General features: G+C 48.9%; 3 protein-coding genes across 3 annotated transcripts; all 3 read left to right on the top strand.

Moving 5' to 3' along the window:
• Positions 1–14,054: 14,054 nt before the first annotated feature.
• LOC142534425 (uncharacterized) lies at positions 14,055–15,059 on the top strand. Its single transcript, XM_075641294.1, has 2 exons — positions 14,055–14,493; positions 14,716–15,059. Exons 1-2 carry the CDS (start codon positions 14,055–14,057, stop codon positions 15,057–15,059), a joined length of 783 nt encoding a protein of 260 aa, XP_075497409.1.
• Positions 15,060–21,539: 6,480 nt separating this feature from the next.
• LOC142534426 (uncharacterized) lies at positions 21,540–26,241 on the top strand. The gene is made up of 5 exons (XM_075641295.1): positions 21,540–21,978; positions 22,201–22,823; positions 22,923–23,159; positions 23,371–25,269; positions 25,795–26,241. The coding sequence occupies exons 1-5, from the start codon at positions 21,540–21,542 to the stop codon at positions 26,239–26,241; spliced, it is 3,645 nt and encodes a 1,214-aa protein (XP_075497410.1).
• A 12,712-nt stretch (positions 26,242–38,953) lies between these two features.
• Positions 38,954–43,657, top strand: LOC142534428 (uncharacterized). Its single transcript, XM_075641297.1, has 5 exons — positions 38,954–39,392; positions 39,615–40,237; positions 40,337–40,573; positions 40,785–42,683; positions 43,211–43,657. Exons 1-5 carry the CDS (start codon positions 38,954–38,956, stop codon positions 43,655–43,657), a joined length of 3,645 nt encoding a protein of 1,214 aa, XP_075497412.1.
• The last annotated feature ends 25,833 nt before the right edge of the window (positions 43,658–69,490 follow it).

A 69,490-nucleotide genomic window follows, 5' to 3' on the forward strand; every position in this document is an offset into this window, starting at 1 on the left:
GTTGGATGCGGTTTTGGATTTTTTCCGGGGCTCTCCCCTGCCCCAGAGCTTTACTGCCACCACGATTACTTTGATCCCAAAAGTCGAGGGTGCTCGGGCTTGGTCGGATTTCCGTCCGATCAGCCTGTGTAATGTCACGAACAAAATCATTTCTAAATTGTTGTACTCTCGTTTGCGGGCTGTGGCGGAGAGACTTATTTCTTTGAATCAGAGTGGTTTTGTTCCGGGACGGATGATTTCTGATAACATCCTCCTTGCTCAGGAGCTCACTCATAGTCTCACTCTTCCCACTCGTGGTGGTAATGTCATTTTGAAGTTGGATATGGCTAAGGCCTATGATCGGGTCCAATGGCCTTTCCTTTTTGCTGTTTTGCGCCATTTTGGTTTCTCTGAGCAGGTTGTGGCGTTGGTCTCGGCCTGTATTTCTCATTGTCATTTCTCCGTTAATATCAATGGTTCTCTTTCGGGTTCTTCGGTTCTACCAGGGGCCTCAGGCAGGGAGACCCATTGTCCCCCCTTCTCTTCATCTTAGGGGCGGAGTATCTTTCGCGTGGCCTTGACAGACTCCACTTGCGTCATCCTGCTATTAGGTACCGTTCGAGTTGTGATCTTTTGATTTCTCACCTGGCCTATGCTGATGATATCATTATTTTTGCCAATGGTGGGTCTCGTGGGATGCAGCGTCTTTTAGATTTTCTGCATCACTATGAGAACTGTTCGGGACAGCTGGTGAATGCTGCCAAGAGTTCCCTGATTCTTCCTCCGCGATGCTCTGAGCGCCTTCGCTCTAGACTTTTGCGTATCACTGGCTATGCGGAGGGGCATCTGCCGATCAAGTACCTAGGAGTTCCCTTATTTCGGGGAAATAGGACGTGTTCTCTTTTTGAGCCCCTCTTACAGTCTGTTAGGAGGCGGCTGGAGGGTTGGGAGATTCGTACTCTCTCTCCGGGGAGCCGCATGACCCTCATTCGTAGCGTGCTCCTCTCGATGCCCATATATTTGTTTCAGGTTGTTCAGCCTCCGTTGGCTGTCATGGAGAAACTTGAGAAAGCATTTAATGCCTTTCTTTGGGGGTCCAGGCCCTTGGAGAAGAAATGGCATTGGGCTCGTTGGTCTCGGGCTTGCCTCCCCGTGGAAGAGGGGGGTCTTGGCTTCCGCAGATTGAAAGATCTCGTGGATAGCTTCTCCATAAAACTGTGGTTTCGGTTCAGGCAGGGATCTTCCCTCTGGGCCAAATTTTTGATGAGGAAATATTGTCTCTTGGCGCACCCAGCTTGTGTCTCTTCTCGTGGTTTTATCTCTCCCAATTGGCGGCGTTTGCTCCAGATCAGGCCTCGTGCGGAGAGTGGTATTCGCTGGCGTGTCGGCCATGGAGATGTTTCTTTTTGGGATGATTGTTGGTTCAGGGATGTTCCTCTGTCCAGTCAGACTGAAGTCTGTGGGGATCGTGGTGCTCGGGTTTCCCATTTTCTTTCGGAGTGAACCTGGGATTTTGACCTCCTCTGTTCAGTGGTTGCTCCTTCTATTGCGGAGCAGATTGTGTTGGTCCCGATTCTCTTGGGAGAGTTGGATTCGGCTCGTTGGATTCATAGCTCCGATGGTGCTTTTTCTGTCAAGTCCGCTTGGGAGTTGATCCGTTTGCGCGCCCCGATCTCTGGTATTAATCGCGCCTGTTGGGGTAGCTGGTTGAGGCCTACGATGTCATTCTTTCTTTGGAGATTTTGGCATCAGTGGCTCCCAGTTGATGAGGTGCTTCAGCGCCGTGGCTTCGCGTTAGCGTCTCGTTGTCAGTGTTGTGATATGTCTGAGACATTCACGCATGTGTTTATTCGCAGCCCGGTGGCTAGGCCTGTTTGGCATTTTTTTAGTGCTGTCTTTGGGGTTCGTACCCCTGACACTGAGGATTTCAGGTTGTTCCTTAGTGCGTGGAAGAGGGATCTGGTCTGGGCTCCAGGGGGCCATGTGAGGGAGTTTCTCCCTTTCATTATTTTGTGGTTTCTCTGGACGGCTAGGAATGATGCGAAGCATCGCCAGCTCTCCATTTCTGGAGAGACGGTGAAGTTCCAGATCTTGTCTTACCTGCGCCTAGCCCATTCTGCCCGTACTGTCAAACCCAAGCATTGGGTGGGTTATTTCCAGGTGGCGCGTTCGCTAGGGATTTCGGTTTTCTTTTACAGATATCATCAGACGGCGATTGTTCGTTGGCTTCGGCCGCCGTTCGGTTGTTTTAAGCTTAATGTGGATGGGAGTTCGAGAGGGAATCCTGGGGATTCTTCGGTTGGTGGCGTCGTTCGTGATCATTCTGGGCGGGTCTTGCTTTCGTTCAGTGAGTTCATTGGAGCTGGGTCTACTATCCGGGCGGAACTCTGGGCGGTCTGGAGGGGTCTTATCCTTTGTTCTGATCTTTCTCTTTTCCCTCTTTGGATTGAGGTTGATTCCCAGATTTCTATTCAGATCCTCCGTTCTCGTCAGTGTTGTTGGGGGTTGGATCACATTATGTCTAGGATTTTGGCTCTCTTGAGGGGGCGTATGGTTCATATCTCGCACATATACCGGGAGGGTAATTCGGTGGCGGATGCTTTGGCGGCTAGGGCTCATGACCTTAGGCAGTTTACCTTAGAGTTAGGTCCTTCCTTACCCAGACACATCTCCATCCTTGCCCGTTCTGATCATTCAGGGCTTCCATACCTCAGATCCAGATACTCTTAGCCATTTGCAGCCCCTTCTTCCTTTTGGCTCTCATTCTTTTTCTATATATATGCATATTTTTTCTTGCAGGTCTTTTGTGCTTGGAGGTTGTTTTTTTATATCACATTTGAGCGGTGCAAGTTGGCCCAGACACTTGCACTCTTCATATTTTGTTCCTTTGGATTTGGGTGGGTCCCAGCACTTTCTCCGTCGGTGCTTTTCTTTGGACCATTCCTGCTATCCGACTGGCGCTCACTGCAGACTTCTACTTGCCCGCCGCTTTCTTACTTTTATGCTCTCTTGTCGGTTGTTATGGTGGCCATGGATGATTTATTTCGGTGGTCTCTTTGGCCCGGAGCCTCATTCATCTCGGGAGTTATATGGTTTCTACTTTTGCTCCGTGCATTGGTGGCTCTGGACGTTCTCTATTGGTTGCCTCTTTTTTCAGAGTTACAGTCATGCTTGGATTTTTGATTTTATGAGCTCCGTCAGTTGTCCCTCTCCCCTTGGGTCTTGGAGCTTTTCTGACTTGAGCTGGATTATGGTCCTCCTTTTGTGTTTCGACCATTTTGGCACAGTAACTTTCCAGCTGCATATTATTTTGACGGCCAGATCGTGTATAGCAGACCGATCTCGGATTAGGATGTATTCTTCAGTTTGGCATTACACTGGCAGATGGCTCAGAGATGGGTACCATCGGTGGTCTTTTGCACCTATTTCTGAGCCGGGTATCTACTTATTAGAGAGGATTCGTTTTAGTTTCATGTATTTAGCTTTGTTTCTTGCTGTTCATTTGTATTATGCGCTTTATCTAGGGATTATTTTTTGGCTCATATACTTGCCACCCTAGACTTTTGGCTTATGTGTGTTTTGTGGTAAAAAAAAAAAAAAAAAAAAAAAAAAAAAAAAAAAAAAAACCCTAAACCCTAAACCCCAAACCCCTAAACCCGAAACCCGAAACCCCAAACCCCAAACCCCAAACCCCAAACCCTAACCCCTAAACCCTAAACCAAAAAAAAACCGACCCCAGAAATGCTCTCAAAAAACACACACTAAAAGCGTGAGAAAAAACACACCACCTTTGTTACTATTCACGTCCAATTGCCACCATGCTACCGCCGCCGGATCCCGGCCGGCCACCTCCCTCACTTGAACCACCATCCTCCGGCGACCCTACCAGCAAAATCTTAGCTCAAACGGATTCCGGCAGCCCGCTCATTTTCGCGACGGAAAAAACACCTTCGATTGTTCTTGCTTCGTCGGCGCCGGCCGTCACTCCTCTCGGCGTCAGACATAGTCCAATAGACTCGCCTCTTCCTGGTGAAGCTTTTGCCACACCTCCGCGACTTCCTTCCTCCGCCGGTGAAGAGATTTCTCCGTTTTCATCTTCGCCGGCACTGTTCACTGCCCAGGCGCAGTGTTTTTCTCAAATTCCGGCCGACTCCGGCCACCTCTGTGATAAAGGACTCCCGATCTGGAATCCCCACTCTGAGACGAAGACAATGGCACCGGAATCCGCTCCAATGGTGTTCGCATCCGTCGGCAATTTCAGATCTAAGAATGTTCTGGCGGACGGCTTGCACGCGTCATCTTCGTTTTCCAATTCCGGCGCCGTCCCGGCGTCTTTTGTCAATCAAACTTCCAGTGTTCTTCGTCCAGCCATGGGTAAGACATCTGTAGTCTCAATTTGTGATAATTCCATCGTCGCCGGAAACGCCCAAATTTCGATTTCGTCTCAATTTCCGGCTACTGTTCCCTCTGATTTGACCCCTCCGCCGTCCGGTTCTGCTCCGGCTGGTACCGGTTCTGTGTTCATCACGCCGGCGCCGTTTCACGGTGGTACTTTGGTAGGAAAGTCAACCGGAAAGTCAACAGTCAACATTTCGAAGTCAAACCCGCGAGCTCGGCCAGTCAGATCTACTATTCCAGGTACATCTTCGGGTTTTTCTGGTCCTTTTGCTACAGTTACCCCTCCACTGTCATTTCGTGAAGTTTTGGCCCCGTCGTCCTCTCGGACGACCAAGAACAGTTTCGAAGATGTTCTTGGGTCGATGAATGAGATGCCCGCACCGTCATTTAAGGACGGTAAGCCGGGCATTCACTTCTCGGATGAGATCATCTCATCTTTATCTGCACCATTTAAGTTTGCTTTGGTCGGTAAAATTTCTGGCAACCGATCGATTGTGCCCAATCATGCGATATCAACGGCTTTTGCCAATTTCGGGTTTACGAGACCGTATACCTTGAAATTCTTGCCACGGGGATTCCTTGTGATTGTACTCTCTTGTGAGGAGGACTATGCCTGTCTCTGGATTAGAGGCAGTCTGTTTATTGGTCCATTGGGTATCCGACTCTCCAAGTGGACCCCGGATTTCAATTTCCAGGCGGAGTCTCCACTTGCCCCGGTTTGGGTCCGACTTCCGGAATTACCACTCCATCTTTATGACAAGAAGAGCCTCTGTGCTCTTGCGAAGCTTTTGGGCACTCCCATTAAGATTGATGATCATACAGCCGATGGGACTCGGGGGGCCTTTGCTCGCATTTGTGTGGAGATCAATGTATTGGAGCCCCCTGTCCAATCCATCTGGGTGTCCTGGGGTGATCATTTACAGGAGATAGAGGTCGTATATGAGAAGATCCCAGCTTATTGTACTGATTGCAAGATGTTGGGGCATGCGACCACTGTTTGTTATTCACATGGTAAGAATCCCCGCCCAGTCCGGACCAGGCCTGCTGGTACTGTTCCTCCGGCTCAGGCAGATACTGTGGGCAAGACACACCAGGAGGGTGTGGCCACTGAGGTTGTTCAGGGTCCTCAGGCCCCGAATCCTGAGCAGTTTGTTGGCCCCAGGCGTAGGAGGAGGAGGAGGGCTGCTCCTCGTGTCCCTTCTGTGAGGGTTCCTCCTGCTGGGCATGTAGTCCCGGTGGGCACTTCGAACGCTTTTGATGTCTTGTCACCTTGGCAGGCGGAGGCGGAGCGAGGTAGTGATTACATGGTTGTTGGAGACAGTCCTGATGTTGTTATTCCCTTAGGGGATGTGGATGCTGCTTTACCTGGTGATGCTCCCTTGGAGCAGATTTCTCCAGTGGATGTTGGTCTTGTTTGTTCGGGCACATCCACCTTTGAGATTCTCCCTTCGGGCTCGGTTGGTGTGCCTGCTCAGTCTACTGATCAGGTCTTTGAAGATGAGGAGTCTATTCCTTTTCAGAATTGTACGGATGAGCTGGGCTCTCCGAAAGTTGGGGTGGCTACGTTGTTTGCTGATTCTGTTATCTGTTTCGAGAATCATAGTAGCCATTCGATTCCTTCCCTTCCTGCTTCTCCGGAGGTTTCCTCCATGGTGGAGGAACTGTTTGCTAGACAGGGGCCCCCTGTTTCTGAATTCGTTGCCAGACAGGTGTCTGAGGAGGACCCCGGCACAGGGTTTGATCGACACTCCGCGTCTGGTGTTCCAGACATTGGCATGTCTGAGGTGAAGAAGAGGAAGGTGGACGATCTTGAGGATTCGTCCAAGAGGCGACAGGGTGATCCTGATGCCCATTCTTTATGAATTTCATGATCTGGAATATCAGGGGACTTCGGAATTCGGAGTCCCAGCAGAGGCTGCATGCCTTTGTGAAAGAGAAACAGGTTAAGGTTCTGGCTATTTTGGAGCCGATGATTGAGTTGGACCAGAGATTCATGATTCGCCGTTTGGGCTTTTCTAGAGTCATTTCGAATCTTTCTGGTCATATCTGGGCGTTTTTTACTGCTGATGTGAGGGCTGAGTGTGTTTTTGATCATGCTCAGTTTCTGCACATCAAGGTCTCTGCTCCTTTTTTGCCGACTGAGTTTTTCTGCTCTTTTGTTTATGCCAGCTGCGACTACATTGAGCGTAGAAATCTTTGGGCTTCCCTTCTTCAGGTTAAGCCTGCTCTGGGTCCATGGCTGGTTGGGGGCGATTTTAATGTCGTCAGAGATGCTTCTGAGTGTTTGGGCACCCGTGGTGGTAGGCTTCTACCCATGGAGGAGTTCAACACTTTCATTTTGGATTCTGGTCTGGTTGATGCTGGCTATGAGGGGTCTTCGTTCACTTGGACGAATAAGACCATTTGGAAGCGGTTGGACAGGGTTATGGTTTCCGTTGATTGGGGGGATCATTTCAGCTCCATTCGAGTTGAACATCTTGCCCGTACTGTTTCTGATCACTGTCCGCTTTTGGTTACCGCTCCAGTTTTTGCCCGTGGGCCGAGTTCGTTTCGCTTTCAGCGTATGTGGCTTCGGCATCATGGTTTTTTGCAGACTGTGAGGCTCAATTGGAATTTGCCTTGCAGTCTGGTTGGCATGCCGCGTCTTTTTGCCAAGTTGAAGCGTCTTAAGAATAACCTCATGTGGTGGAATCGGGATGTTTTTGGTAACATCTTTGATAAAATCACTGAGGCTGAGAGTGCGGTTCGTTCTGCTGAGACTGCCTGTGAGGCCGATCCTTCTGATTCGAATTGGACTACTCTGTCCGATCGTAATGAGGATCTGGCTCGTGTCACCGCCATGGAGGCGGATTTTTGGAAACAAAAAGCTGCATGCAACTGGCTTGAGGATGGTGAGCGGAACACCAAACTCTTTCATAACATGGTTAAGAAGAAGCGTGTGGCGAATAAGATATTCCGCATATGGGATGAAGGGATTTGCCTGACGTCTCCTGAGATGATTCGGCAGTCGGGTGCCTCATTTTTTCAGCACTTACTCACTGGGGATCCCTTTGTGCTTGATTGTCCTGATTTTTCGGGGTTTCCTTCGGTGATTTCGGATGAGGAGAATTATGGGATTACTGCTACCCCCTCCTTAGAGGAGGTGCGTGCGACTGTTTTCTCCATTTCTCCTGACAGTGTGGCTGGCCCTGATGGCTTCTCTTCGGCGTTTTTTCAGCATTGCTGGGAGATAGTTCATCAGGATGTGTTGGATGCGGTTTTGGATTTTTTCCGAGGCTCTCCCCTGCCTCAGAGCTTTACTGCCACCACGATTACTTTGATCCCAAAAGTCGAGGGTGCTCGGGCTTGGTCGGATTTCCGTCCGATCAGCCTGTGTAATGTCACGAACAAAATCATTTCTAAGTTGTTGTACTCTCGTTTGCGGGCTGTGGCGGAGAGACTTATTTCTTTGAATCAGAGTGGTTTTGTTCCGGGACGGATGATTTCTGATAACATCCTACTTGCTCAGGAGCTCACTCATAGTCTCAATCTTCCCACTCGTGGTGGTAATGTTATTTTGAAGTTGGATATGGCTAAGGCCTATGATAGGGTCCAATGGCCTTTCTTTTTTGCTATTTTGCGCCATTTTGGTTTCTCTGAGCAGGTTGTGGCGTTGGTCTCGGCCTGTATATCTCATTGTCATTTCTCCGTTAATATCAATGGTTCTCTTTCGGGGTTCTTTGGTTCTACCAGGGGCCTCAGGCAGGGAGACCCATTGTCCCCCCTTCTCTTCATTTTAGGGGCGGAGTATCTTTCGCGTGGCCTTGACAGACTCTACTTGCGTCATCCTGCTATTAGGTATCATTCTAGTTGTGATCTTTTGATTTCCCACCTGGCCTATGCGGATGATATCATTATTTTTGCCAATGGTGGGTCTCGTGGGATGCAGCGTCTTTTAGACTTTCTGCATCACTATGAGAACTGTTCGGGACAGCTGGTGAACGCTTTCAAGAGTTCCATGATTTTACCTTCGCGATGCTCAGAGCGCCTTCGCTCTAGACTTTTGCGTATCACTGGCTTTGCGGAGGGTCATCTGCCGATCATGTACCTCGGAGTTCCCTTATTTCGGGGTAATAGGACGTGTTCCCTTTTTGAGCCCCTCTTACAGTCTGTTAGGAGGCGGCTGGAGGGTTGGGAGATTCGTACTCTTTCTCCGGGGAGCCGCATGACCCTCATTCGTAGTGTGCTCCTCTCGATGCCCATATATTTGTTTCAGGTTGTTCAGCCTCCGTTGGCTGTCATGGAAAATCTTGAGCGAGTCTTTAATGCCTTTCTTTGGGGGTCTAGGCCCTTGGAGAAGAAATGGCATTGGGCTCGTTGGTCTCGGGCTTGCCTCCCCGTGGAAGAGGGGGGTCTTGGCTTCCGCAGATTGAAAGATCTCGTGGATAGCTTCTCCATAAAACTGTGGTTTCGGTTCAGGGAGGGATCTTCCCTCTGGGCCCAATTTTTGATGAGGAAATATTGTCTCTTGGCGCACCCAGCTTGTGTCTCTTCTCGTGGTTTTATCTCTCCCACTTGGCGGCGTTTGCTCCAGATCAGGCCTCGTGCGGAGAGTGGTATTCGCTGGCGTGTCGGCCATGGAGATGTTTCTTTTTGGGATGATTGTTGGTTCAGGGATGTTCCTCTGTCCAGTCAGACTGACGTCTGTGGGGATCGTGGTGCTCGGGTTTCCCATTTTCTTTCGGAGGGAACCTGGGATTTTGACCTCCTCTGTTCAGTAGTTGCTCCTTCTATTGCGGAGCAGATTGTGTTGGTCCCGATTCTCTTGGGAGAGTTGGATTCGGTTCGTTGGATTCATAGCTCCGATGGTGCTTTTTCTGTCAAGTCCGCTTGGGAGTTGATCCGTTTGCGCGCTCCGATCTCTGGTATTAATCGCGCCTGTTGGGGTAGCTGGTTGAGGCCTACGATGTCATTCTTTCTTTGGAGATTTTGGCATCAGTGGCTCCCAGTTGATGAGGTGCTTCAGCGCCGTGGCTTTGCGTTAGCGTCTCGTTGTCAGTGTTGTGATATGTCTGAGAAATTCACGCATGTGTTTATTCGCAGCCCGGTGGCTAGGCCTGTTTGGCATTTTTTTGGTGCGGTCTTTGGGGTTCGTATCCCTGACACTGAGGATTTCAGGTTATTCCTTAGTGCGTGGAAGAGGAATCTGGTCTGGGCTCCAGGGGGCCATGTGAGGGAGTTTCTCCCTTTCATTATTTTGTGGTTTCTCTGGACTGCTCGGAATGATGCGAAGCATCGCCAGCTCTCCATATCTGGGGAGACGGTGAAGTTCCAGATTTTATCTTACCTGCGCCTCGCCCATTCTGCGCGTACTATCAAACCCAAGCATTGGATGGGTTTCTTCCACGTGGCGCACTTACTGGAGATTTCGGTTTGCTTACACAGATATCATCGGACGGCGATTGTTCGTTGGCTTAAGCCGCCGTCCGGTTGTTTTAAGCTTAATGTGGATGGGAGCTCGAGAGGGAATCCAGGGGATTCTACAGTTGGTGGCGTTGTTCGTGATCATTCTGGGCGGGTCTTGTTATCGTTCAGTGAGTTCATTGGAGCTGGATCCACTAGCCGAGCAGAACTTTGGGCAGTCTGGAGGGGTCTCCTTATTTGTTCTGATCTTTCTCTTTTCCCTCTTTGGATTGAGGTTGATTCCCAGATTTCTATTCAGATCCTCCGCTCTCGTCAGTGTCGTTGGGGATTGGATCACATTGTGTCTAGGATTTTGGTTCTCTTGAGGGGGCGGATGGTTCATATCTCGCATATATACCGGGAGGGTAACTCGGTGGCGGATGCTTTGGCGGTTAGGGCCCATGACCTTAGGCAGTTTTCCTTAGAGATAGGTCCTTCCTTACCCAGCCACATCTCCATCCTTGCCCGTTCTGATCGTTCAGGGCTTCCATACCTCAGATCCAGATATTCTTAGCCATTTGCAGCCCACTCTTCCTTTTGGCTCTCTTTCTTTTTATATATATATGTATTTATTTTTCTTGCAGGTCTTTTGTCCTTGGAGGTTGTTTTTTATATCTCATTTGAGATGTGCAAGTTGGCCCAGACACTTGCACTCTCCTTGTTTTGTTCTTTTGGATTTGGGTGGGTCCCAGCACTCTCCGCGTTGGTGCTTTTCTTTGGATCATTCTTGTTATCCGGCCGGCGCTCACTGCAGGCTTCTCCTTGCCCGCCGCTTTATTACTTTTATGCTCTCTGGCCGATTGTTATGGTGGCTCTGGATGATCTTTTTCTATGGTCTCTCTGGCCCGGAGTCTCATTCATGTCAGGATTTATATGGTTTCTACTTTCGTTCCGTGATTTGGTGGCTCTGGTTGTTCTCTATTGGTTGCATCTTCTTTCAGAGTTACAGTCATGCTTGGATTTCTGATTTTATGAGCTCCGTCAGTTTTCCCCCTCTCCTTGGGTCTTGGAGCTTTTCTGACTTTCGCTGGATTACGGTCCTTCTTTTGTGTTTCGACCGTTTTAGCACAGTGACTTTCCAGCTGCATAATATTTTGATTGCCAGATCGTGTACAGCGGACCGATCTCGGATTAGGATGTATTTTTCAGTTTGGCATCACACTGGCAGATGGCTCAGAGATGGGTACCATCGGTGGCCTTTTGCACCTACTTCTGAGCCGGATTTCTACTGTTTAGATAGGTTTCGATTTATTTTCATGTATTTAGCGTCGCTTCTGGACGTTCATTTCTATTATGCTCCTTACCTAGGGATTAGTTTTTGGCTCACATATTTGCCACCCTAGATTTTGTTTTCTGTGTGTTGTGTGGTAGCTTTTCGAGAGGTCTTGGTATAGTCCCCCTCTCGTTAGGTTTTATGATGTATTTTTGTTTTGATGATATATACAGGTAGGGGTCTGCCTAACCCCCCCGCTTCTAGCGGTGTTTTATCTTAAAAAAAAAAAAAAAAAAAAAAAAAAAACCCTAAACCCTAAACCCTAAACCCTAAACCCAAAACCCAAAACCCTAAACCCTAAACCCTAAACCCCTAACCCCCTAACCCCAAACCCCAAACCCCAAAACCCAAAACCCCAAACCCCCAAACCCCCAAACCCTAAACCCTAAACCCCCAACCCCAAACCCAAACCCTAAACCCTAAACCCTAAACCCCCAAAACCCCAAAACCCCAAACCCCAAACCCCAAACCCCAAACCCCAAACCCTAAACCCTAAAACCCTAAAAAACCATTTGCCCCCAAAAAAATTTTCTCTGAAAAAACACACAGTAAAAGGTGAGAAAACACACACTAAACCCGTCACTATTCACGCCCTACCCACCGCCATGCCACCGCCGCCGGATCCCGGCCGGCCAACCACCCCATCTGAACCGCCACCTCACGACGACCCTCCCTACCAAATTTCAGCTCAAATGGAGTCCGATTACCCACTCATTTCTCCGGTCAAAATCGCGGCGGTTTCTTCCCCGTCGTCGGCGCCGGCAACCGTCGCTCCTCCTGGTACGGGCCATACATCATTCTCTTCGCCTCACCCTCCCCTTTCATTTCCGGCACCTGCGCGACCGTCCAGTTTCCCCGTTCCGGCGTCATCTCCGTTCAAAGCTCCGCAGTTACTGTTCACTGCGCAGCCGTCGCTTGTTTCGTCGATTCCGGCCAACTCCGACATCCAATGTTCCATCCCGACCCCGATCTGTGACCCTCTCGTCCAGACGATTCCAATGGTTCAGGAATCACTCCAATCGGAGTTCAAATCAGCCGTGAATTTCAGATCTAAGAACACGCCGTTCGACGCCTCACTGCCGTCTTTCTCACCGCCGATTTCAGGCACTATTCCGGCTTCTTTCTTCATTTCCTCTTTAGGGGTTGATCGTCCAGGTATGGGTCGCATTTTGCCATCTTCAATTTCTGGTTTCCTGCCACCGGTCGGAAACGCCCAATTCGTAGGGCAATATCGAGTTTCTTCACATCCTTTGGTTAAATCGGACCCTCCAATGCCCGAGTCTGCACGAATTGGTCCCGGTTCTGGACTCCCCTCACCGTCGCCGGTCCATGGTGGTGCTCCGGTAGGTGACTCACGAGTCAACTCGGTCGAGTCAAATCACCGTGAAGGACGAGTTGACTCGGCAGTCAACCCTTGTGCTGAAACGGTCAAACCAGGTACGCGTGTTCCTATTCCGCTTACTGTCTCATTTCGTGATATCCTGACTCCACCATCCCCTCGGACGGCCAAAAAAAGCTTTGATGAGTTGCACAACTCTATGAATGACATGCCTGTGCCGACTCTTCGAAATGGAAAACCGGGTATTCTCTTCCCGGATGAGGTTATTTCTACCCTCGCAGAACCTTTCAAATTTGCTTTGGTTGGAAAAATTTCAGGGAATCGATCTCTAGTTCCAAATTCTGGTATTTCTGCGGCTTTTGCTAAATTGGGGCTAGTTAGATCTTTTGACTTAAAGTTCATGCCTCGGGGTTTTCTTGTTCTCACTCTTGCTTGTGAAGAAGACTATGCGTTCTTTTGGACCAAGGGGGTTATGCAGGTTGGACCTCTGTCGGTCCGCTTCTCTAAGTGGACGCCAGAGTTTAATCTTCAGGAGGAGTCACCCATTGCCCCAGTTTGGATCCGCTTCCCGGGTCTTCCCCTTCATTTGTTTTCTAAGCAAAGTCTCTTTGCTTTGGCCAAAATTGTGGGGAAACCGGTGAAGATGGATGATCATACTGCAGATTCTTCTCGAGGCGCTTTTGCTCGCGTCTGTGTTGAAATTAATGTGCTCGAACCGCCAGTCAAAGAGATTTGGGTGGGTTGGGGTGATCATGCTCAAGAAATTGAAGTCATTTATGAGCGAATCCCCGGGTACTGCATGGATTGCAAAATGCTGGGTCATTCGACCAGTGTTTGTTATTCCCATGGAAAAAATCCCAAACCTGTTCGTCCTAAGCCTGCTGACCGTGCTTCTGGCCAGTCTCCCCCATCTACAGAGTCTGCCCCTCCAGGGGGTGTTAATTCTGGTTTTAATTTGGGGACCCAGCCTCAGCTTCAGAAAACTGGCACGGGTCCCAGACGTAGAGGGAGAAAGAGGCCAGTTCGGCAGGTTCTTCCAAGAAAGAATCCTCTTGAGTTGAATCCTTTTGAGGTGCTCTCGCATGGGCAGGACGCGGAGCCTGATCCTGTTGGATTAGATTGTGTTGATATGGACCCTCCATGTGGTCATCTGGAGGATGCCGGTGTTGGGTCTTCTGGAAAGGATCCTTTGGAGTCTGTTCTTGTTGAGGGTGTGATCCTCACTGATGAGGTTATTGATGGAGGGTTACAGTTGGATGATTGTGTGGATGGTATTGGGGTCCCGTCTACTAGTGAGTTGCCTGTGTTTGGTTCTCTGGGGCCTTGTACTTTGAATCACAGTAGTCATTCCATCCCCTCTGTTCCTTTGTCTCCTGATGATGCTTCCTCTACGGTAGAGGAATTGGTTGCCAGGCAGGGTCCTTCTGTCAGTGAGCTGGTCTTCCGGCTGGAATCTGCTGGAGATACTGATCAGGAATTCGATCGGCATTCTGAGTCGGGTGATGGCTGTAGGTCTGAAGGTCGTATTCTGGATGCTGATATGGGGGATATTAAGAAAAGGAAGGAGAATGCTTTTCATAGGTCGCGTAAAAAGCGACAGGGCGGTTCTGGTGCCCATTCTCCATGAATTTTCTCATATGGAATGTCAGGGGGCTCCGGAGCTCGGAGTCTCAACAAAGGCTACATGCCCACGTTAAAGATAAGAGAGTCAAGATCTTGGCTATTTTGGAACCCATGATTGATCTGGATGTTCGTTTTATGACTCGTCGTTTTGGTTTTTCTCGAGTTATATCGAACTCCTCGGGTCATATCTGGGTTTTCTTTGCGGAGGATGTCATGGTTGAGTGTCTTTTTGATCACACTCAATTCCTTCACTTCCGGGTTTCTGCTACTTTTTTGCCGACCACTGTCTTTTGTTCCTTTGTTTATGCTAAGTGTGACTACATTGAGCGCAGACAGCTTTGGAATTCTTTGCTTCAGGTTAAGCCTGCTCAGGGTCCTTGGCTTGTTGGTGGCGACTTTAATGTAGTCAGGAATTCGTCGGAGTGTTTGGGTTCTTCTGGTGGGCGGTTGCTTCCCATGGAAGAATTTAATCACTTTATTTTGGATTCTGGGTTAGTAGATGCTGGTTTTGAGGGGTCTTCGTTCACGTGGACGAACAAGACCATTTGGAAGCGTCTTGATCGGGTTTTTGTGTCTGTTGATTGGGGTGACCATTTTCATTCTATTCGTGTGGAGCACCTCATTCGTACGGTCTCTGACAATTGTCCTCTTTTTGTGTCAGTCCCGGTCTTTGCTAGTGGGCCGAGTTCTTTTCGCTTTCAGAGCATGTGGCTCAGGCACCATGGTTTTTTGCAGACGGTGAGGCTTAATTGGAATTTACCGTGTCATTTGAACGGTATGCCCCGTCTTTTTGTGAAGTTGAAGCGCCTCAAAAGCCATCTGAAGTGGTGGAATAAGAGTGTTTTTGGTGATCTTTTTGCCAAACTTGCTGAGGCGGAGCAGGCTGTCCGGATTGCTGAGGCAGATTGCGAGGCTGCTCCTTCGGATTTGCATTGGACTAGTTTGTCCAATTGCAATGCAGATCTTGCTAGGGTTACCGCCATGGAGGCGGATTTTTGGCGGTAAAAAGCCGCTTGTAGGTGGTTAGAGGATGGTGAGAGGAACACCAAACTCTTCCACAATATGGTCAAGAAAAAAAGGGTGGCTAATAAAATCTTTCGTATTTGGGATAATGGCTCTTGCATTACTTCCCCTGAGCTTATTCAACAGTCTGGGGCCGCCTTTTTTCAAAACCTGCTTACTGGGGATCCTTTTGTGCTTTCTTGCCCGGATTTTTCTGATTTCCCCTTGGTGATCTCGGATTTGGAGAACGCAAATATTGCTGCCCCTCCTTCTTTGGAGGAGGTGCGGGCGACTGTTTTCTCCATTCACCGTGATAGTGTGGCGGGGCCTGATGGATTCTCTTCGGCCTTCTTTCAGCATTGCTGGGAGATTGTCCATCAGGATGTTTTTGATGCGGTCCTGGATTTCTTTCGGGGTAGTCCCTTGCCACAGGGGTTTACTGCCACCACGATCACATTGATTCCCAAAGTCATGGGAGCTCAGGCTTGGTCGGACTTTCGTCCTATCAGCTTGTGTAATGTGACTAATAAGATAATTTCCAAACTTTTATATTCTCGGCTGAAGGAGGTGGCGGAGAGGCTGGTTTCGTGGAATCAGAGTGGCTTTGTTCCAGGGCGGGTGATTTCGGATAATATCCTCCTTGCTCAAGAGCTCACTCATAGTCTTTCTCTCCCCACCCGTGGTGGCAATGTTATTTTGAAACTGGATATGGCTAAAGCTTATGATAGGGTCCAATGGTCTTTTCTGTTGGATGTCTTGAGGCATTATGGCTTTTCAGAGCAGGTAGTGTCGATGATATCTGCCTGCATTTCTCATTGCCAATTTTCAGTTAATATCAATGGTTCACTCACTGGATTCTTTGGATCCACTAGGGGTCTCCGGCAGGGCGACCCTTTGTCCCCACTTCTTTTCATTTTGGGGGCAGAGTACCTTTCGCGTGGTCTTGATCGTCTTTATCGTCAGTATCCTGCGATTCGGTTGTGATCTCCTTCTTTCCCACCTGGCCTATGCTGATGATGTCATTATTTTTGCCAATGGTGGGACTCGTGAGATGAACAGTCTCATGGATTTTTTGCATCACTATGAAAACTGCTCGGGGCAGTTGGTGAATGCAGTTAAGAGTGTCATTATTTTGCCTCCGAGGTGTTCTGGTCGTACTCGTTCCCGTCTCCTTCGTATCACTGGGTTTGGGGAGGGTTGTTTTCCTATCAAATACCTCGGAGTTCCTTTGTTTCGTGGGAATAGAGTTTGCTCTCTTTTTGATCCCCTTGTGCAGATGGTGAGTAAGAAGTTGGAGGGTTGGGAGCTTAAAACTCTTTCCCCGGGGAGCCGTATGACTCTCCTTAGGAGTGTCCTCCTTTCGGTTCCCATTTACATGTTCCAGGTAGTCCAGCCACCTCTGGCAGTTATGGAGAGGCTTGAGAATGTTTTCAATGGTTTCCTGTGGGGATCCAGATCCTTGGATAAGAAATGGCATTGGGCGAGGTGGTCTCGTGCATGTCTTCCTGTCTCTGAAGGGGGTCTTGGATTTCGCAGGCTCAAAGATATTGTGGATAGCTTCTCCATTAAATTATGGTTTCGTTTTCGTCAAGGTTCATCCCTATGGGCCAAATTCATGATGAGAAAATACTGCCAGTTGGTGCATCCAGCTTATGTTTCATCTGCTGGGTTCATTTCTCCCACTTGGCGTCGTTTGCTTAAGATTAGGGCTCGTGCTGAATCTGGCATTCGATGGAGAATTGGGGTGGGAGATGTTGCTTTTTGGGATGACATCTGGTGTGGGGATGTTCCCTTGTCTAGTCAGGTCCTGCTTAGGGGGGATCGGGGTGTCCGTGTTTCTCACTTTCTTTCAGATGGGGCTTGGGATTTTGATCTTCTCTGCTCAGTTGTCCCACCCTCTGTTGCTGAGACTATTACTCTGATCCCTATTGCATCGGGGGAGCCCGATTCGGCTATTTGGGTGCATAGTTCTGACGGTGTTTTTTTCGCTGAAATCCGCATGGGAGCTTGTCCGCTTGAGAGACCAAGTTTCTGATATCTTCACTCCTTGCTGGGGCAGTTGGCTGAGGCCTACTATGTCTTTCTTCCTCTGGAGGTTTTGGCATCAATGGCTTCCAGTTGACGATGTGCTCCAGCGTCGTGGTTTCGAGCTGGCGTCTAAATGTCAGTGTTGTGAGATGCCTGAGACATTCACGCACATTTTCATTGATAGCCCTCTTGCCAGGTCTGTATGGCATTACTTTGGGGCTGTTTTTCATGTCCGTATTCCCCTTACCAGTGATTTCAGACTCTTCCTCAGTGCTTGGAAGAGGCATCCGGGGTGGACTCCTAGGGGCCACGTGAAGGAGTTTTTGCCTTTCATTGTTTTATGGTTTCTCTGGACGGCTCGTAACGATGCGAAACACCGTCATTTGCACATTTCCGCGGAGACTGTTAAGTCTCAGATTTTGTCTTATTTGCGCCTCGCTCACGCTGCGTCTACTGTTAAGCCCATGCACTGGCGGGGTGTTTTGCAGGCTGCGAGGGCTATGGGGATTTTTGTTCAGTTGCGTAGGGCTCGTAAACTGACGATTGTTCGTTGGTTGCGGCCGCCGTTCGGGTGTTTTAAATTGAATGTTGATGGGAGTTCGAGAGGTAGTCCTGGGGACTCTACTGTTGGTGGGGTTGTTCGTGACTCTTCTGGGCATGTGGTGGTTTCTTTCAGTGAGTTCATTGGAGTTGGGACCAATGTCCGGGCAGAATTATGGGCTATTTGGAGGGGTCTTCTCATTTCTTCTGATCTTCATCTCTTCCCTCTTTGGATTGAGACTGACTCTTGGATTTCCATTCTTTTACTTCGTTCTCGTCGGTGCTGCTGGGATCTTGAACATTTTGTTACACGGATTCTTTTGTTGATGAGGGGGCGATCTGTTCATTTATCGCATATTTACCGGGAAGGGAATTCTGTGGCGGATGCCTTGGCGGCGAGGGCTCATACTTTTAGGCAGTACACCTTAGAGTTAGGTCCTTCCCTACCTCCAGACATCTCCACCCTTGCTAGATCTGATCATTCTGGGCTTCCATACCTCAGAAACAGATCCTCTTAGCCATTTGCAGCCCCTTCTTCTTTTTTGGATCTCTTTCTTTATGGTCTCTGGCTCTATATCTATTTATATCTATATACATATATATATATATATATATATATTTTATTGCAGGTTAGTGTACTTGGAGGTTGTTTTTCACTTCCGTATGGTCTGTGCAAGTGGGTCCAGACACTTGCACATGATGTGTGTATTCTTGTTTGTTCTGAGTGGGTCTCTGCCCTATTTCTGTTGGTGCTTTCCTTTGGCACATTCATGGTTCCTGGAGGGCGTTTACTGCTGGTTCTCCTTGGCCGCCGTATCAGTTATTGTAGAGGTGTTTGCTGGATGTCATGGTGGATTCATGGGGTGCTTTCTAAAGGATCCTCTGCTTCTTATGACATGTTCGTCAGACTCCTACTTCATGGGATCGAGATCTCTGCTCTTTTGATTCAGATGCTAGATATCTTTTGTTCTGGCGGGATTGCGATCTATATACTACTCTGTGATCGCCATTATTGGACTCTCCAGGATGATAGCTCCGGGATGAGAGCTTTTGCATGGACTCTGCGATCATCTCGCCATTATCATTTTGTCTTCCTCAGCATGCGGTTCATAGCGCTTCTCCTTTTTTATTAGTTGTTGCCGCTTATTTGGTAGTCTTCTAGGGTTCGTTTTGCTTTTGTAATTCCTTCCCTAGGTTGCCTTGTATTTATGTTTCTACTGCTTTAGCCTTTTTGAGGAGGTTATGGTTTTATCCACCTCCTCTTTTAGGTTTTTTTTCTGTATTCTGTATTTTGTTACTGTTTATTTTGTGGATATATACAGGTAGGGGTCTGCCTAACCCCCCCGCATCCGGCGGTGTTTTCCGGAAAAAAAAAAAAAAAAAAAACCCTAAAACCCTAAACCCAAAACCCTAAACCCTAAACCCTAAAACCCTAAACCCTAAACCCTAAACAAAACCAAACCATTTGCCCCCAAAAAAATTTTCTCTGAAAAAACACACAGTAAAAGGTGAGAAAACACACACTAAACCCGTCACTATTCACGCCCTACCCACCGCCATGCCACCGCCGCCGGATCCCGGCCGGCCAACCACCCCATCTGAACCGCCACCTCACGACGACCCTCCCTACCAAATTTCAGCTCAAATGGAGTCCGATTACCCACTCATTTCTCCGGTCAAAATCGCGGCGGTTTCTTCCCCGTCGTCGGCGCCGGCAACCGTCGCTCCTCCTGGTACGGGCCATACATCATTCTCTTCGCCTCACCCTCCCCTTTCATTTCCGGCACCTGCGCGACCGTCCAGTTTCCCCGTTCCGGCGTCATCTCCGTTCAAAGCTCCGCAGTTACTGTTCACTGCGCAGCCGTCGCTTGTTTCGTCGATTCCGGCCAACTCCGACATCCAATGTTCCATCCCGACCCCGATCTGTGACCCTCTCGTCCAGACGATTCCAATGGTTCAGGAATCACTCCAATCGGAGTTCAAATCAGCCGTGAATTTCAGATCTAAGAACACGCCGTTCGACGCCTCACTGCCGTCTTTCTCACCGCCGATTTCAGGCACTATTCCGGCTTCTTTCTTCAATTCCTCTTTAGGGGTTGATCGTCCAGGTATGGGTCGCATTTTGCCATCTTCAATTTCTGGTTTCCGGCCACCGGTCGGAAACGCCCAATTCGTAGGGCAAAATCGAGTTTCTTCACATCCTTTGGTTAAATCGGACCCTCCAATGCCCGAGTCTGCACGAATTGGTCCCGGTTCTGGACTCCCCTCACCGTCGCCGGTCCATGGTGGTGCTCCGGTAGGTGACTCACGAGTCAACTCGGTCGAGTCGAATCACCGTGAAGGACGAGTTGACTCGGCAGTCAACCCTTGTGCTGAAACGGTCAAACCAGGTACGCGTGTTCCTATTCCGCTTACTGTCTCATTTCGTGATATCCTGACTCCACCATCCCCTCGGACGGCCAAAAAAAGCTTTGATGAGTTGCACAACTCTATGAATGACATGCCTGTGCCGACTCTTCGAAATGGAAAACCGGGTATTCTCTTCCCGGATGAGGTTATTTCTACCCTCGCAGAACCTTTCAAATTTGCTTTGGTTGGAAAAATTTCAGGGAATCGATCTCTAGTTCCAAATTCTGGTATTTCTGCGGCTTTTGCTAAATTGGGGCTAGTTAGATCTTTTGACTTAAAGTTCATGCCTCGGGGTTTTCTTGTTCTCACTCTTGCTTGTGAAGAAGACTATGCGTTCTTTTGGACCAAGGGGGTTATGCAGGTTGGACCTCTGTCGGTCCGCTTCTCTAAGTGGACGCCAGAGTTTAATCTTCAGGAGGAGTCACCCATTGCCCCAGTTTGGATCCGCTTCCCGGGTCTTCCCCTTCATTTGTTTTCTAAGCAAAGTCTCTTTGCTTTGGCCAAAATTGTGGGGAAACCGGTGAAGATGGATGATCATACTGCAGATTCTTCTCGAGGCGCTTTTGCTCGCGTCTGTGTTGAAATTAATGTGCTCGAACCGCCAGTCAAAGAGATTTGGGTGGGTTGGGGTGATCATGCTCAAGAAATTGAAGTCATTTATGAGCGAATCCCCGGGTACTGCATGGATTGCAAAATGCTGGGTCATTCGACCAGTGTTTGTTATTCCCATGGAAAAAATCCCAAACCTGTTCGTCCTAAGCCTGCTGACCGTGCTTCTGGCCAGTCTCCCCCATCTACAGAGTCTGCCCCTCCAGGGGGTGTTAATTCTGGTTTTAATTTGGGGACCCAGCCTCAGCTTCAGAAAACTGGCACGGGTCCCAGACGTAGAGGGAGAAAGAGGCCAGTTCGGCAGGTTCTTCCAAGAAAGAATCCTCTTGAGTTGAATCCTTTTGAGGTGCTCTCGCATGGGCAGGACGCGGAGCCTGATCCTGTTGGATTAGATTGTGTTGATATGGACCCTCCATGTGGTCATCTGGAGGATGCCGGTGTTGGGTCTTCTGGAAAGGATCCTTTGGAGTCTGTTCTTGTTGAGGGTGTGATCCTCACTGATGAGGTTATTGATGGAGGGTTACAGTTGGATGATTGTGTGGATGGTATTGGGGTCCCGTCTACTAGTGAGTTGCCTGTGTTTGGTTCTCTGGGGCCTTGTACTTTGAATCACAGTAGTCATTCCATCCCCTCTGTTCCTTTGTCTCCTGATGATGCTTCCTCTACGGTAGAGGAATTGGTTGCCAGGCAGGGTCCTTCTGTCAGTGAGCTGGTCTTCCGGCTGGAATCTGCTGGAGATACTGATCAGGAATTCGATCGGCATTCTGAGTCGGGTGATGGCTGTAGGTCTGAAGGTCGTATTCTGGATGCTGATATGGGGGATATTAAGAAAAGGAAGGAGAATGCTTTTCATAGGTCGCGTAAAAAGCGACAGGGCGGTTCTGGTGCCCATTCTCCATGAATTTTCTCATATGGAATGTCAGGGGGCTCCGGAGCTCGGAGTCTCAACAAAGGCTACATGCCCACGTTAAAGATAAGAGAGTCAAGATCTTGGCTATTTTGGAACCCATGATTGATCTGGATGTTCGTTTTATGACTCGTCGTTTTGGTTTTTCTCGAGTTATATCGAACTCCTCGGGTCATATCTGGGTTTTCTTTGCGGAGGATGTCATGGTTGAGTGTCTTTTTGATCACACTCAATTCCTTCACTTCCGGGTTTCTGCTACTTTTTTGCCGACCACTGTCTTTTGTTCCTTTGTTTATGCTAAGTGTGACTACATTGAGCGCAGACAGCTTTGGAATTCTTTGCTTCAGGTTAAGCCTGCTCAGGGTCCTTGGCTTGTTGGTGGCGACTTTAATGTAGTCAGGAATTCGTCGGAGTGTTTGGGTTCTTCTGGTGGGCGGTTGCTTCCCATGGAAGAATTTAATCACTTTATTTTGGATTCTGGGTTAGTAGATGCTGGTTTTGAGGGGTCTTCGTTCACGTGGACGAACAAGACCATTTGGAAGCGTCTTGATCGGGTTTTTGTGTCTGTTGATTGGGGTGACCATTTTCATTCTATTCGTGTGGAGCACCTCATTCGTACGGTCTCTGACCATTGTCCTCTTTTTGTGTCAGTCCCGGTCTTTGCTAGTGGGCCGAGTTCTTTTCGCTTTCAGAGCATGTGGCTCAGGCACCATGGTTTTTTGCAGACGGTGAGGCTTAATTGGAATTTACCGTGTCATTTGAACGGTATGCCCCGTCTTTTTGTGAAGTTGAAGCGCCTCAAAAGCCATCTGAAGTGGTGGAATAAGAGTGTTTTTGGTGATCTTTTTGCCAAACTTGCTGAGGCGGAGCAGGCTGTCCGGATTGCTGAGGCAGATTGCGAGGCTGCTCCTTCGGATTTGCATTGGACTAGTTTGTCCAATTGCAATGCAGATCTTGCTAGGGTTACCGCCATGGAGGCGGATTTTTGGCGGCAAAAAGCCGCTTGTAGGTGGTTAGAGGATGGTGAGAGGAACACCAAACTCTTCCACAATATGGTCAAGAAAAAAAGGGTGGCTAATAAAATCTTTCGTATTTGGGATAATGGCTCTTGCATTACTTCCCCTGAGCTTATTCAGCAGTCTGGGGCCGCCTTTTTTCAAAACCTGCTTACTGGGGATCCTTTTGTGCTTTCTTGCCCGGATTTTTCTGATTTCCCCTTGGTGATCTCGGATTTGGAGAACGCAAATATTGCTGCCCCTCCTTCTTTGGAGGAGGTGCGGGCGACTGTTTTCTCCATTCACCGTGATAGTGTGGCGGGGCCTGATGGATTCTCTTCGGCCTTCTTTCAGCATTGCTGGGAGATTGTCCATCAGGATGTTTTTGATGCGGTCCTGGACTTCTTTCGGGGTAGTCCCTTGCCACAGGGGTTTACTGCCACCACGATCACATTGATTCCCAAAGTCATGGGAGCTCAGGCTTGGTCGGACTTTCGTCCTATCAGCTTGTGTAATGTGACTAATAAGATAATTTCCAAACTTTTATATTCTCGGCTGAAGGAGGTGGCGGAGAGGCTGGTTTCGTGGAATCAGAGTGGCTTTGTTCCAGGGCGGGTGATTTCGGATAATATCCTCCTTGCTCAAGAGCTCACTCATAGTCTTTCTCTCCCCACCCGTGGTGGCAATGTTATTTTGAAACTGGATATGGCTAAAGCTTATGATAGGGTCCAATGGTCTTTTCTGTTGGATGTCTTGAGGCATTATGGCTTTTCAGAGCAGGTAGTGTCGATGATATCTGCCTGCATTTCTCATTGCCAATTTTCAGTTAATATCAATGGTTCACTCACTGGATTCTTTGGATCCACTAGGGGTCTCCGGCAGGGCGACCCTTTGTCCCCACTTCTTTTCATTTTGGGGGCAGAGTACCTTTCGCGTGGTCTTGATCGTCTTTATCGTCAGTATCCTGCGATTCGGTTGTGATCTCCTTCTTTCCCACCTGGCCTATGCTGATGATGTCATTATTTTTGCCAATGGTGGGACTCGTGAGATGAACAGTCTCATGGATTTTTTGCATCACTATGAAAACTGCTCGGGGCAGTTGGTGAATGCAGTTAAGAGTGTCATTATTTTGCCTCCGAGGTGTTCTGGTCGTACTCGTTCCCGTCTCCTTCGTATCACTGGGTTTGGGGAGGGTTGTTTTCCTATCAAATACCTCAGAGTTCCTTTGTTTCGTGGGAATAGAGTTTGCTCTCTTTTTGATCCCCTTGTGCAGATGGTGAGTAAGAAGTTGGAGGGTTGGGAGCTTAAAACTCTTTCCCCGGGGAGCCGTATGACTCTCCTTAGGAGTGTCCTCCTTTCGGTTCCCATTTACATGTTCCAGGTAGTCCAGCCACCTCTGGCAGTTATGGAGAGGCTTGAGAATGTTTTCAATGGTTTCCTGTGGGGATCCAGATCCTTGGATAAGAAATGGCATTGGGCGAGGTGGTCTCGTGCATGTCTTCCTGTCTCTGAAGGGGGTCTTGGATTTCGCAGGCTCAAAGATATTGTGGATAGCTTCTCCATTAAATTATGGTTTCGTTTTCGTCAAGGTTCATCCCTATGGGCCAAATTCATGATGAGAAAATACTGCCAGTTGGTGCATCCAGCTTATGTTTCATCTGCTGGGTTCATTTCTCCCACTTGGCGTCGTTTGCTTAAGATTAGGGCTCGTGCTGAATCTGGCATTCGATGGAGAATTGGGGTGGGAGATGTTGCTTTTTGGGATGACATCTGGTGTGGGGATGTTCCCTTGTCTAGTCAGGTCCTGCTTAGGGGGGATCGGGGTGTCCGTGTTTCTCACTTTCTTTCAGATGGGGCTTGGGATTTTGACCTTCTCTGCTCAGTTGTCCCACCCTCTGTTGCTGAGACTATTACTCTGATCCCTATTGCATCGGGGGAGCCCGATTCGGCTATTTGGGTGCATAGTTCTGACGGTGTTTTTTCGCTGAAATCCGCATGGGAGCTTGTCCGCTTGAGAGACCAAGTTTCTGATATCTTCACTCCTTGCTGGGGCAGTTGGCTGAGGCCTACTATGTCTTTCTTCCTCTGGAGGTTTTGGCATCAATGGCTTCCAGTTGACGATGTGCTCCAGCGTCGTGGTTTCGAGCTGGCGTCTAAATGTCAGTGTTGTGAGATGCCTGAGACATTCACGCACATTTTCATTGATAGCCCTCTTGCCAGGTCTGTATGGCATTACTTTGGGGCTGTTTTTCATGTCCGTATTCCCCTTACCAGTGATTTCAGACTCTTCCTCAGTGCTTGGAAGAGGCATCCGGGGTGGACTCCTAGGGGCCACGTGAAGGAGTTTTTGCCTTTCATTGTTTTATGGTTTCTCTGGACGGCTCGTAACGATGCGAAACACCGTCATTTGCACATTTCCGCGGAGACTGTTAAGTCTCAGATTTTGTCTTATTTGCGCCTCGCTCACGCTGCGTCTACTGTTAAGCCCATGCACTGGCGGGGTGTTTTGCAGGCTGCGAGGGCTATGGGGATTTTTGTTCAGTTGCGTAGGGCTCGTAAACTGACGATTGTTCGTTGGTTGCGGCCGCCGTTCGGGTGTTTTAAATTGAATGTTGATGGGAGTTCGAGAGGTAGTCCTGGGGACTCTACTGTTGGTGGGGTTGTTCGTGACTCTTCTGGGCATGTGGTGGTTTCTTTCAGTGAGCTCATTGGAGTTGGGACCAATGTCCGGGCAGAATTATGGGCTATTTGGAGGGGTCTTCTCATTTCTTCTGATCTTCATCTCTTCCCTCTTTGGATTGAGACTGACTCCTGGATTTCCATTCTTTTACTTCGTTCTCGTCGGTGCTGCTGGGATCTTGAACATTTTGTTACACGGATTCTTTTGTTGATGAGGGGGCGATCTGTTCATTTATCGCATATTTACCGGGAAGGGAATTCTGTGGCGGATGCCTTGGCGGCGAGGGCTCATACTTTTAGGCAGTACACCTTAGAGTTAGGTCCTTCCCTACCTCCAGACATCTCCACCCTTGCTAGATCTGATCATTCTGGGCTTCCATACCTCAGAAACAGATCCTCTTAGCCATTTGCAGCCCCTTCTTCTTTTTTGGATCTCTTTCTTTATGGTCTCTGGCTCTATATCTATTTATATCTATATACATATATATATATATATATATATATTTTATTGCAGGTTAGTGTACTTGGAGGTTGTTTTTCACTTCCGTATGGTCTGTGCAAGTGGGTTCAGACACTTGCACATGATGTGTGTATTCTTGTTTGTTCTGAGTGGGTCTCTGCCCTATTTCTGTTGGTGCTTTCCTTTGGCACATTCATGGTTCCTGGAGGGCGTTTACTGCTGGTTCTCCTTGGCCGCCGTATCAGTTATTGTAGAGGTGTTTGCTGGATGTCATGGTGGATTCATGGGGTGCTTTCTAAAGGATCCTCTGCTTCTTATGACATGTTCGTCAGACTCCTACTTCATGGGATCGAGATCTCTGCTCTTTTGATTCAGATGCTAGATATCTTTTGTTCTGGCGGGATTGCGATCTATATACTACTCTGTGATCGCCATTATTGGACTCTCCAGGATGATAGCTCCGGGATGAGAGCTTTTGCATGGACTCTGCGATCATCTCGCCATTATCATTTTGTCTTCCTCAGCATGCGGTTCATAGCGCTTCTCCTTTTTTATTAGTTGTTGCCGCTTATTTGGTAGTCTTCTAGGGTTCGTTTTGCTTTTGTAATTCCTTCCCTAGGTTGCCTTGTATTTATGTTTCTACTGCTTTAGCCTTTTTGAGGAGGTTATGGTTTTATCCACCTCCTCTTTTAGGTTTTTTTTCTGTATTCTGTATTTTGTTACTGTTTATTTTGTGGATATATACAGGTAGGGGTCTGCCTAACCCCCCCGCATCCGGCGGTGTTTTCCGGAAAAAAAAAAAAAAAAAAAAAAAAAAAAAAAAAAAAAACCCTAAACCCTAAACAAAACCGAGACCCTTTTGCCCCCAAAAAATTTTCTCTGAAAAAACACATAGTAAAAGGTGAGAAAAAACACACTAAACCCGTCACTATTCACGCCTACACGCTGCCATGCCGCCGCCGCCGGTTCCCGGCCGGCCAACCACCCCACCTGAACCGCCTCCTCACGGCGACCACCCTGTCCAAGTTTCAGTCCAAATGAAGTCCGGTAACCCCTCTAATTTCACGACCGAAAACTCGCCATTTCCGTCCAAAATCGCGTCGTCGCCGTGCACTGTTCCTCCCGGCGCCAACTACCAACCATCTGACTCGCCTCGAGCAGACGGTTCCATTGGTACCAGCCCCACTATCAATAACTCAGTATTTTCACCGGAATCTTCGTCACAAGTTGCGCCAGCACTGTTCCCCGCGGCGGCGAGTTCTTCTCCGCTTCGTCCGGCCGATTCTGGTCACCATTTTCCACAACAAGCCCCGATCTGGAATCGTGAGGTCCAGACGATTCCACTGCCACAGGCCCCGTCGTCAACGGTGTTCCCCTCCGGCGACAATTTCAGATCTACTGATTTCCACCCTCAAACCCTAGCTTCGTCGGAATGTTTCTCAAATTACTCCGGCGTGGCGGTTCCTTTGGTTAATTCCTCTCTACCGTATACTCCTCATTCCATGGGCTCTCCAATCCTTCCATCAATTTCAGAAAATCCGCCGCCGATCAAAAAACCCCAAATCGGTGAGTTTCCGTCCACTTCACCGCCGATTTCAGGTACTGTTCCGGCCTATTTCTTCGATTCCTCTTTAGGCTATAATCGTCCAGTCATGGGTCGAGTTTTGCCACCTTCAATTTCAGGTTTCCGACCACCGGTCGGAAACCCCCAATTTCTAGGTCAAAATCGATTTTCCTCCCCTTCTTTGGTTCAATCGACCCCTCTTATGCCCGGTTCTAGTGGATTGAAGACCGGTTCTATGACCTCCTCGCCGTCGCCGATCTTCGGTACATCTCCGGTGGTCAACTCGCCGGTCAACTCGCCGGTCAACTCGCCGGTCAACAACTCAGGTTCGGCTTCTAAATCTGATTCTCGGGCGACTAAGACGTTTCCGGTGTCATTTAGGGATGCTCTGGCTCCTACTTCACCTCGCTCGGGGAGGAATGGCTTTGGAGATGTAGTGAATGCTATGGATGAAATGCCTCTGCCGACTCTTAAGGATGGGAAACCGGGTATTTTATTCCCGGATGAGGTAATGTCTTCTCTGACCGAACCTTTTAAGTTTTCTTTAGTTGGGAAGATTTCTGGTAATAGATCCTTAGTCCCTAACTCGAGTATTTCTGCGGCATTTGCTCGTTTGGGATTGAAGCGATCTTTTGATTTGAGATTCTTGCCTCGGGGTTTTCTGATCCTGTCACTTCAGTGTGAGGAGGATTATGCGTTCTTTTGGACGCGTGGGCAGATGATGGTTGGACCTCTCGGGATCCGTTTTTCCAAATGGACCCCGGAATTTAATCTTCAGGAAGAATCTCCCATTGCCCCGGTTTGGGTGCGTTTCCCGGGTTTGCCCATTCACCTGTTTAACAAGAAAAGCCTTTTTGCCCTTGCCAAGATTTTGGGCAACCCGGTGAAAATGGATGACTTTACTGCTAACTCCTCTCGGAGCGCTTTTGCTCGTGTCTGTGTGGAGTTGAATGTGTTGGAATCACCCGTTAAGCAAATTTGGGTGGGCTGGGGTGATCATACTCAGGAGATTGATGTTGTCTATGAGAAAATCCCTGGGTATTGCTTGGATTGCAAAATGTTGGGTCATTCGACAGATGTTTGCTATTCACATGGGAAAAATCCAAAACCTGCTCGATCCAAGCCTACTGATCGAGACCCTCCTCAGCCACAGGCCCCTCCTGCTCCGGCACCTCCTCAGGGTGCTGTTCCTGTCATTGTCCCGGGACCACTGCCCCAGCTTCATGTCAATGGCCATGGTCCCCGACGTAGACAGAGGCGGAGGCCTGTTCGTCAGGCTCTCCCGAGGGATGATCCTCTTGCTTCGAACTCTTTTGGAGTTCTTTCCCATTTGCAGGAGACAGAGGTAGGCTCTGAGGAGCTTGGATTAGGTGTTCCTGATCCCTCTGTCGTTTTGAGTTCTCATCAGGAGGCCCCTATTTCTGACCGTCCTGAGGTCACGGTGGCTGAGGACGATGAGAGTGTCCCTTTTGTGGACTGCGTGGATGATCTTGGATCTCCACGCCCGGACGTGGTGCCTGTGTTTGCCTCCACGGAGGTATGTATTGAAAATCATAGCAGTCACTCGGTCCCATCTTTTCCTGCATCCCCTGCTGATGCCACTTCTATGCTGGACGAGTTGATTGCTCGACAGTGACCCCCTATTCTTGAGATGATTCCCAGTCACATGTCGGCTGATGATCCTGATCAGGATTTTGATCGACATTCTGTGTCTGGGGTTAGCTGTGGGTCTGAGTGTAGTATTCTGGACACTGACATGTCCAATCCCAGAAAAAGACCACAGGATGATGGTCGGCGATCGCGTAAAAAGCGATCGGATCCTTCTTCCACCCGTTCCCCATGAATTGCTTAATCTGGAATATCCGGGGACTTCGAGGTTCGGAGTCCCAGCAGAGGCTTCATGCCTTTGTGAAGGAGAAACAGATTAAGGTTTTGGCTGTTTTGGAGCCCATGATTGATCTGGATCCGAGATTCATGACTCGCCGTTTGGGGTTTTCTGGAGTCATCTCTAATCTCTCCGGTCATATCTGGGTTTTTTTTGCTGCTGATGTGAGGGCGGAGTGTGTTTTTGATCATGCTCAGTTCCTTCACATCAAAGTCTCTGCCTCTTTCTTGCCGACAGAGATATTTTGTTCTTTTGTCTATGCTAGATGTGATTATGTTCAGCGTAGGGAGCTTTGGGCTTCTTTGCTTTTGGTTAAGCCTGTTTTGGGTCCCTGGCTGGTTGGGGGCGACTTTAATGTCGTTAGGGATGCGTCTGAGTGTTTGGGCTCCCGTGGTGGTAGGTTGCTACCCATGGAGGAGTTCAACACTTTTATTCTTGATTCTGGCCTGATCGATGCTGGTTTTGAGGGGTCTTCGTTCACTTGGACGAATAAGACCATTTGGAAGCGGTTGGACAGGATCTTGGTTTCTGTTGATTGGGGAGATCATTTCAGCTCGATTCGGGTTGAACATCTCGCTCGTACTGTCTCGGATCACTGTCCGCTTTTGGTTACCGCTCCTGTTTTTGCCCGTGGGCCGAGCTCGTTTCGCTTCCAGCGTATGTGGGTTAGGCACCATGGTTTTTTGCAGACTGTGAGGCTTAATTGGAATCTGCCTTGCAGTCTGAGCGGCATGCCTCGGCTTTTTGCCAAGATGAAGCGTCTCAAGCATCACCTCCGGTGGTGGAATCGGGATGTTTTTGGTAACATCTTTGATAGACTCACTGAGGCCGAGAGGGCTGTTCGTTCAGCCGAGGCTGTGTGTGAGACCGACCCTTCTGACGTGAATTGGACTTCGTTGTCCGATCGCAATGAGGATCTGGCCCGTATCACCGCCATGGAGGCGGATTTTTGGAAACAGAAAGCGGCTTGCCATTGGCTTGAGGATGGTGAGCGGAACACCAGACTCTTCCATAATATGGTGAGGAAAAAGCGCGTTGCGAATAAAATTTTCCGCATATGGGAGAATGGGGTCTGCCTGACGTCTCAGGATTTGATTCAGCAGTCAGGAGCCTTGTTTTTCCAGGATCTTCTTACCGGGGAGCCCTCTGCGCTCGATTGCCCTGATTTTTCGGGTTTTCCCTCGGTTATCTCTGACGTGGAGAGTGATGGTTTTGCTGCGATTCCCTCTTTGGAGGAGGTCCGCGCGACCGTCTTCTCCATTCACCCTGATAGCGTTGCTGGCCCTGATGGATTTTCTTCGGCGTTCTTTCAGCATTGCTGGGAGATTGTCCATCAGGATGTTTTTGGTGCTGTTCTTGATTTTTTTCAGGGATCTCTTATGCCTCAGGGTTTTACCGCCACCACGATCACTCTAATTCCCAAAGTCGAGGGTGCACGCGCCTGGTCGGACTTCCGTCCGATCAGTCTGTGCAATGTCACGAACAAAATCATCTCGAAGCTGTTGTACTCTCGGTTGAGGGATGTGGTGGAGAGACTTGTTTCCCCGAATCAGAGTGGCTTCGTTCCGGGTCGGATGATCTCTGATAATATTCTTCTTGCCCAGGAGCTCACTCACAGCATTACTCTCCCCACTCGTGGTGGTAATGTCATCTTGAAGTTGGATATGGCCAAGGCCTATGATAGGGTCCAGTGGTCTTTCCTCTTTGATGTTTTGAGACATTTTGGTTTTTCTGAGCGTGTTGTGGCTTTGGTCTCGGCCTGTATTTCCCATTGTCATTTCTCCGTGAACATTAATGGCTCTCTATCGGGGTTTTTTGGTTCCACCAGAGGCCTCCGGCAGGGCGATCCATTGTCTCCCCTTCTTTTCATTTTGGGGGCGGAGTATCTTTCTCGTGGCCTTGATCGACTCTACCTGCAGCATCCTGCGATTAGGTATCGGTCTGATTGTGATATTTTGATTTCCCACCTGGCTTACGCTGACGATGTCATTATTTTTTCCAGTGGTGGGTCTCGTGGTATGCAGCGCCTTGTTGATTTTCTGCATCACTACGAGAATTGTTCGGGGCAGCGTGTGAATGCTGCTAAGAGCTCTTTGATTTTGCCTCCGAGGTGCTCTGGGCGCCTCCGCTCCCGGCTTTTGCGAATCACCGGGTTCGCCGAGGGTCATCTGCCCCTCAAGTACCTCGGAGTTCCCCTTTATCGGGGTAATCGCACGTGCTCCCTTTTTGAGCCCCTCCTACAGTCTGTTCGTAGGAAGTTAGAGGGTTGGGAGATTCGGACCCTCTCCCCGGGTAGCCGTATGACCCTGATACGTAGCGTGCTCCTCTCCATGCCGATTTATCTGTTTCAGGTGGTTCAGCCACCTCTGGCTGTCATGGAGAAGCTTGAGCGAGCCTTCAATGCCTTCCTCTGGGGGTCGAGGCCCTTGGAAAGGAAGTGGCACTGGGCCCGGTGGTCCCGGGCTTGCCTCCCCGTGCTTGAGGGGGGCCTTGGATTCCGCAGATTGAAAGATCTCGTGGAATGTTTCTCTATAAAATTATGGTTCAGATTTCGGTAGGGCTCCTCTCTATGGGCGAGATTCCTTTTCCGGAAGTATTGCCGGCTGGATGCTCCTGCCTGTGTCCCCGCCCGTGCTTCTATTTCCCCCATTTGGCGTCGTCTCCTCAGGATCCGCCCTCGCGCGGAGCCTGGCATTCGTTGGCGTGTTGGTCTCGGAGATGTTTCCTTTTGGGATGACACTTGGTTTGGGGACGTTCCTTTGTCCTCCCGGTGTGTGGTCCGCGGGGGTCGTGATGTTCGGGTCTCTCATTTTCTGTCTGAGGGGTCCTGGGATTTTGATCGCCTTTGTGCGGTTGTTGCTCCTTCGGTTGCCGAGGAGATTGTTTTGATTCCTGTTCTTTCGGGAGACCCTGATATGGCACGATGGATCCATAGCTCCGATGGTGCTTTCTCTGTGAGATCTGCTTGGGAGCTGATTCGTCAGCGTGCTCCGTCTTCAGATATTTTCCGCCCGTGTTGGGGCAGTTGGTTGAGGCCTACCATGTCGTTCTTCCTTTGGAGATTCTGGCATCAGTGGCTCCCAGTTGATGAGGTGCTTCAGCGCCGGGGTTTTGCGTTAGCCTCGAGATGTCAGTGTTGTGATATGGCTGAGACATTCACACACATTTTTATTCGTAGCCCGGTTGCTCGGTCTGTCTGGCACTTCTTTGGTGCCGTGTTTCGGGTTCGTATTCCCGACACTGAGGATTTCAGTTTGTTCCTCAGTGCGTGGAAGAGAGATTTGGTCTGGTCCCGGGGGGGCCATGTGCGGGAGTTTCTCCCCTGCATCGTTCTGTGGTTCCTCTGGACTGCGCGGAACGATGCTAAGCACCGTCATCTCCCTGTTTCTGGGGAGACGGTGAAGTATCAGATTTTGTATTACCTGCGTCTTGCCCACTCTGCGCGTACTGTCAAGCCCAGACATTGGCTGGGTGTGTTTCATGTGGCGAGATTGCTGGGTATTTCGGTTGCTCTCCGCAGATTCCATAGGACGGCGATTGTTCGCTGGCTGCGACCGCCGTCCGGGTGTTTCAAGCTTAATGTGGATGGGAGCTCGCGTGGTACATCTGGGGACTCCTCTGCTGGTGGCGTTGTTCGGGATGATTCCGGGAGGGTTGTGCTCTCATTCAGCGAGTTCATCGGAGCTGGGTCTTCTCTCCGGGCTGAGCTTTGGGCGGTTTGGAGGGGTCTTCTCCTTTGTTCTGATCATTCTTTTTTCCCTCTTTGGATCGAGCTTGATTCTCTGACTTCTATTCAGCTCATTCGTTCCCGTCGATGTTGCTGGGGTCTTGATCACATGGTATCCAGGATTCTGGTCCTTTTGAGGGGGCGGTCTGTTCATATTTCGCATATATTCCGGGAGGGTAATTCGGTGGCTGATGCATTGGCGGCGAGGGCCCATACCCTTAGGCACTTTACCTTAGAGTTAGGTCCCTCCCTCCCTAGGCACATTTCCATACTTGTACGTTCGGATACCTCCGGACTCCCCTACCTGAGATATAGATGTTCTTAGCTGTTTGCAGCCCTTTCCTTCACTTGGATCCATTTCTTCGGTATATCTATATGTATATCTTTATTTTTTCTTTGCAGGTACTGTTCTGTTGGGGGTTTCTCTTTTTCCCCGGTTTGCCAGTCTGGTGTGAGTGGGCACAGACACTCGCACACTACATGTTTGGTCTCCTCGGGATTGTGTGGGCTCTTGCACTATCCCTATTGGTGTTTTTCTTGGCCCTCTCATATTCACTGGAGCGCTATCTCTATTTGTGCTTCTCTTTGGTCTATTTCTGGTCCCTGGCGGGCGTTTACTGCAGGCTCTCCTTGCCCGCCGTATCAGTTCTTTTACAGGAGTTTACTGGATGTCGTGGTGGTTCCAGGGATTATTTCCGGACGATCCTCTTCATTGTTATGATACCTTCGTCAGATTCATACTTCAGATGCTGGATCTTTTTTTGTTCTGGCTGGATTGCGATCTTCATTTTGCCTTTTATCGTCATTGTACAGTGATTTCCTGGCCAGCTCTTATTTTGACTGCCGGGATTCATACAGTTATCCGGTCTCAGATTAGAGTCGTTTTGACAGATTGGATTCTTCAGGGTGATGGCTCAGAGATGAGAGTTTCTTCTTGGATACCGCACTCATCTCCCAGTTATCATTTGGTCTTCCTCGCCGTGTTGACTCTTAGCGCTGCTCGTATTTGATTAGTTTTTGGCTCACTTTTGGTCGTAGTCTAGGGTTTTTTCGCTTTTGTATTTAGGTCCCTAGGCTACTTTGCATTTATGTTTCTACTGCTTTAGCCTTTTTGAGGAGGTCTTGGTATAGTCCCCCTCCTCTTTTAGGATTTTTTTCTGCTGTTACTTTTTATTTTGTGGTTATATACAGGTAGGGGTCTGCCTAACCCCCCCGCATCCGGCGGTGTTTTCCGGAAAAAAAAAAAAAAAAAAAAAAAAAAAAAAAAAAACCCTAAACCCTAAACCCTAAACCAAAACCATTCGCCCCCAAAACATTTTCTCACAAAGTGAATAGTGAAATAAAAAGCCAAAAAATCTCCAAATTTTCGCCTCACATGCCGGAGCCGGTTCCCGGCCGGTTCACCGGACCATCTGAACCGCCACGACGAGGCGATGCTGCTGTCAAACTTTCAAAGCAAACGGAGTCCGATTGCCCGACCAAAAGCTCATCCGAAAATCTGCAAATTCCGGCCAAAATCTCATCTCCGGCGATTTCAACTCCGTTTTTTACAAATGAGGTACCGTTGGATTCGTCTCGTCAAGGCGAGGCTACTGTGAAAATTTCAAGTCATTCAGAGTTGATTTGCCCGTCGGTCGGAAACGCCCAATTTGGCGAGTTGCGGCCGAGTCACCCATCGATTTCCGTCAAATTATCTCCTGTTTTGGCCGATTCTTCAACTTCTCTCACCGGTTCTAAGCTCCTCCCATCATCGCCGGCCGACGGTGGTCCTCCGGTGGTACCGTTCCAGGTTGACTCGGTCGAGTCACCCATTCAACCCATGCGGGTTGACTCGGCAGTAAGTCAATTGCCTTCTCCTATTCCCGTTGCTCCGGCAGTTGTTTCTCCTCGCTCTGTCCCTCCTGCGGTGTCTTTCAGGGATGTTTTGCGTCGTTCCTCTCCACCGTCGCAGGCTCAGGGTTTTGCTGATGTTGCTGCATCGATGGATGAGGTGCCCGCTCCGATTGTTCGAGATGGGATTCCCGGAATTTTGTTCCCGGATCAGGTTATTTCGTCCCTCTCTGCTTCTTTTAAGTTTGCTCTGGTAGGGCGTATCACTGGGAACCGGGGTTTGACTCCCAATTCTGATATATTATCTGCTTTCTCTTGTATTGGTTTGTTGGGTTCTCATACTGTTCGTTTTCTTCCTCGTGGGTATATGGTTCTCACCCTTTCCTGTGAGGAGGATTATTTGAGGTTTTGGACTCAGCCTCTTGTTTCGATTCGGTCTGTAGTGATTCGTTTCTCGAAATGGACTCCCGAATTCAAGTTTGAGGCGGATTCTCCTATTGCTCCTGTTTGGGTCAGATTTATTGATTTGCCATTGCATCTTTATGCTAAACAGAGCTTGTTTCCTATTGCTAAGATTTTAGGTAATCCAGTTAAGATTGATGAGATTACCGCTGATGGGACTAGAGGATCTTTTGCTAGAGTTTGTGTTGAGATTGATGTTCTTCAGGCTCGTCCGGAGCGTATCTGGGTGGGTTGGGGTGATCATAGTCAGGTTGTGGAGGTGGTCTATGAGCAAGTTCCCCATTATTGTTCTCATTGCCAGTTGTTGGGCCATTCACTTGATTTTTGCTCTCGTAATGGAAAGTCTTCTCGCCCGCGCCGGACCCGACCTCATGGTAAGGGTGTTGCATCGGATTCCCCGCTTCCGGCTCCTTCCGAGCAGCCTCAGGGTGTTGCGTCTGATCCGCCACAGTCCGGTGATACTGATTTTATAGGACATGTTTCCAAGCGTCCCCGACGCCGACCTGTTGTGAGGAAAGATCCGGCTCGGCCCATTTCGACGAAGAATTACTATGAGATACTGCAAGATTTACCCACTGCTTCAGGTCCTGGTGAGACTTCGGGTACCGTTAAACCCCGTCCCCAGAGGTTTAAGTCCCTTCTTAGTAAGCTTGCGGCAGAGCAGAATGCTGCGGTGAGTAGTCTGTCTCACGATGATTTGGATCCGATTATCTCGTCTCAGGCCACGGATATCGTTGAGATGGCATCTACTTCTGGAGCAGTTGTTACTGCACCTGTGGTTGTTACTGTTCCGGTTGTTGAGATTGCCCCTGTTGTTCCGGATCCTGTGGGTGATACTCCTGTTTCTACTGCTCTGCCAGAGTTTGAGATGGGTTCAGTGAGTGAAGGATGTTTATCTCTACCACTTCCGGGCCGTACGCGATCTCAGCAGCGGCGTTATTATAGGCAGAAGGCGGCTCAGGCGAGTTTGCCCTATGGGCGACCTCTTGATCCAGGCTGATTTCGTTTTCCGCATTTTTGGCGGTATGTGGTGGGCGTTCACTGCAGAGTTCTCCTTGCTCACCATTTTGTTCTATTTGTGTGATGTATTCCGGGGCACTCGCTGGTTTGTTTGTATTTTGTTGTGCTTTATTTCCGGTTGCCCTGTTGTAGTATGTCTTTATTTCTGTTTTTATGTTATGATTGTGATATAGCCTTTCCGGAGGTCTTGGTCTAGTCCCCCTCCGTTAGGTTTTATTTGTTAATAAATAAACTTTTTAGCAAAAAAAAAAAAAAAAAAAACCCTAAACCCTAAACCCTAAACCCTAAACCCTAAACCCAAAACCCTAAACCCTAAACCAAAACCAAACCATTTGCCCCCAAAAAAATTTTCTCTGAAAAAACACACAGTAAAAGGTGAGAAAACACACACTAAACCCGTCACTATTCACGCCCTACCCACCGCCATGCCACCGCCGCCGGATCCCGGCCGGCCAACCACCCCATCTGAACCGCCACCTCACGACGACCCTCCCTACCAAATTTCAGCTCAAATGGAGTCCGATTACCCACTCATTTCTCCGGTCAAAATCGCGGCGGTTTCTTCCCCGTCGTCGGCGCCGGCAACCGTTGCTCCTCCTGGTACGGGCCATACATCATTCTCTTCGCCTCACCCTCCCCTTTCATTTCCGGCACCTGCGCGACCGTCCAGTTTCCCCGTTCCGGCGTCATCTCCGTTCAAAGCTCCGCAGTTACTGTTCACTGCGCAGCCGTCGCTTGTTTCGTCGATTCCGGCCAACTCCGACATCCAATGTTCCATCCCGACCCCGATCTGTGACCCTCTCGTCCAGACGATTCCAATGGTTCAGGAATCACTCCAATCGGAGTTCAAATCAGCCGTGAATTTCAGATCTAAGAACACGCCGTTCGACGCCTCACTGCCGTCTTTCTCACCGCCGATTTCAGGCACTATTCCGGCTTCTTTCTTCAATTCCTCTTTAGGGGTTGATCGTCCAGGTATGGGTCGCATTTTGCCATCTTCAATTTCTGGTTTCCGGCCACCGGTCGGAAACGCCCAATTCGTAGGGCAAAATCGAGTTTCTTCACATCCTTTGGTTAAATCGGACCCTCCAATGCCCGAGTCTGCACGAATTGGTCCCGGTTCTGGACTCCCCTCACCGTCGCCGGTCCATGGTGGTGCTCCGGTAGGTGACTCACGAGTCAACTCGGTCGAGTCGAATCACCGTGAAGGACGAGTTGACTCGGCAGTCAACCCTTGTGCTGAAACGGTCAAACCAGGTACGCGTGTTCCTATTCCGCTTACTGTCTCATTTCGTGATATCCTGACTCCACCATCCCCTCGGACGGCCAAAAAAAGCTTTGATGAGTTGCACAACTCTATGAATGACATGCCTGTGCCGACTCTTCGAAATGGAAAACCGGGTATTCTCTTCCCGGATGAGGTTATTTCTACCCTCGCAGAACCTTTCAAATTTGCTTTGGTTGGAAAAATTTCAGGGAATCGATCTCTAGTTCCAAATTCTGGTATTTCTGCGGCTTTTGCTAAATTGGGGCTAGTTAGATCTTTTGACTTAAAGTTCATGCCTCGGGGTTTTCTTGTTCTCACTCTTGCTTGTGAAGAAGACTATGCGTTCTTTTGGACCAAGGGGGTTATGCAGGTTGGACCTCTGTCGGTCCGCTTCTCTAAGTGGACGCCAGAGTTTAATCTTCAGGAGGAGTCACCCATTGCCCCAGTTTGGATCCGCTTCCCGGGTCTTCCCCTTCATTTGTTTTCTAAGCAAAGTCTCTTTGCTTTGGCCAAAATTGTGGGGAAACCGGTGAAGATGGATGATCATACTGCAGATTCTTCTCGAGGCGCTTTTGCTCGCGTCTGTGTTGAAATTAATGTGCTCGAACCGCCAGTCAAAGAGATTTGGGTGGGTTGGGGTGATCATGCTCAAGAAATTGAAGTCATTTATGAGCGAATCCCCGGGTACTGCATGGATTGCAAAATGCTGGGTCATTCGACCAGTGTTTGTTATTCCCATGGAAAAAATCCCAAACCTGTTCGTCCTAAGCCTGCTGACCGTGCTTCTGGCCAGTCTCCCCCATCTACAGAGTCTGCCCCTCCAGGGGGTGTTAATTCTGGTTTTAATTTGGGGACCCAGCCTCAGCTTCAGAAAACTGGCACGGGTCCCAGACGTAGAGGGAGAAAGAGGCCAGTTCGGCAGGTTCTTCCAAGAAAGAATCCTCTTGAGTTGAATCCTTTTGAGGTGCTCTCGCATGGGCAGGACGCGGAGCCTGATCCTGTTGGATTAGATTGTGTTGATATGGACCCTCCATGTGGTCATCTGGAGGATGCCGGTGTTGGGTCTTCTGGAAAGGATCCTTTGGAGTCTGTTCTTGTTGAGGGTGTGATCCTCACTGATGAGGTTATTGATGGAGGGTTACAGTTGGATGATTGTGTGGATGGTATTGGGGTCCCGTCTACTAGTGAGTTGCCTGTGTTTGGTTCTCTGGGGCCTTGTACTTTGAATCACAGTAGTCATTCCATCCCCTCTGTTCCTTTGTCTCCTGATGATGCTTCCTCTACGGTAGAGGAATTGGTTGCCAGGCAGGGTCCTTCTGTCAGTGAGCTGGTCTTCCGGCTGGAATCTGCTGGAGATACTGATCAGGAATTCGATCGGCATTCTGAGTCGGGTGATGGCTGTAGGTCTGAAGGTCGTATTCTGGATGTTGATATGGGGGATATTAAGAAAAGGAAGGAGAATGCTTTTCATAGGTCGCGTAAAAAGCGACAGGGCGGTTCTGGTGCCCATTCTCCATGAATTTTCTCATATGGAATGTCAGGGGGCTCCGGAGCTCGGAGTCTCAACAAAGGCTACATGCCCACGTTAAAGATAAGAGAGTCAAGATCTTGGCTATTTTGGAACCCATGATTGATCTGGATGTTCGTTTTATGACTCGTCGTTTTGGTTTTTCTCGAGTTATATCGAACTCCTCGGGTCATATCTGGGTTTTCTTTGCGGAGGATGTCATGGTTGAGTGTCTTTTTGATCACACTCAATTCCTTCACTTCCGGGTTTCTGCTACTTTTTTGCCGACCACTGTCTTTTGTTCCTTTGTTTATGCTAAGTGTGACTACATTGAGCGCAGACAGCTTTGGAATTCTTTGCTTCAGGTTAAGCCTGCTCAGGGTCCTTGGCTTGTTGGTGGCGACTTTAATGTAGTCAGGAATTCGTCGGAGTGTTTGGGTTCTTCTGGTGGGCGGTTGCTTCCCATGGAAGAATTTAATCACTTTATTTTGGATTCTGGGTTAGTAGATGCTGGTTTTGAGGGGTCTTCGTTCACGTGGACGAACAAGACCATTTGGAAGCGTCTTGATCGGGTTTTTGTGTCTGTTGATTGGGGTGACCATTTTCATTCTATTCGTGTGGAGCACCTCATTCGTACGGTCTCTGACCATTGTCCTCTTTTTGTGTCAGTCCCGGTCTTTGCTAGTGGGCCGAGTTCTTTTCGCTTTCAGAGCATGTGGCTCAGGCACCATGGTTTTTTGCAGACGGTGAGGCTTAATTGGAATTTACCGTGTCATTTGAACGGTATGCCCCGTCTTTTTGTGAAGTTGAAGCGCCTCAAAAGCCATCTGAAGTGGTGGAATAAGAGTGTTTTTGGTGATCTTTTTGCCAAACTTGCTGAGGCGGAGCAGGCTGTCCGGATTGCTGAGGCAGATTGCGAGGCTGCTCCTTCGGATTTGCATTGGACTAGTTTGTCCAATTGCAATGCAGATCTTGCTAGGGTTACCGCCATGGAGGCGGATTTTTGGCGGCAAAAAGCCGCTTGTAGGTGGTTAGAGGATGGTGAGAGGAACACCAAACTCTTCCACAATATGGTCAAGAAAAAAAGGGTGGCTAATAAAATCTTTCGTATTTGGGATAATGGCTCTTGCATTACTTCCCCTGAGCTTATTCAGCAGTCTGGGGCCGCCTTTTTTCAAAACCTGCTTACTGGGGATCCTTTTGTGCTTTCTTGCCCGGATTTTTCTGATTTCCCCTTGGTGATCTCGGATTTGGAGAACGCAAATATTGCTGCCCCTCCTTCTTTGGAGGAGGTGCGGGCGACTGTTTTCTCCATTCACCGTGATAGTGTGGCGGGGCCTGATGGATTCTCTTCGGCCTTCTTTCAGCATTGCTGGGAGATTGTCCATCAGGATGTTTTTGATGCGGTCCTGGATTTCTTTCGGGGTAGTCCCTTGCCACAGGGGTTTACTGCCACCACGATCACATTGATTCCCAAAGTCATGGGAGCTCAGGCTTGGTCGGACTTTCGTCCTATCAGCTTGTGTAATGTGACTAATAAGATAATTTCCAAACTTTTATATTCTCGGCTGAAGGAGGTGGCGGAGAGGCTGGTTTCGTGGAATCAGAGTGGCTTTGTTCCAGGGCGGGTGATTTCGGATAATATCCTCCTTGCTCAAGAGCTCACTCATAGTCTTTCTCTCCCCACCCGTGGTGGCAATGTTATTTTGAAACTGGATATGGCTAAAGCTTATGATAGGGTCCAATGGTCTTTTCTGTTGGATGTCTTGAGGCATTATGGCTTTTCAGAGCAGGTAGTGTCGATGATATCTGCCTGCATTTCTCATTGCCAATTTTCAGTTAATATCAATGGTTCACTCACTGGATTCTTTGGATCCACTAGGGGTCTCCGGCAGGGCGACCCTTTGTCCCCACTTCTTTTCATTTTGGGGGCAGAGTACCTTTCGCGTGGTCTTGATCGTCTTTATCGTCAGTATCCTGCGATTCGGTTGTGATCTCCTTCTTTCCCACCTGGCCTATGCTGATGATGTCATTATTTTTGCCAATGGTGGGACTCGTGAGATGAACAGTCTCATGGATTTTTTGCATCACTATGAAAACTGCTCGGGGCAGTTGGTGAATGCAGTTAAGAGTGTCATTATTTTGCCTCCGAGGTGTTCTGGTCGTACTCGTTCCCGTCTCCTTCGTATCACTGGGTTTGGGGAGGGTTGTTTTCCTATCAAATACCTCGGAGTTCCTTTGTTTCGTGGGAATAGAGTTTGCTCTCTTTTTGATCCCCTTGTGCAGATGGTGAGTAAGAAGTTGGAGGGTTGGGAGCTTAAAACTCTTTCCCCGGGGAGCCGTATGACTCTCCTTAGGAGTGTCCTCCTTTCGGTTCCCATTTACATGTTCCAGGTAGTCCAGCCACCTCTGGCAGTTATGGAGAGGCTTGAGAATGTTTTCAATGGTTTCCTGTGGGGATCCAGATCCTTGGATAAGAAATGGCATTGGGCGAGGTGGTCTCGTGCATGTCTTCCTGTCTCTGAAGGGGGTCTTGGATTTCGCAGGCTCAAAGATATTGTGGATAGCTTCTCCATTAAATTATGGTTTCGTTTTCGTCAAGGTTCATCCCTATGGGCCAAATTCATGATGAGAAAATACTGCCAGTTGGTGCATCCAGCTTATGTTTCATCTGCTGGGTTCATTTCTCCCACTTGGCGTCGTTTGCTTAAGATTAGGGCTCGTGCTGAATCTGGCATTCGATGGAGAATTGGGGTGGGAGATGTTGCTTTTTGGGATGACATCTGGTGTGGGGATGTTCCCTTGTCTAGTCAGGTCCTGCTTAGGGGGGATCGGGGTGTCCGTGTTTCTCACTTTCTTTCAGATGGGGCTTGGGATTTTGACCTTCTCTGCTCAGTTGTCCCACCCTCTGTTGCTGAGACTATTACTCTGATCCCTATTGCATCGGGGGAGCCCGATTCAGCTATTTGGGTGCATAGTTCTGACGGTGTTTTTTCGCTGAAATCCGCATGGGAGCTTGTCCGCTTGAGAGACCAAGTTTCTGATATCTTCACTCCTTGCTGGGGCAGTTGGCTGAGGCCTACTATGTCTTTCTTCCTCTGGAGGTTTTGGCATCAATGGCTTCCAGTTGACGATGTGCTCCAGCGTCGTGGTTTCGAGCTGGCGTCTAAATGTCAGTGTTGTGAGATGCCTGAGACATTCACGCACATTTTCATTGATAGCCCTCTTGCCAGGTCTGTATGGCATTACTTTGGGGCTGTTTTTCATGTCCGTATTCCCCTTACCAGTGATTTCAGACTCTTCCTCAGTGCTTGGAAGAGGCATCCGGGGTGGACTCCTAGGGGCCACGTGAAGGAGTTTTTGCCTTTCATTGTTTTATGGTTTCTCTGGACGGCTCGTAACGATGCGAAACACCGTCATTTGCACATTTCCGCGGAGACTGTTAAGTCTCAGATTTTGTCTTATTTGCGCCTCGCTCACGCTGCGTCTACTGTTAAGCCCATGCACTGGCGGGGTGTTTTGCAGGCTGCGAGGGCTATGGGGATTTTTGTTCAGTTGCGTAGGGCTCGTAAACTGACGATTGTTCGTTGGTTGCGGCCGCCGTTCGGGTGTTTTAAATTGAATGTAGATGGGAGTTCGAGAGGTAGTCCTGGGGACTCTACTGTTGGTGGGGTTGTTCGTGACTCTTCTGGGCATGTGGTGGTTTCTTTCAGTGAGCTCATTGGAGTTGGGACCAATGTCCGGGCAGAATTATGGGCTATTTGGAGGGGTCTTCTCATTTCTTCTGATCTTCATCTCTTCCCTCTTTGGATTGAGACTGACTCTTGGATTTCCATTCTTTTACTTCGTTCTCGTCGGTGCTGCTGGGATCTTGAACATTTTGTTACACGGATTCTTTTGTTGATGAGGGGGCGATCTGTTCATTTATCGCATATTTACCGGGAAGGGAATTCTGTGGCGGATGCCTTGGCGGCGAGGGCTCATACTTTTAGGCAGTACACCTTAGAGTTAGGTCCTTCCCTACCTCCAGACATCTCCACCCTTGCTAGATCTGATCATTCTGGGCTTCCATACCTCAGAAACAGATCCTCTTAGCCATTTGCAGCCCCTTCTTCTTTTTTGGATCTCTTTCTTTATGGTCTCTGGATCTATATCTATTTATATCTATATACATATATATATATATATATATATATATTTTATTGCAGGTTAGTGTACTTGGAGGTTGTTTTTCACTTCCGTATGGTCTGTGCAAGTGGGTCCAGACACTTGCACATGATGTGTGTATTCTTGTTTGTTCTGAGTGGGTCTCTGCCCTATTTCTGTTGGTGCTTTCCTTTGGCACATTCATGGTTCCTGGAGGGCGTTTACTGCTGGTTCTCCTTGGCCGCCGTATCAGTTATTGTAGAGGTGTTTGCTGGATGTCATGGTGGATTCATGGGGTGCTTTCTAAAGGATCCTCTGCTTCTTATGACATGTTCGTCAGACTCCTACTTCATGGGATCGAGATCTCTGCTCTTTTGATTCAGATGCTAGATATCTTTTGTTCTGGCGGGATTGCGATCTATATACTACTCTGTGATCGCCATTATTGGACTCTCCAGGATGATAGCTCCGGGATGAGAGCTTTTGCATGGACTCTGCGATCATCTCGCCATTATCATTTTGTCTTCCTCAGCATGCGGTTCATAGCGCTTCTCCTTTTTTATTAGTTGTTGCCGCTTATTTGGTAGTCTTCTAGGGTTCGTTTTGCTTTTGTAATTCCTTCCCTAGGTTGCCTTGTATTTATGTTTCTACTGCTTTAGCCTTTTTGAGGAGGTTATGGTTTTATCCACCTCCTCTTTTAGGTTTTTTTTTCTGTATTCTGTATTTTGTTACTGTTTATTTTGTGGATATATACAGGTAGGGGTCTGCCTAACCCCCCCGCATCCGGCGGTGTTTTCCGGAAAAAAAAAAAAAAAAAAAACCCTAAACCCTAAACCCTAAACCCTAAAACCCTAAACCCTAAACCCTAAACCCTAAACCTTGTTAAAAAAAAAAAAAAAAACCCTAAACCCTAAACCCTAAACCCTAAACCCTAAACCCTAAGACCGAGCATTCACTATTTTACAAAAAAAAAAAAAAAAAAAAAACCCTAAACCCTAAACCCTAACCCTAAACCCTAAACCCTAAACCCTAAACCCCAAAACCCAAACCCCCAAAACCCCAAAACCCCAAACCCCAAACCCCAAACCCTAAACCCTAAACCCGAAACCCGAAACCCCAAACCCCAAACCCCAAACCCTAAACCAAAAACCCTAAACCCTGAAAAAATAATTTTCTCTGATGTGAATAGTGACCCAAAAAACCCCAAAATCGTCCAAAAAATCGCACACGTGTCGGCGCCGGTTTCTGGCCGGCCAATGGTGCCATCAGGTGCGCCTCGAAGAGACGAGGCTACTGTCAAAATATCAGGTCAATCGGAGCAAGTTTGCTTGGCCAATTGCACGTCCAAAAGTTCGAAAATAGCGCAAATTCCGGCGAATTCGATCGCCCCGGCTACCGCTCATCGTCCGGCCTCGATTATTACACCATTGGAATCGCCTACTCAAGTCGCACCTTGTGTCCAATTTTCAGATCAATCGGAGTCCGACAGCCACCCCAAATCGACCCGTAAAGTCGCGACGCCACTGTTCACCGCGCCGCCGTCTACGTTTTCGTCGATTCCGGCGGTTTCAGGTAATCTTTCTACGATCCAAGCCCCGATCTGTAATCCTCATGGAAAGGCGCTTCAACTAAACCAAGGCCCGTTACCTTTAAATCCCGGTAGTGGCCGGAATTTCAGATCTACTGATGAAGCTCATGTTGCGCCGGTTGTTTTCTCTAATTACTCCGGCGTTCGACCTCCGATATTCAATTCCTCTTTACCAAGTACTCAAAAAACCATGGGCAATCTAATGGTTCAATCAATTTCTGGAAATTCCATGCCAATCGGAAACGCCCAAATTTGTGGTGTTCGGCCGAGTCAAGCGTCAAAAATCGTCAATTTCGCCCCGTGTTTGACCGATTCTAAGTGTTTGGCCACCGGTTCTGTGGTCTCCTCCTCGTTATCGACCTTCGGCATTGCTCCGGTCAGCCACTCGCAGGTGAACTCGGTCGAGTCCCCGAGTCAACTCAGCGGCAGTGACACGGCAGTAGCTTCTTCTTCTGATGCTGTTCCGTTTGTTCTGGCGGGATCGGTCGTGGCTCCGGTCTCCACTCATATCTCCACGACGCTTCCATTGGTGTCTGTCTCGTCGTCTATTTCTTCCCCAGTGACTGGGCAGTTTAGATCTCAGGTGCGTTCCACAGTTCGTTCGCCTTCTCAGATGAAACTGCCGGCTCATGTGGAACAGTTAGGTACTATTATGCATAATGGAGTCGAAATACCTTTTGGTTTCTTTAAGTCGAGTGGATCACCATTGTCATCGACTGGTTCGTCTTCTTTGGTCACCAGTTATGTGCTCCCATCATCATCCCTGGTCGATAGTGGTGTTCAGGTGGTCACCTCGCCATCTTTGTCCGGGGGTCAACCGGTGGTCAAACCTTCTGGTTCTTCTGATCCTGTTGTTTCGACCACTGTTCCGGTTTCTACAGTCCCTTCTTTGGCTTCATTTCGAGATATCACTGCTCCTCCTCCAGCCAAATAGAGCTTTGCAGGGTTTGCTGACTTGTTGGGGGGGCCTGCTGAGCCGACTCTTGTTGATGGCATCCCGGGTATTTTATTCCCGGATCAGGTTATTTCTTCACTGTCAGTGCCTTTTAAATTTGCGTTGATTGGTCGTGTTACAGGGAACAGGGGTGTTACACCCAATAGTGCTATCCTGACTGCTTTTTCCCATTTTGGATTCATGGACTCGTTTACTGTGAAATTTCTTCCTCGAGGCTTTTTGGTTATTATTTTTTCTGTTGAGGAAGATTTTCTGAAGTTATGGTCTCAGAAGTTGGTTTCTATTGGGAAAGTTTCGATTCGTTTTTCCAAATGGACACCGGAGTTTAAGTTTGAGGCCGAGTCATCGATTACTCCGGTTTGGGTTCGGATTCTTGATTTACCTCTGCATTTATATGACAAGCAGTGTCTTTATCAGATCGGTAAGATTCTAGGGAACCCTCTTATGGTGGATGAGATTACAGCTGATGGTTCTCGAGGTTCTTTTGCCCGCATTTGCATTGAGATTGATGTGTTGCAACCTCGTCCGGATCAGATCTGGGTGGGGTGGGGTAGTTACAGACAGACTTTGAGGGTGGTCTATGAGACAGTCCCCTATTTTTGTACGGAATGCCTGATGTTAGGTCATTCTGTGCAGTGCTGTTCTCGTTCCGGTTACAAGTTTTCTTACGGCCGTTCCAAAGCTCAGGGGAAGCGGCCTCAGACTTCTTCGACTACTGATCTAGGGTCTTCGGGTCAGCTTCAGGGTGTTCCGCATGGCTCGGTTCCTTCTAGTGGCCCTGGTTCTGGGAGTGCTGTGCCAGGATGGGTTCAGCAGAGACGTAGGCGCCGCCAGGCTTCTAGTCAGGTTACTCCTCAGGCTCCTCCTTCGAGTAATCAGTTTGAGGTTCTTCACTCCATTACAGGAGATTCCTTCCAAGGCGATGGTTCTGGTGTTGGTTCATCTTCATGTCCATCATCTTCTTCTCATGCTTTAGAGGCTATTGTTGAGAATGTTCCATTGGTGCCTCAGGTTGTCGTGGCTCCGATGCATATTCCTCCCGCTATCTCTGTGGTTGTTACTTCCGTTATTGCAGGTGATGCTCATGGGTCTAGTTCTGGGGCAAGCTCTTCTCCGGTTGAAGTTGTTCCAGTTGTGACAGACCGATGATTGTTTCCACTTCTCCGGCACAGTTCGTTGTTCCTACAGCTTGTGGTCCCATTACTCCGTTTCAGATCGACCATGGGAGTGGTTCTCGAGAGGCTGATTTGACTCTTCCTCCTACTACTGCTTGTCAGTCCTTGCCACCAGGTCGTACGCGCTCTCAGAAGCGCCGGTTTACAGGACTCAGAAGAGTCAGGTGGGTTACCTTACGGGCGACCGCCTGATTCAGGTTGATATGTATTGCTGATATATTCAGGGGTGCCCCGTTGGTCTTTGCGTGTTTTTTGTTGTTGTCTGGGCTCTCTGTTGTAGTGTGTCTTTATTTTGCTATGATGTGATTACTGGATAAGCTTTTCGGAGGTCTTAGTCTAGTCCCCCTCCGATAGGTTTTATTTGTACTGCTCTTTTCGTTGTATATAGACTGGTAGGGGTCCGCCTAACCCCCCGCTTTCGGCGGTGTTTCTGTTAAAAAAAAAAAAAAAAAAAAAAAAAAACCCTAAACCCTAAACCCTAAACCCTAAAACCAAAAACCATTCGCCCCTAAAAAATTTTCTCTACAGTGAATAGTGTCCAAAAAAAAGTCAAAAATCGCCTAACATTCGCCCCTATGTCGGCGCCGGTTTCCGGCCGGTCAATAGTACCATCGGATGCGCCTCGGCAAGACAAGGTTACTGTGAAAATTTCAAGTCAATCGGAGCACGTTTGCTCGGCCAATTGCACGATCAAATGTCCGAAATTTGCGCAATTTCCGGCGAAATCTGTCGCGCCGGTAACCGTGCATCTTCCGGTATCAAGTGATATACCGTTGGAACCGTCTTCACCAGTCGATCCTCATGTCCAACTTTCAGGTCAATCGGAGTCTGTTTGCTTCCCCAAATCGACCGGCAAAGTCCCGACGGCACTGTTCACCGCGTCGCCGTCCACTTCTTCATCGATTACGGCCGTTTCTAGTGATGGTTTTCCGATCAAGACCCAGATCCGGAATCCCCATGATAAGGCGCTTCCAATGAGTCAAGGCCCATTACCAACAACGTCCGGTGGTGAACGGAATTTCAGATCTACGTTTGGCACCATTCAAACCCTAGGTGCGCCGGTTTCGTCTTCCAATTACTCCGGCGTCGGTGCTCCGATTATCAATTCCTCTTTACCGTATACTTTACAAGTCATGGGTAACTCCATGGTGCAATCAATTTCAGCAAATGTTGGTGCAATCAAAAACGCCCAAATTCATGGGTTTCAAGCGAGTTCGTCGCCGAGTTCTGCCCGGTTCAACACGTTTTCGGCCGTTTCAGGTGGTTTAGTGGCCGGTTCCTGTCCCTCCTCATCGTCACCGGCCTTTAGCTTTGCTCCGGTTGGAAACTCACCGGTGAAAGCGGTCGAGTCTCCGAGTCAACTCAACCGTGTTGACTCGGCAGTAGCGCCTTTGTGTACTGCTGCTCCGGTAAGTGCTGTGCGTTCTACAGTTCGTTTGCCTTCTCGGCTTAAACTGCCCGCTCATGCGGAACTGTTAGGTACTATCATGCATAATGGTGTCGAAATACCTTTTGGGTTCTTTAAGTCGAGTGGATCACCTCTGTCGCCGGTTGGTTCCTCTCTTTTTGGTACCGGTTCTGTGCTCCCATCGTCGTCTCTGGTTGGTAGTGATGTTCAGGTGGTCACCTCGCCATATTTGGCTGGGGGTCAACCGGAGGTCAAACCTACATGTTCTTCTGCTCCTGATGTTTCGGCCACTGTTCCGCCTTCACCAGTCCGTCCTTTGGCTTCATTTCGAGATATCACTGCTCTTCCTCCAGCCAAACAGAGCTTTGCAGGGTTTGGTGACATGCTGGGTGGGCCTGCGGAGCCGACTCTTGTGGATGGTATTCCGGGTATTCTCTTCCCGGATCAGGTTATTTCTTCCCTGTCAGTGCCTTTTAAATTTTCGTTGATTGGCCGTGTTACAGGGAACCGGGGTGTTACACCCAATAGTGCTATCATGACTGCTTTTTCCCATTTTGGCTTCATGGGCTCGTTTACCGTGAAATTTCTTCCCCGAGGCTTTTTGGTTATTATTTTTTCTGTTGAGGAAGATTTTCTTAAATTATGGTCTCAAAAGTTTGTTTCTATCGGGACAGTTTCGATTCGTTTTTCTAAATGGACACCAGAGTTTAAATTTGAGGCCGAGTCTTCGATTACTCCGGTTTGGGTTCGGATTCTTGATTTACCTCTGCATTTATATGACAAGCAGTGTCTTTATCAGATTGGTAAGATTTTAGGGAACCCTCTTATGGTGGATGAGATTACAGCTGATGGTTCTCAAGGCTCTTTTGCCCGCATTTGCGTTGAGATTGATGTGTTGCAACCTCGTCCGGATCAAATCTGGGTGGGGTGGGGCAGTCACAGACAGACTTTGGGGGTGGTCTATGAAAAAGTCCCCTATTTTTGTACGGAGTGCCATATGTTAGGCCATTCTGTGCAGCGCTGTTCTAGTTCTGGTTTTAGGTCTTTTGGCAGCCGTTCCAAAGATCAGGGAAAGCGTCCTCATACTTCTTCGGCTGATCCAGGGTCTTCGGGTCAGCCTCACAGTGTTCTGCATGACTTGGTTCCTTCTAGTGGTCCTGGTTCTGGGAGTACTAAGCCAGGATGGATTCAGCAGCGACGTAGGCGTCGCCAGGCTTCTAGTCAGGTTACTCCTCTGGCTTCTCCTTCGAGTAACCAGTTCGAGGTTCTTCACTCTATTACAGGAGATTCCTTCCCAGGTGTTGATTCTGGTGTTGGTTCATCTTCATGCCCATCGTCCTCTTCTCATTCTTTAGAGGCTATTGTTGAGGATATTCCATTGGTGCCTCAGGTTGTGGTGGCTACCATGCCTACTCCTCAGGACATTTCAGTGGTTGTTACTTCCGTTATTGCAGGTGGTGCTCAGGGGTCTAGTTCTGGGTTGAGCTCTTCTCCGGTTGATGTTGTTCCCGTGGTGATAGACCCGATGATTGTTTCCACTGCTCCGTCACAGATGGTTGTTACTACAGCTTCTGGTACCATTACTCCGTTACAGATTGACCTTGGGAGTGGTTCTCGAGAGGCTGATTTGGCTCTTCCTCCTACTACTGCATGTCAGTCCTTGCCACTACCCGGTCGCACGCGCTCACAGCAGCGCCGGTTTTACAGGACTCAGAAGAGTCAGGCGGGGTTACCTTATGGGCGACCGCCTGATTCAGGTTGATATGCTTTGAGGTGGGCGTTCACTGCAGAGTTCTCCTTGCCCACCCTTTGTTTTATTTTGATTGATGTATTCTGGGGCAACCTCTGGTTTGTTTGCTTTTTGTTCTGTTGTATTTCGGGTTGCCCTGTTGTAGTATGTCGTTATTTTTGTTTTGATGTTGTGATTGTATAGCCTTTTGCGGAGGTCTTGACACAGTCTCCCTCCCATTAGGTTTTATTTGTACTGCTCTTTGTTGTATAAAAATAAACTTTGATTTAAAAAAAAAAAAAACCCTAAACACTAAACCCTAAACCCTAAACCCTAAACCCTAAACCCGAAACCCGAAACCCCAAACCCGAAACCCCAAACCCCAAACCCTAAACCAAAACCAACCCCATTTTGCCCCAAAATTTTTTCTCTCATTTGTGAATAGTGTCAAAAAAACCCCAATTTCGCCCTAAAAATCGCCCCCATGTCGGCGCCGGTTTCCGGCCGGCCACCGGTACGATCAGGTGCGCCTCGGCGTGACGAGGCTGCTGTCCGAATTTCAGGTCCAACGGAGGTCGTTTCTCCGACCAAATCGACGGTCAAAGCTCCGGAAATTGCGCAGATTCCGTCGCCCGGAATCACACCTGTCTTCGATCATCGTCCGGCGACGATTGTTACACCATTCGAATCGTCTCCTCCAGTCGATCCTCTGGTCCAAAAATCAGCCCAAACGGAGTTCATTTGCATCCCGCAATCGTCCGGCGATGTTCCGTCAGTACTGTTCACCGCGACGCCGAATGTTTCGGCTCCGATTACGGCCAGCTCCGGTCTTGGTTCTCCGATCAAGACCCCGATCCGGAATGCCCAGGACCAGGCGCGTCCATTGGTATCTTCAATTGCTTCATCGGCGTCCGGTGGCGGCGGGAATTTCAAATCTACGAATTTCAGCCCCCAAGTTATATATGCGTTGGCTTCAAAACTCAATTACTCCGGATCGGTTGCTGATTTTTGCAATTCCTCTCTACTACAAACTCATCAAGTCATGGGTAAGATTTCTATGCCTTCAATTTCGGAAAATTCATCGCCGATCGGAAACGCCCAAAATCAAGTGTTTGATTCGTTTCCGGCGAACGTTCCGGTCAATTGCCTCCGTTTCAGCCCGGTTCTTCACCTTTGGTCACCGGTTCCGTGACCCCCTCGTCGTCGCCGGTGGTTGGTGGTGCTCCGGTGGTTGTCTCGCCGTCGCCGGTTTTTGCCGGTCAACCGATGGTCAACTCTTCGGTTTCTTTTGCAAATGCAATTCCGGCTTCTGTTTCCGCTTCCTCAGCAACTCCCTTGGCTTCTTTTAGGGATGTTACTGCTCCTTCTCCAGCCAGACAGAGTTTTGCCGGGTTTGGTGGTTTGGTGGGCGAGATTCCTGAACCGGCCGTTGTTGATGGTATACCGGGTATTCTATTCCCGGATCAGGTTATTTCTTCTCTGTCAGTGCCTTTTAAATTTGCGTTGATTGGCCGTGTTACAGGGAACCGGGGTGTTACACCCAATAGTGATATCTTGGCTGCTTTTTCTCGTTTTGGCTTTTTGGCCTCATTTACATTGAAATTTCTTCCCCGAGGATTTCTGGTTCTTATTTTCTCTAGCGAGGAAGATTATTTGAAGTTCTGGCCTCAGGACTTAGTTTCTATTGGGTCAGTGTCGATACGCTTTTTCAAATGGACACCGGAGTTTAAATTTGAGGCTGAGTCTTCGATTGCTCCGGTTTGGGTTCGTATTCCTGATCTACCGTTGCATTTATATGACAAGAAGTGTCTTTATCAGATTGGTAAGCTCTTAGGAAACCCTGTTATGGTGGATGAGATCACCGCTGATGGTTCTCGGGGATCTTTTGCCCGTATTTGTGTTGAGATTGATGTGTTGCTTCCTCGTCTGGATGAGATCTGGGTCGGGTGGGGCAGCCACCGGCAGACTTTGGGGGTGGTTTATGAAAAAGTCCCCTATTTTTGCACGGATTGTAAGATGCTAGGTCATTCAGTGCAGCGTTGTTCTCGTTCTGGTTATAAGGCTCTTGGTGGCCGTTCTTTTGCTCAGGGGCAGCGGTCTCCTTCTTCGGGTCAGTCTCAAGGTTTTCCGCCTGGCTCGGTTCCTTCTAGTGGTCCTGGTTCTGGGAGTACTGAGCCAGGATGGGTTCAGCAGAGACGTAGGCGCCGCCAGGCTTCTAGTCAGGTTACTCCCCAGTCTCCTATTTCGAGTAATCAGTTTGCGGTTCTTCACTCCATTTCAGGAGATTCCTTTCCAGGTGGTAATTCTGGTGTTGGTTCATCTTCATGCCCATCGTCTTCTTCTCATGTTTTAGAGGCTATTGTTGAGGATGTTCCATTGGTGCCTCAGGTTGTTGTGGCTCCGATGCAGTCTCCTCCTGCTATACCTGTGGTTGTTACATCAGTTATTGCAGGTGATGCTCAGGGGTCTGGTTCTGGAGCGAGCTCTTCTCTGGTGGATGTTGTTCCAGTGGTAACAGACCCGATGATTGTTTCCACTGTTCCGGCACAGATGGTTGTTCCTACAGCTTCTGGTCCCATTACTTCGCTACACATCGACCTTGGGAATGGTTCTCGAGTGGCTGATTTGGATCTTCCTCCTACTACTTCCTGTCAGTCCTTGCCATTACCAGGTCGCACGCGCTCACAGCAGCGTCGGTTTTACAGATCTCAGAAGAGTCAGGCGGGGTTACCCTATGGGCGACCGCCTGATTCAGGTTGATATGATTTTCTGATGGGCGTTCACTGCAGAGTTCTCCTTGCCCATCAGTGTTATTAGTTTGTCTGATGTATTCCGGGGCGCCCGATGTTTTTATTTCTGTGTTTTGCTTTATTCTGGGTTGCCCTGTTGTAGTATGTCGTTATTTTTGTTATGATGTTATGCTTCTGTAGCCTTTGTCTGCGGAGGTCTTGGCCTAGTCCCCCTCCCATCAGGCTTTCTTTGTACTGCTCTTTTGTTGTATATAAAAAAAAAAAAAAAAAAAAAAAAAACCCTAAACCCTAAACCCTAAACCCCAAACCCCAAACCCCAAACCCAAAACCCCAAACCCCAAAACCCCAAACCCAACCCCAAAACCCCAAAACCCCAAACCCCAAACCCCAAACCCTAAACCCTAAAAAAAAAAAACCCTAAACCCTAAACCCCAAACCCCAAACCCTAAACCCCTGACCCCTGACCCCTGACCCCAGACCCCAGACCCCAGACCCTACACCCTAGACCCTAAACCCTAAACCCTAAACCAAAACCATTCGCCCCCAAAACATTTTCTCTCAAAGTGAATAGTGAAATAAAAAGCCAAAAAATCTCCAAATTTTCGCCTCACATGCCGGAGCCGGTTCCCGGCCGGTTCACCGGACCATCTGAACCGCCACGACGAGGCGATGCTGCTGTCAAACTTTCAAAGCAAACGGAGTCCGATTGCCCGACCAAAAGCTCATCCGAAAATCTGCAAATTCCGGCCAAAATCTCCTCTCCGGCGATTTCAACTCCGTTTTTTACAAATGAGGTACCGTTGGATTCGTCTCGTCAAGGCGAGGCTACTGTGAAAATTTCAAGTCATTCAGAGTTGATTTGCCCGTCCAATTTCACCACGAAAGTTCCGCCTGCACTGTTCACGCAGGAGCCGTCCGCGTTTTGCTCGATTCCGGTCAGTTCCGGCGTCCTTTCTCCGATCCAAGCCCCGATCTGGAATGCCCGTCCTCAGACGAATAAGTTCGTCCATGGCCCGTTGCCCGAATCGTTCACATTCACCGGGAATTTTAGATCTAGTCCGGCACCGCCTGTAACCCTCGTCGCGCCTGCTTCTTCTGTCATTCCGCCGGCGTCCGAGCTCCTTTGGGAAATTCCTCTTCAGGTTATGTTCGTCCGGTCTTGGGTAATATTTCCCCACCGTCAATTGCAGGTTCACAGCCGTCGGTCGGAAACGCCCAATTTGGCGAGTTGCGGCCGAGTCAACCAACGATTTCCGTCAAATTATCTCCTGTTTTGGCCGATTCTTCTCGTTCTCTCACCGGTTCCATGCTCCTCCCTTCTTCGCCGGCCGACGGTGGTCCTCCGGTGGTACCGTTCCGGGTTGACTCGGTCGAGTCACCCATTCAACCCTTGCGGGTTGACTCGGCAGCAAGTCAATTGCCTTCTCCTAATCCCGTTGCTCCGGCAGTTGTTTTTCCCTCGCTCTGTCCCTCCTGCGGTGTCTTTCAGGGATGTTTTGCGTCGTTCATCTCCACCGTCGCAGGCTCAGAGTTTTGCTGATGTTGCTGCATCGATGGATGAGGTGCCCGCTCCGATTGTTCGAGATGGGATTCCCGGAATTTTGTTCCCGGATCAGGTTATTTCGTCCCTCTCTGCTTCTTTTAAGTTTGCTCTGGTAGGGCGTATCACTGGGAACCGGGGTTTGACTCCCAATTCTGATATATTATCTGCTTTCTCTTGTATTGGTTTGTTGGGTTCTCATACTGTTCGTTTTCTTCCTCGTGGGTATATGGTTCTCACCCTTTCCTGTGAGGAGGATTATTTGAGGTTTTGGACTCAGCCTCTTGTTTCGATTCGGTCTGTAGTGATTCGTTTTTCGAAATGGACTCCCGAATTCAAGTTTGAGGCGGATTCTCCTATTGCTCCTGTTTGGGTCAGATTTATTGATTTGCCATTGCATCTTTATGCTAAACAGAGCTTGTTTCCTATTGCTAAGATTTTAGGTAATCCAGTTAAGATTGATGAGATTACCGCTGATGGGACTAGAGGATCTTTTGCTAGAGTTTGTGTTGAGATTGATGTTCTTCAGGCTCGTCCGGAGCGTATCTGGGTGGGTTGGGATGATCATAGTCAGGTTGTGGAGGTGGTCTATGAGCAAGTTCCCCATTATTGTTCTCATTGCCAGTTGTTGGGCCATTCACTTGATTTTTGCTCTCGTAATGGAAAGTCTTCTCGCCCGCGCCGGACCCGACCTCATGGTAAGGGTGTTGCATCGGATTCCCCGCTTCCGCCTCCTTCCGAGCAGCCTCAGGGTGTTGCGTCTGATCCGCCACAGTCCGATGATACTGAATTTATAGGACATGTTTCCAAGCGTCCCCGACGCCGACCTGTTGTGAGGAAAGATCCGGCTCGGCCCATTTCGACTGAAGAATTACTATGAGATACTGCAAGATTTACCCACTGCTTCAGGTCCTGGTGAGACTTCGGGTACCGTTAAACCCCGTCCCCAGAGGTTTAAGTCCATTCTTAGTAAGCTTGCGGCAGAAGCAGAATGCTGCGGTGAGTAGTCCTGTCTCACGATGATTTGGATCCGATTATCTCGTCTCAGGCCACGGATATGGTTGAGGTGGCATCTACTTCTGGAGCAGTTGTTACTGCACCTGTGGTTGTTACTGTTCCGGCTGTTGAGATTGCCCCTGCTGTTCCGGATCCTGTGGGTGATACTCCTGTTTCTACTGCTCTGCCAGAGTTTGAGATGGGTTCAGTGAGTGAAGGATGTTTATCTCTACCACTTCCGGGCCGTACGCGATCTCAGCAGCGGCGTTATTATAGGCAGAAGGCGGCTCAGGCGAGTTTGCCCTATGGGCGACCTCTTGATCCAGGCTGATTTCGTTTTCCGCATTTTTGGCGGTATGTGGTGGGCGTTCACTGCAGAGTTCTCCTTGCTCACCATTTTGTTCTATTTGTGTGATGTATTCCGGGGCACTCGCTGGTTTGTTTGTATTTTGTTGTGCTTTATTTCAGGTTGCCCTGTTGTAGTATGTCTTTATTTCTGTTTTTATGTTATGATTGTGATATAGCCTTTCCGGAGGTCTTGGTCTAGTCCCCCTCCGTTAGGTTTTATTTGTTAATAAATAAACTTTTTAGCTAAAAAAAAAAAAAAAAAAAAAAAAAAAAAAAAATAAAAAAAAAAAAAAAAAAAAAAACCCTAACCCTAAACCCTAAACCCTAAACCCTAAACCCGAAACCCTAAACCCGAAACCCTAAACCCGAAACCCGAAACCCCAAACCCGAAACCCCAAACCCCAAACCCCAAACCCCAAACCCCAAACCCTAAACCCTAAACCGAGACCCCAAAAATGCTCTCAAAAAACACACACTAAAAGCGTGAGAAAAAACACACCACCTTTGTTACTATTCACGTCCAATTGCCACCGTGCTACCGCCGCCGGATCCCGGCCGGCCACCTCCCTCACTTGAACCACCATCCTCCGGCGACCCTACCAGCAAAATCTTAGCTCAAACGGATTCCGGCAGCCCGCTCATTTTCGCGACTGAAAAACACCTTTGATTGTTCTTGCTTCGTCGGCGCCGGCCGTCACTCCTCTCGGCGTCAGACATAGTCCAATAGACTCGCCTCTTCCTGGTGAAGCTTTTGCCACACCTCCGCGACTTCCTTCCTTCGCCGGTGAAGAGATTTCTCCGTTTTCATCTTCGCCGGCACTGTTCACTGCCCAGGCGCAGTGTTTTTCTCAAATTCCGGCCGACTCCGGCCACCTCTGTGATAAAGGACTCCCGATCTGGAATCCCCACTCTGAGACGAAGACAATGGCACCGGAATCCGCTCCAATGGTGTTCGCATCCGTCGGCAATTTCAGATCTAAGAATGTTCTGGCGGACGGCTTGCACGCGTCATCTTCGTTTTCTAATTCCGGCGCCGTCCCGGCGTCTTTTGTCAATCAAACTTCCATTGTTCTTCGTCCAGCCATGGGTAAGACATCTGTAGTCTCAATTTGTGATAATTCCATCGTCGCCGGAAACGCCCAAATTTCGATTTCGTCTCAATTTCCGGCTACTGTTCCCTCTGATTTGACCCCTCCGCCGTCCGGTTCTGCTCCGGCTGGTACCGGTTCTGTGTTCATCACGCCGGCGCCGTTTCACGGTGGTACTTTGGTAGGAAAGTCAACCGGAAAGTCAACAGTCAACATTTCGAAGTCAAACCCGCGAGCTCGGCCAGTCAGATCTACTATTCCAGGTACTTCTTCGGGTTTTTCTGGTCCTTTTGCTACAGTTACCCCTCCACTGTCATTTCGTGAAGTTTTGGCCCCGTCGTCCTCTCGGACGACCAAGAACAGTTTCGAAGATGTTCTTGGGTCGATGGATGAGATGCCCGCACCGTCATTTAAGGACGGTAAGCCGGGCATTCACTTCTCGGATGAGATCATCTCATCTTTATCTGCACCATTTAAGTTTGCTTTGGTCGGTAAAATTTCTGGCAACCGATCGATTGTGCCCAATCATGCGATATCTACGGCTTTTGCCAATTTCGGGTTTACGAGACCGTATACCTTGAAATTCTTGCCACGGGGATTCCTTGTGATTGTACTCTCTTGTGAGGAGGACTATGCCTGTCTCTGGATTAGAGGCAGTCTGTTTATTGGTCCATTGGGTATCAGACTCTCCAAGTGGACCCCGGAGTTCAATTTCCAGGCGGAGTCTCCACTTGCCCCGGTTTGGGTCCGACTTCCGGAGTTACCACTCCATCTTTATGACAAGAAGAGCCTTTGTGCTCTTGCGAAGCTTTTGGGCACTCCCATTAAGATTGATGATCATACAGCCGATGGGACTCGGGGGGCCTTTGCTCGCATTTGTGTGGAGATCAATGTATTGGAGCCCCCTGTCCAATCCATCTGGGTGTCCTGGGGTGATCATTTACAGGAGATAGAGGTCGTATATGAGAAGATCCCAGCTTATTGTACTGATTGCAAGATGTTGGGGCATGCGACCACTGTTTGTTATTCACATGGAAAGAATCCCCGTCCAGTCCGGACCAGGCCTGCTGGTACTGTTCCTCCGACTCAGGCAGATACTGTGGGCAAGACACACCAGGAGGGTGTGGCCACTGAGGTTGTTCAGGGTCCTCAGGCCCCGAATCCTGAGCAGTTTGTTGGCCCCAGGCGTAGGAGGAGGAGGCGGGCTGCTCCTCGTGTCCCTTCTGTGAGGGCTCCTCCTGCTGGGCATGTAGTCCCGGTGGGCACTTCGAACGCTTTTGATGTCTTGTCACCTTGGCAGGCGGAGGCGGAGCGAGGTAGTGATTACATGGTTGTTGGAGACAGTCCTGATGTTGTTATTCCCTTAGGGGATGTGGATGCTGCTTTACCTGGTGATGCTCCCTTGGAGCAGATTTCTCCAGTGGATGTTGGTCTTGTTTGTTCGGGCACATCCACCTTTGAGATTCTCCCTTCGGGCTCGGTTGGTGTGCCTGCTCAGTCTACTGATCAGGTCTTTGAAGATGAGGAGTCTATTCCTTTTCAGAATTGTACGGATGAGCTGGGCTCTCCGAAAGTTGGGGTGGCTACGTTGTTTGCTGATTCTGTTATCTGTTTCGAGAATCATAGTAGCCATTCGATTCCTTCCCTTCCTGCTTCTCCGGAGGTTTCCTCCATGGTGGAGGAACTGTTTGCTAGACAGGGGCCCCCTGTTTCTGAATTCGTTGCCAGACAGGTGTCTGAGGAGGACCCCGGCACAGGGTTTGATCGACACTCCGCGTCTGGTGTTCCAGACATTGGCATGTCTGAGGTGAAGAAGAGGAAGGTGGACGATCTTGAGGATTCGTCCAAGAGGCGACAGGGTGATCCTGATGCCCATTCTTTATGAATTTCATGATCTGGAATATCAGGGGACTTCGGAATTCGGAGTCCCAGCAGAGGCTGCATGCCTTTGTGAAAGAGAAACAGGTTAAGGTTCTGGCTATTTTGGAGCCGATGATTGAGTTGGACCAGAGATTCATGATTCGCCGTTTGGGCTTTTCTAGAGTCATTTCGAATCTTTCTGGTCATATCTGGGCGTTTTTTACTGCTGATGTGAGGGCTGAGTGTGTTTTTGATCATGCTCAGTTTCTGCACATCAAGGTCTCTGCTCCTTTTTTGCCGACTGAGTTTTTCTGCTCTTTTGTTTATGCCAGCTGCGACTACATTGAGCGTAGAAATCTTTGGGCTTCCCTTCTTCAGGTTAAGCCTGCTCTGGGTCCATGGCTGGTTGGGGGCGATTTTAATGTCGTCAGAGATGCTTCTGAGTGTTTGGGCACCCGTGGTGGTAGGCTTCTACCCATGGAGGAGTTCAACACTTTCATTTTGGATTCTGGTCTGGTTGATGCTGGCTATGAGGGGTCTTCGTTCACTTGGACGAATAAGACCATTTGGAAGCGGTTGGACAGGGTTATGGTTTCCGTTGATTGGGGGGATCATTTCAGCTCCATTCGAGTTGAACATCTTGCCCGTACTGTTTCTGATCACTGTCCGCTTTTGGTTACCGCTCCAGTTTTTGCCCGTGGGCCGAGTTCGTTTCGCTTTCAGCGTATGTGGCTTCGGCATCATGGTTTTTTGCAGACTGTGAGGCTCAATTGGAATTTGCCTTGCAGTCTGGTTGGCATGCCGCGTCTTTTTGCCAAGTTGAAGCGTCTTAAGAATCACCTCATGTGGTGGAATCGGGATGTTTTTGGTAACATCTTTGATAAAATCACTGAGGCTGAGAGTGCGGTTCGTTCTGCTGAGACTGCCTGTGAGGCCGATCCTTCTGATTCGAATTGGACTACTCTGTCCGATCGTAATGAGGATCTGGCTCGTGTCACCGCCATGGAGGCGGATTTTTGGAAACAAAAAGCTGCATGCAACTGGCTTGAGGATGGTGAGCGGAACACCAAACTCTTTCATAACATGGTTAAGAAGAAGCGTGTGGCGAATAAGATATTCCGCATATGGGATGAAGGGATTTGCCTGACGTCTCCTGAGATGATTCAGCAGTCGGGTGCCTCATTTTTTCAGCACTTACTCACTGGGGATCCCTTTGTGCTTGATTGTCCTGATTTTTCGGGGTTTCCTTCGGTGATTTCTGATGAGGAGAATTATGGGATTACTGCTACCCCCTCCTTAGAGGAGGTGCGTGCGACTGTTTTCTCCATTTCTCCTGACAGTGTGGCTGGCCCTGATGGCTTCTCTTCGGCGTTTTTTCAGCATTGCTGGGAGATAGTTCATCAGGATGTGTTGGATGCGGTTTTGGATTTTTTCCGAGGCTCTCCCCTGCCTCAGAGCTTTACTGCCACCACGATTACTTTGATCCCAAAAGTCGAGGGTGCTCGGGCTTGGTCGGATTTCCGTCCGATCAGCCTGTGTAATGTCACGAACAAAATCATTTCTAAGTTGTTGTACTCTCGTTTGCGGGCTGTGGCGGAGAGACTTATTTCTTTGAATCAGAGTGGTTTTGTTCCGGGACGGATGATTTCTGATAACATCCTACTTGCTCAGGAGCTCACTCATAGTCTCAATCTTCCCACTCGTGGTGGTAATGTTATTTTGAAGTTGGATATGGCTAAGGCCTATGATAGGGTCCAATGGCCTTTCCTTTTTGCTATTTTGCGCCATTTTGGTTTCTCTGAGCAGGTTGTGGCGTTGGTCTCGGCCTGTATCTCTCATTGTCATTTCTCCGTTAATATCAATGGTTCTCTTTCGGGGTTCTTTGGTTCTACCAGGGGACTCAGGCAGGGAGACCCATTGTCTCCCCTTCTCTTCATTTTAGGGGCGGAGTATCTTTCGCGTGGCCTTGACAGACTCTACTTGCGTCATCCTGCTATTAGGTATCATTCTAGTTGTGATCTTTTGATTTCCCACCTGGCCTATGCGGATGATATCATTATTTTTGCCAATGGTGGGTCTCGTGGGATGCAGCGTCTTTTAGACTTTCTGCATCACTATGAGAACTGTTCGGGACAGCTGGTGAACGCTTTCAAGAGTTCCCTGATTTTACCTTCGCGATGCTCAGAGCGCCTTCGCTCTAGACTTTTGCGTATCACTGGATTTGCGGAGGGTCATCTGCCGATCATGTACCTCGGAGTTCCCTTATTTCGGGGTAATAGGACGTGTTCCCTTTTTGAGCCCCTCTTACAGTCTGTTAGGAGGCGGCTGGAGGGTTGGGAGATTCGTACTCTTTCTCCGGGGAGCCGCATGACCCTCATTCGTAGTGTGCTCCTCTCGATGCCCATATATTTGTTTCAGGTTGTTCAGCCTCCGTTGGCTGTCATGGAAAATCTTGAGCGAGTCTTTAATGCCTTTCTTTGGGGGTCTAGGCCCTTGGAGAAGAAATGGCATTGGGCTCGTTGGTCTCGGGCTTGCCTCCCCGTGGAAGAGGGGGGTCTTGGCTTCCGCAGATTGAAAGATCTCGTGGATAGCTTCTCCATAAAACTGTGGTTTCGGTTCAGGCAGGGATCTTCCCTCTGGGCCAAATTTTTGATGAGGAAATATTGTCTCTTGGCGCACCCAGCTTGTGTCTCTTCTCGTGGTTTTATCTCTCCCACTTGGCGGCGTTTGCTCCAGATCAGGCCTCGTGCGGAGAGTGGTATTCGCTGGCGTGTCGGCCATGGAGATGTTTCTTTTTGGGATGATTGTTGGTTCAGAGATGTTCCTCTGTCCAGTCAGACTGAAGTCTGTGGGGATCGTGGTGCTCGGGTTTCCCATTTTCTTTCGGAGGGAACCTGGGATTTTGACCTCCTCTGTTCAGTAGTTGCTCCTTCTATTGCGGAGCAGATTGTGTTGGTCCCGATTCTCTTGGGAGAGTTGGATTCGGCTCGTTGGATTCATAGCTCCGATGGTGCTTTTTCTGTCAAGTCCGCTTGGGAGTTGATCCGTTTGCGCGCTCCGATCTCTGGTATTAATCGCGCCTGTTGGGGTAGCTGGTTGAGGCCTACGATGTCATTCTTTCTTTGGAGATTTTGGCATCAGTGGCTCCCAGTTGATGAGGTGCTTCAGCGCCGTGGCTTTGCGTTAGCGTCTCGTTGTCAGTGTTGTGATATGTCTGAGACATTCACGCATGTGTTTATTCGCAGCCCGGTGGCTAGGCCTGTTTGGCATTTTTTTGGTGCGGTCTTTGGGGTTCGTATCCCTGACACTGAGGATTTCAGGTTATTCCTTAGTGCGTGGAAGAGGAATCTGGTCTGGGCTCCAGGGGGCCATGTGAGGGAGTTTCTCCCTTTCATTATTTTGTGGTTTCTCTGGACTGCTCGGAATGATGCGAAGCATCGCCAGCTCTCCATATCTGGGGAGACGGTGAAGTTCCAGATTTTATCTTACCTGCGCCTCGCCCATTCTGCGCGTACTATCAAACCCAAGCATTGGATGGGTTTCTTCCACGTGGCGCACTTACTGGGGATTTCGGTTTGCTTACACAGATATCATCGGACGGCGATTGTTCGTTGGCTTAAGCCGCCGTCCGGTTGTTTTAAGCTTAATGTGGATGGGAGCTCGAGAGGGAATCCAGGGGATTCTACAGTTGGTGGCGTTGTTCGTGATCATTCTGGGCGGGTCTTGTTATCGTTCAGTGAGTTCATTGGAGCTGGATCCACTAGCCGAGCAGAACTTTGGGCAGTCTGGAGGGGTCTCCTTATTTGTTCTGATCTTTCTCTTTTCCCTCTTTGGATTGAGGTTGATTCCCAGATTTCTATTCAGATCCTCCGCTCTCGTCAGTGTCGTTGGGGATTGGATCACATTGTGTCTAGGATTTTGGTTCTCTTGAGGGGGCGGATGGTTCATATCTCGCATATATACCGGGAGGGTAACTCGGTGGCGGATGCTTTGGCGGTTAGGGCTCATGACCTTAGGCAGTTTTCCTTAGAGATAGGTCCTTCCTTACCCAGCCACATCTCCATCCTTGCCCGTTCTGATCGTTCAGGGCTTCCATACCTCAGATCCAGATATTCTTAGCCATTTGCAGCCCACTCTTCCTTTTGGCTCTCTTTCTTTTTATATATATATGTATTTATTTTTCTTGCAGGTCTTTTGTCCTTGGAGGTTGTTTTTTATATCTCATTTGAGATGTGCAAGTTGGCCCAGACACTTGCACTCTCCTTGTTTTGTTCTTTTGGATTTGGGTGGGTCCCAGCACTCTCCGCGTTGGTGCTTTTCTTTGGATCATTCTTGTTATCCGGCCGGCGCTCACTGCAGGCTTCTCCTTGCCCGCCGCTTTATTACTTTTATGCTCTCTGGCCGATTGTTATGGTGGCTCTGGATGATCTTTTTCTATGGTCTCTCTGGCCCGGAGTCTCATTCATGTCGGGATTTATATGGTTTCTACTTTCGTTCCGTGATTTGGTGGCTCTGGTTGTTCTCTATTGGTTGCATCTTCTTTCAGAGTTACAGTCATGCTTGGATTTCTGATTTTATGAGCTCCGTCAGTTTTCTCCCCTCTCCTTGGGTCTTGGAGCTTTTCTGACTTTCGCTGGATTGCGGTCCTTCTTTTGTGTTTCGACCGTTTTAGCACAGTGACTTTCCAGCTGCATAATATTTTGATTGCCAGATCGTGTACAGTGGACCGATCTCGGATTAGGATGTATTTTTCAGTTTGGCATCACACTGGCAGATGGCTCAGAGATGGGTACCATCGGTGGCCTTTTGCACCTACTTCTGAGCCGGATTTCTACTGTTTAGATAGGTTTCGATTTATTTTCATGTATTTAGCGTCGCTTCTGGACGTTCATTTCTATTATGCTCCTTACCTAGGGATTAGTTTTTGGCTCACATATTTGCCACCCTAGATTTTGTTTTCTGTGTGTTGTGTGGTAGCTTTTCGAGAGGTCTTGGTATAGTCCCCCTCTCGTTAGGTTTTATGATGTATTTTTGTTTTGATGATATATACAGGTAGGGGTCTGCCTAACCCCCCCGCTTCCAGCGGTGTTTTATCTTAAAAAAAAAAAAAAAAAAAAAAAACCCTAAACACTTAACCCTAAACCCCAAACCCCAAACCCCAAACCCCAAACCAATTCGCCCCCAAAACATTTTCTCTCAAAGTGAATAGTGAAATAAAAAGCCAAAAAATCTCCAAATTTTCGCCTCACATGCCAGAGCCGGTTCCCGGCCGGTTCACCGGACCATCTGAACCGCCACGACGAGGCGATGCTGCTGTCAAACTTTCAAAGCAAACGGAGTCCGATTGCCCGACCAAAAGCTCATCCGAAAATCTGCAAATTCCGGCCAAAATCTCATCTCCGGCGATTTCAACTCAGTTTTTTACAAATGAGGTACCGTTGGATTCGTCTCGTCAAGGCGAGGCTACTGTGAAAATTTCAAGTCATTCATAGTTGATTTGCCCGCCCGATTTCACCACAAAAGTTCCGCCTGCACTGTTCACGCAGGAGCCGTCCGCGTTTTGCTCGATTCCGGTCAGTTCCGGCGTCCTTTCTCCGATCCAAGCCCCGATCTGGAATGCCCGTCCTCAGACGAATAAGTTTGTCCATGGCCCGTTGCCCGAATCGTTCACATTCACCGGGAATTTTAGATCTAGTCCGGCACCGCCTGTAACCCTCGTCGCGCATGCTTCTTCTGTCAATTCCGCCGGCGTCCGAGCTCCTTTGGGAAATTCCTCTTCCGGTTATGTTCGTCCGGTCTTGGGTAATATTTCCCCACCGTCAATTGCAGGTTCACAGCCGTCGGTCGGAAACGCCCAATTTGGCGAGTTGCGGCCGAGTCACCCATCGATTTCCGTCAAATTATCTCCTGTTTTGGCCGATTCTTCAAGTTCTCTCACCGGTTCTAAGCTCCTCCCATCATCGCCGGCCGACGGTGGTCCTCCGGTGGTACCGTTCCGGGTTGACTCGGTCGAGTCACCCATTCAACCCATGCGGGTTGACTCGGCAGTAAGTCAATTGCCTTCTCCTATTCCCGTTGCTCCGGCAGTTGTTTCTCCTCGCTCTGTCCCTCCTGCGGTGTCTTTCGGGGATGTTTTGCGTCGTTCCTCTCCACCGTCGCAGGCTCAGAGTTTTGCTGATGTTGCTGCATCGATGGATGAGGTGCCCGCTCCGATTGTTCGAGATGGGATTCCCGGAATTTTGTTCCCGGATCAGGTTATTTCGTCCCTCTCTGCTTCTTTTAAGTTTGCTCTGGTAGGGCGTATCACTGGGAACCGGGGTTTGACTCCCAATTCTGATATATTATCTGCTTTCTCTTGTATTGGTTTGTTGGGTTCTCATACTCTTCGTTTTCTTCCTCGTGGGTATATGGTTCTCACCCTTTCCTGTGAGGAGGATTATTTGAGGTTTTGGACTCAGCCTCTTGTTTCGATTCGGTCTGTAGTGATTCGTTTCTCGAAATGGACTCCCGAATTCAAGTTTGAGGCGGATTCTCCTATTGCTCCTGTTTGGGTCAGATTTATTGATTTGCCATTGCATCTTTATGCTAAACAGAGCTTGTTTCCTATTGCTAAGATTTTAGGTAATCCAGTTAAGATTGATGAGATTACCGCTGATGGGACTAGAGGATCTTTTGCTAGAGTTTGTGTTGAGATTGATGTTCTTCAGGCCCGTCCGGAGCGTATCTGGGTGGGTTGGGGTGATCATAGTCAGGTTGTGGAGGTGGTCTATGAGCAAGTTCCCCATTATTGTTCTCATTGCCAGTTGTTGGGCCATTCACTTGATTTTTGCTCTCGTAATGGAAAGTCTTCTCGCCTGCGCCGGACCCGACCTCATGGTAAGGGTGTTGCATCGGATTCCCCGCTTCCGGCTCCTTCCGAGCAGCCTCAGGGTGTTGCGTCTGATCCGCCACAGTCCGGTGATACTGAATTTATAGGACATGTTTCCAAGCGTCCCCGACGCCGACCTGTTGTGAGGAAAGATCCGGCTCGGCCCATTTCGACGAAGAATTACTATGAGATACTGCAAGATTTACCCACTGCTTCAGGTCCTGGTGAGACTTCGGGTACCGTTAAACCCCGTCCCCAGAGGTTTAAGTCCCTTCTTAGTAAGCTTGCGGCAGAGCAGAATGCTGCGGTGAGTAGTCCGTCTCACGATGATTTGGATCCGATTATCTCGTCTCAGGCCACGGATATGGTTGAGGTGGCATCTACTTCTGGAGCAGTTGTTACTGCACCTGTGGTTGTTACTGTTCCGGTTGTTGAGATTGCCCCTGCTGTTCCGGATCCTGTGGGTGATACTCCTGTTTCTACTGCTCTGCCAGAATTTGAGATGGGTTCAGTGAGTGAAGGATGTTTATCTCTACCACTTCCGGGTCGTACGCGATCTCAGCAGCGGCGTTATTATAGGCAGAAGGCGGCTCAGGCGAGTTTGCCCTATGGGCGACCTCTTGATCCAGGCTGATTTCGTTTTCCGCATTTTTGGCGGTATGTGGTGGGCGTTCACTGCAGAGTTCTCCTTGCTCACCATTTTGTTCTATTTGTGTGATGTATTCCGAGGCACTCGCTGGTTTGTTTGTATTTTGTTGTGCTTTATTTCAGGTTGCCCTGTTGTAGTATGTCTTTATTTCTGTTTTTATGTTATGATTGTGATATAGCCTTTCCGGAGGTCTTGGTCTAGTCCCCCTCCGTTAGGTTTTATTTGTTAATAAATAAACTTTTAGCTAAAAAAAAAAAAAAAAAAAAAAAAAAAACCCTAAACCCCAAACCCCAAACCCTAAACCCCCAAACCCCAAACCCCCAAACCCCCAACCCTAAACCCTTTGATTTAAAAAAAAAAAAAAAAAAAACCCCTAAACCCTAAACCCTAAACCAAAAAACCATTCGCCCCCAAAACATTTTCTCTCAAAGTGAATAGTGAAATAAAAAGCCAAAAAATCTCCAAATTTTCGCCTCACATGCCGGAGCCGGTTCCTGGCCGGTTCACCGGACCACCTGAACCGCCACGACGAGGCGATGCTGCTGTCAAACTTTCAAAGCAAACGGAGTCCGATTGCCCGACCAAAAGCTCATCCGAAAATCTGCAAATTCCGGCCAAAATCTCATCTCCGGCGATTTCAACTCAGTTTTTTACAAATGAGGTACCGTTGGATTTGTCTCGTCAAGGCGAGGCTACTGTGAAAATTTCAAGTCATTCAGAGTTGATTTGCCCGTCCGATTTCACCACGAAAGTTCCGCCTGCACTGTTCACGCAGGAGCCGTCCGCGTTTTGCTCGATTCCGGTCAGTTCCGGCGTCCTTTCTCCGATCCAAGCCCCGATCTGGAATGCCCGTCCTCAGACGAATAAGTTCGTCCATGGCCCGTTGCCCGAATCGTTCACATTCACCGGGAATTTTAGATCTAGTCCGGCACCGCCTGTAACCCTCGTCGCGCATGCTTCTTCTGTCAATTCCGCCGGCGTCCGAGCTCCTTTGGGAAATTCCTCTTCAGGTTATGTTCGTCCGGTCTTGGGTAATATTTCCCCACCGTCAATTGCAGGTTCACAGCCGTCGGTCGGAAACGCCCAATTTGGCGAGTTGCGGCCGAGTCAACCAACGATTTCCGTCAAATTATCTCCTGTTTTGGCCGATTCTTCACGTTCTCTCACCGGTTCCATGCTCCTCCCTTCATCGCCGGCCGACGGTGGTCCTCCGGTGGTACCGTTCCAGGTTGACTCGGTCGAGTCACCCATTCTACCCATGCGGGTTGACTCGGCAGTAAGTCAATTGCCTTCTCCTAATCCCGTTGCTCCGGCAGTTGTTTCTCCTCGCTCTGTCCCTCCTGCGGTGTCTTTCGGGGATGTTTTGCGTCGTTCCTCTCCACCGTCGCAGGCTCAGAGTTTTGCTGATGTTGCTGCATCGATGGATGAGGTGCCCGCTCCGATTGTTCGAGATGGGATTCCCGGAATTTTGTTCCCGGATCAGGTTATTTCGTCCCTCTCTGCTTCTTTTAAGTTTGCTCTGGTAGGGCGTATCACTGGGAACCGGGGTTTGACTCCCAATTCTGATATATTATCTGCTTTCTCTTGTATTGGTTTGTTGGGTTCTCATACTCTTCGTTTTCTTCCTCGTGGGTATATGGTTCTCACCCTTTCCTGTGAGGAGGATTATTTGAGGTTTTGGACTCAGCCTCTTGTTTCGATTCGGTCTGTAGTGATTCGTTTCTCGAAATGGACTCCCGAATTCAAGTTTGAGGCGGATTCTCCTATTGCTCCTGTTTGGGTCAGATTTATTGATTTGCCATTGCATCTTTATGCTAAACAGAGCTTGTTTCCTATTGCTAAGATTTTAGGTAATCCAGTTAAGATTGATGAGATTACCGCTGATGGGACTAGAGGATCTTTTGCTAGAGTTTGTGTTGAGATTGATGTTCTTCAGGCTCGTCCGGAGCGTATCTGGGTGGGTTGGGGTGATCATAGTCAGGTTGTGGAGGTGGTCTATGAGCAAGTTCCCCATTATTGTTCTCATTGCCAGTTGTTGGGCCATTCACTTGATTTTTGCTCTCGTAATGGAAAGTCTTCTCGCCTGCGCCGGACCCGACCTCATGGTAAGGGTGTTGCATCGGATTCCCCGCTTCCGGCTCCTTCCGAGCAGCCTCAGGGTGTTGCGTCTGATCCGCCACAGTCCGGTGATACTGATTTTATAGGACATGTTTCCAAGCGTCCCCGACGCCGACCTGTTGTGAGGAAAGATCCGGCTCGGCCCATTTCGACAAAGAATTACTATGAGATACTGCAAGATTTACCCACTGCTTCAGGTCCTGGTGAGACTTCGGGTACCGTTAAACCCCGTCCCCAGAGGTTTAAGTCCCTTCTTAGTAAGCTTGCGGCAGAGCAGAATGCTGCGGTGAGTAGTCCGTCTCACGATGATTTGGATCCGATTATCTCATCTCAGGCCACGGATATGGTTGAGGTGGCATCTACTTCTGGAGCAGTTGTTACTGCACCTGTGGTTGTTACTGTTCCGGTTGTTGAGATTGCCCCTGCTGTTTCGGATCCTGTGGGTGATACTCCTGTTTCTACTGCTCTGCCAGAGTTTGAGATGGGTTCAGTGAGTGAAGGATGTTTATCTCTACCACTTCCGGGCCGTACGCGATCTCAGCAGCGGCGTTATTATAGGCAGAAGGCGGCTCAGGCGAGTTTGCCCTATGGGCGACCTCTTGATCCAGGCTGATTTCGTTTTCCGCATTTTTGGCGGTATGTGGTGGGCGTTCACTGCAGAGTTCTCCTTGCTCACCATTTTGTTCTATTTTGTGTGATGTATTCCGGGGCACTCGCTGGTTTGTTTGTATTTTGTTGTGCTTTATTTCAGGTTGCCCTGTTGTAGTATGTCTTTATTTCTGTTTTTATGTTATGATTGTGATATAGCCTTTCCGGAGGTCTTGGCCTAGTCCCCCTCCGTTAGGTTTTATTTGTTAATAAATAAACTTTTTAGTTTAAAAAAAAAAAAAAAAAAAAAAAAACCCTTTAACCCTAAACCCTAAACCCTAGAAACCCAAACCATTCGCCCCTAAAAAATTTTCCCTAAAGTGAATAGTGTCCAAAAAAAAGTCAAAAATCGCCTAACATTCGCCCCTATGTCGGCGCCGGTTTCCGGCCGGCCAATAGTACCATCGGATGCGCCTCGGCAAGACGAGGTTACTGTGAAAATTTCAAGTCAATCGGAGCACGTTTGCTCGGCCAATTGCACGATCAAATGTCCGAAATTTGCGCAATTTCCGGCGAAATCTGTCGCGCCGGTAACCGTGCATCGTCCGGTATCGAGTGATATACCGTTGGAACCGTCTTCACCAGTCGATCCTCGTGTCCAACTTTCAGGTCAATCGGAGTCTGTTTGCTTCCCCAAATCGACCGGCAAAGTCCCGACGGCACTGTTCACCGCGTCGCC

This window comes from Primulina tabacum, unplaced genomic scaffold (assembly GCF_025594145.1).
Source record: "Primulina tabacum isolate GXHZ01 unplaced genomic scaffold, ASM2559414v2 Contig507, whole genome shotgun sequence".
Taxonomy (NCBI): Eukaryota; Viridiplantae; Streptophyta; class Magnoliopsida; order Lamiales; family Gesneriaceae; genus Primulina; species Primulina tabacum.

What these genes read in the sequence shown, in the direction of transcription:
- LOC142534425 (XM_075641294.1), top strand. Translation starts at nt 14,055, where the DNA reads ATGAATTTTCTCATATGGAATGTCAGGGGGCTCCGGAGCTCGGAGTCT. An exon ending in GGAGTGTTTGGGTTCTTCTG is followed by an intron (nt 14,494 to 14,715) that starts GTGGGCGGTTGC and finishes TTTTTGTGTCAG; the next exon opens with TCCCGGTCTTTGCTAGTGGG.
- LOC142534426 (XM_075641295.1), top strand. Translation starts at nt 21,540, where the DNA reads ATGAATTTTCTCATATGGAATGTCAGGGGGCTCCGGAGCTCGGAGTCT. An exon ending in GGAGTGTTTGGGTTCTTCTG is followed by an intron (nt 21,979 to 22,200) that starts GTGGGCGGTTGC and finishes TTTTTGTGTCAG; the next exon opens with TCCCGGTCTTTGCTAGTGGG. An exon ending in TCATTGGAGTTGGGACCAAT is followed by an intron (nt 25,270 to 25,794) that starts GTCCGGGCAGAA and finishes AAGTGGGTTCAG; the next exon opens with ACACTTGCACATGATGTGTG.
- LOC142534428 (XM_075641297.1), top strand. Translation starts at nt 38,954, where the DNA reads ATGAATTTTCTCATATGGAATGTCAGGGGGCTCCGGAGCTCGGAGTCT. An exon ending in GGAGTGTTTGGGTTCTTCTG is followed by an intron (nt 39,393 to 39,614) that starts GTGGGCGGTTGC and finishes TTTTTGTGTCAG; the next exon opens with TCCCGGTCTTTGCTAGTGGG. An exon ending in GTGGCTTTGTTCCAGGGCGG is followed by an intron (nt 40,574 to 40,784) that starts GTGATTTCGGAT and finishes GCCAATTTTCAG; the next exon opens with TTAATATCAATGGTTCACTC.